This window comes from Sinohyriopsis cumingii, chromosome 11 (genome assembly GCF_028554795.1).
Source record: "Sinohyriopsis cumingii isolate HCF-2022 chromosome 11, ASM2855479v2, whole genome shotgun sequence".
Classification (NCBI taxonomy): Eukaryota; Metazoa; Mollusca; class Bivalvia; order Unionida; family Unionidae; genus Sinohyriopsis; species Sinohyriopsis cumingii.
In genome coordinates, this window is record NC_142971.1 from 50,425,017 (window position 1) to 50,497,105 (window position 72,089).

The 72,089-nt window shown below is 37.9% G+C and overlaps 1 protein-coding gene across 1 annotated transcript; it reads left to right on the forward strand.

The window, feature by feature from the left end:
* The first annotated feature begins 9,833 nt into the window (after positions 1-9,833).
* Positions 9,834-36,522, forward strand: LOC149788429 (uncharacterized). Its single transcript, XM_089974415.1, has 3 exons — positions 9,834-9,927; positions 29,254-29,375; positions 31,948-36,522. Exons 2-3 carry the CDS (start codon positions 29,345-29,347, stop codon positions 32,238-32,240), a joined length of 324 nt encoding a protein of 107 aa, XP_089830541.1. The 5' UTR covers positions 9,834-9,927; positions 29,254-29,344; the 3' UTR covers positions 32,241-36,522.
* Positions 36,523-72,089: the final 35,567 nt, after the last annotated feature.

A 72,089-nucleotide genomic window follows, 5' to 3' on the forward strand; every position in this document is an offset into this window, starting at 1 on the left:
GGATTCAGAGATGATAGTTACCTACTAACAATGACATGTGTCCCATGTTGATTCAAAGATGATAGTTACAAATTAACAATGGCATGTATTCAATGTTGATTCAAAGATGATAGTTACAAATTAACAATGGCATATGTCCCATGTGGATTCAGAGATGATAGTTACCTACTAACAATGACATGTGTCCAATGTTGATTCAAAGATGATAGTTACAAATTAATAATGGCATGTGTCCCATGTTGATTCAAAGGTGATAGTTACAAATTAACAATGGCATGTGTCCAATGTTGATTCAAAGATGATAGTTACAAATTAATAATGGCATGTGTCCCATGTTGATTCAAAGATGATAGTTACCTACTAACAATGACATGTGTCCCATGTTGATTCAAAGATGATAGTTACAAATTAACAATGGCATGTGTCCCATGTTGATTCAAAGGTGATAGTTACAAATTAACAATGGCATGTATTCAATGTTGATTCAAAGGTGATAGTTACAAATTAACAATGGCATGTATTCAATGTTGATTCAAAGATGATAGTTACAAATTAATAATGGCATGTGTCCCATGTGGATTCAGAGATGATAGTTACCTACTAACAATGACATGTGTCCCATGTTGATTCAAAGATGATAGTTACAAATTAATAATGGCATGTGTCCCATGTTGATTCAAAGATGATAGTTACAAATTAACAATGGCATATGTCCCATGTTGATTCAAAGATGATCATTATAAATTAATAATGGCATGTGTCCCATATTGATTTAAAGATGATAGTTACAAATTAACAATGGCATGTGTCCCATGTTGATTCAAAGATGATAGTTACAAATTAATAATGACATGTGTCCCATGTGGATTCAAAGATGATCATTATAAATTAATAATGGCATGTGTCCCATGTTGATTCAAAGATGATAGTTACAAATTAACAATGGCATGTGTCCATGTTAATTATAAATAGTTATAAATTAACAAGTGACATGTCATTTACTCTGGAACTAAAACCATTAGCTTGAATTTTAAACACTTTCTCCATAGAACTACATTAGAGCCCTGGACCATGTTAAAAAAATAGAAATGTTCTTTAAATATTCCAGATTGTTTTGGAAACAAGTCATATACCAATTCTGTCATTTGTAGAAATCAAGCAGCAGCTAGACATGTATTGACTGACGTGAAGCTGGCAGATATTCAGAACAACTCTTGAGATAAAGGTTCAGAAAACAAGAACGTAGGGCAAGTACATATCCATTATACCAGGGATCTGCATTAATTTAAATGCTTTTGTAATTCACATAATTGTGAAATAAGCTAACAGATGAATGGCAAATCCTCAGAATAGACCAGCTGGTCAGTACCACACACCATAAAAAAACTCACTTTGTGAACTTGGCTATGAGGCATGATGTGGAATTGGCAGTTAATGCTGTTACGATTTATATTTGCAGTTGAAATATGTCTTTCATAAAACAAAATTGTACTAAAATCTTCTGAAATTGTATCTCACATAAATTGGGACCTTACTTGATGATGATGTAGCCCTGCAGTAAATACATTGACAAGTCCAGCTGACTGTGCATTTGTATCTTGCTTGGACTGTACTCATCAAATCCATCCAATGTCTCGATGATCTAAACCCATTTTGCAAGTTTAGATGGATGCGAAATATGACTTAGGTCTGGAGGTGGTAACAAGCTCAGATGGACAACGAAAGGAAAACTTAATGAAATATGTAAAAACTTGCAAAGTTACCCTCATTTTGCTGCATTCATTTCAGCCAATGCCCATTTAAAATTGTACAATACCTTGGAACTTTAAGGAAATTTTGTCCTTTATTTTGACACCGGCAGTTGTATGTTCGTCCCTCATAGCTATCACCAAGACATTGAAGGGGACCAAGTAGGTGCAAGGACTGGTGAACATCCAGAAGAAATTAGTGTAAGTTTGCCAACGGTGGCTCCAAAAATTGCATATATCAACACAGAGACTGAAATGAAGTAATTCATATCAAATGCAAAGTCATGGGCTGAAATTAAACTATCGATTGAGTCAAGTATCCTACTTTTAAGTCATGAAAAAAACATTGCAGTTCAGGCCATATCAAGACTTTCATTTGAAAGCATTAAATCTTTTAGTTTGTAAGGAGACAGTAAATTCTTTCTTTAAGTAATCAAAAGGAACCATTTCCATTTCTTAAAAGGTAAAAAAGGATTGCATTTAAGCCATAAAATATCATTAAAGTTAAATATTACACATCTTTACATTAATATATACTGCTGTTTACCTTTATGGTAGTCAATAGTTATCTTACACTTAAATATTGCGGAAAGTGTTATCTTTTATTAGTCTTCACTGGCAACAAAACAAGCATTTTCTTCTGTAAATTTGATAGCAAGCAACCCTGATTTCCATGCATCAGAGTATATCTTGTGAGTAAAATCCTGTAATAAGGCTTAACATGACACACTCAACAGTTTTGACCTCTATGAGTCTGGGTTCAATCCTCAATTTTTGCTATATTCACCATTCAGTGTTTGATGGTTTCCTCCAGGATTTGAAGAGCACCATATCCCAACCAGTCATTGAATACACACAAAATGTTTGGTAATTTGATACATGTAGATTTTATGTGTCATAAAACTTGCATGCATGAAGAGATGTCTGTTCACTACTGTATACTGTTGTGGGTGTATGGGACAGGTAAGTGTAAAGTGTAAAGATAATATGTAAAGAACAAACTATTATCATCCTTTATTACAGCATCAATTAATAGTTACAAAATAATGAGACATACAATGGACAATAAGATATAAAATCGAATTGTCATTACCTAACTTTCATTTATTATCAGATAATTGCCTTTGTAATAAGCTTCAGACTTAGATGACACATGGTGCATACACTTATCTATTTATACAACAATTGCCTTCACAAAATGTTTTAATTTCAGTGGCTTGTCTCAGATAAACAAGAAGAGACTACATGTTTATGGAAATGTATGTTACTATCTAAATTGTTAAATTTATGTTACTACTATAAAAGCCATATACAATTTTCAAATGTAAAATATTGTAGCAGTCCATTTCCAAAATATTAAAATCTGACAGGTTTCTTTCAAAAAAGAATTGCAGAAAATACGCATGATCATCTAATTCTTTCCTATTTAAAGAATCCCAATATTTCTTGTGACAGAAAAACCTTGGATGTGGTGTCTGGATTTTGTTGTTGTTGTTAAAACTTTTATCAAAATGTAAATACCTTAAAGATTCCAATCATCAGCTATTAAAAATAGAACAAAAGCAGAACTATAACAAACGAATCACATAATAATATGAATGGGTCACTTGATCAGCTAGACCAATTATTTAATTTTCTGATCCAAGTACAAAATAATATTACTTCTTAAAGTCTTTCATTTACATTCTGTTCACCCATGATGAACTACTTTTTAATCAACTCTAGTTCTGAAATAAACCACAGAAATGGTGACTACATTGCTCACATAAATATACTCTCAAATCTCTTTAACCCCACTCCTACCCCATGATGGAAATGTTTATAGCCAAAAACGGAGCACAATTCTTGTAAAAATTGTGTGACTACAATGATTAGTCAGTATGCATATCTTCTGATGATCACCATTGCACTGCAATCCAATAAAAACTGCAACATAAAATTATGACATACTATACTTCAAGCTGTAAGTTGAGAAGGGCAATAATTCTTTCATAAATTGGGGCCCCGAGTGGCCGAGTGGTCTAAAGCGCTCTTCGTTACGGATCACTGCCATCTCACCTCTGTCTGCGGCGGTTCGAGTCTAAGATTCAGCCAATGTGGGCATGTGAGAAAGCCTGCCAGTAGCTTCTCGTGGGTTGGTGGTTCTTTCCGGGGTTTTCCGGGTTCTTCCTCCACCATTAATACTGGCCGCCATGTATAGCCTATCGTGCTGAAAAATGGCGTTAAACCCCACAACAACAACAACAACTTTCATAAATTAAAGAAGCACAAAGATTTGTCAAATATGTACATATATCAATGATGAAGATATTATGTACCAAGTTTAATCACAATCCATAAAATAATTCTTAAATAAATTCAAGACAACTTGCATTGATAATGAAAGGTTCTGTCTTGCATTACATTCGACAGTGGAGCTAAAATAATAGTAAGTCCTAAAACAATGGAGTAGCAAAGTGGTTTGTTGATACGTTTATCTTCAGATCATGGCAACATTAATTAACTTTCATGCAATCCATCAAAAACTCTGGGACTAGTTGTGTTAATGAGATTGTGTTGGATGGATGGACAAGTATACTATACAGTGATAAAAATAAAACAATACGAAACATTCTTGATTGTGAGAAATTAAAATATCTTTGTGTTTAAAGAACAGGTGTGCACCCATCCCCCAACTTAAGCAAAATGCCATTGCCAAAAATTTGGAAGTTTGACACAATACCATAATGTGATGAAAACGTGATCATATTGTGTACATATGCACACAGAAATGCCTAATTGTGTACATGTGCACACAGAAAAGCCTAACTGTGTACATATGCACACAGAAATAGCATTAAATGCTTTAATGTATAATCATTCTAACACGAATTATAAAAAAGATCAATTTGGTTGAAAATATAAAAGAAATGTTACCAATTTATCAAAGTCAAATGGATTTTGTGTTCATCATGCTAACAAGCTTCACATGATAACAATAATAATAATAATAATAATAATAACAATAATAAAGACTTTAGAGAAGGTAACTCAGTTACAGAACTAATCTACCTTGAGGCCTTCTATCTGTTATGTACAATATATACAGTATATACATCATGATGTGAAGACTCTAGCTTGACACTAAATAAGTGATTTTAAAAATCAAAGTACCAAGCCTGGAGTATATACACAGGAATCTCTGAACACATAAACATATATAAAGTAACATCCAATGCACTGAAAAATTCTACTGTGAAAATGATGCAAAATTATAGAAAAGCAGGCGGTATTTATTGTTCTAGAATTGTTCAATTTTCTAAGGATTTCATCCATTTGAGACATTGATTATGAAAAGAAGAAATGCCCTGGAGCCTGCCTTATGTATAGCAAGAAGAGAGAGAAATTATGATGCAACACCTAATGTGAGCAATAGATGCATAAAACTGATGCACCTTGAGTAAGCCCAGGAGACGTTTTCATATCCAAAAACTCACCCATAAATTTAACAAATCTTCATATTATGCTTATTACAAGGGGTCAGAGGTATATTCAATATCCCATAGACAGCTCAAACAAGGTGTAGCAATCATAAAAGTAAATTTTTCACACAAATCCAACACTATGCAAGCAAATATTTTGGAGTTAAAAGTTACTTACAGAGATAAAATTAAACTATTAATTATCATGGATAGATAAAGTTCAAATTCTTTAATGTTTTCTTCATGCAATGGTCAATGTACAGCATAAGGAGGAAATATCTTCCACCCAAGCCACCATCAACCAACTGTTCAGCAGATATCTTGTAATTCAGTGCTGTCTTCAGCATACCCTTGACTGTTTTTGGCTATCTCCACTTTGACTTCTCTGGGACATCAGGGGCATCATTGGCATTTTTGATGCCCCTTGATCTTTTCAGCAGAAGCCACTTCTTCAGGAATATATCTCGATGTATATGTCACGAACTGCCCTACATTTTGTCCAATACTTAAGATAGGGGAGGGTGAATGTTTGGGACAGGCGATAGTCACTTAAAGAATGAAGCCAAACAATGAAACATACACAAATAATATTACATTTACTGACATAACACTAGTAATACTTACACTCATACATTCTGAATAACACTATCTCTCGTGATACTAATAAAATATTAAATCACATGAGATTATTAGAAACTGATTAATTTCCTGCTATTCAGCTCTGTATTAATTGTACAGTTCTATCACTGCACCACATCAGGAACTCAGCAAAAAGTAAATTTTTCCACTTGTATCCTGGTCTGAATATCACTCCACAGTCTGGCTCCATTAATTTACAAAAATTTCCATCCATAAGTCACCAGTACATATAACAACTAAACGTGGCCACAAATGAACGCTATTCACTGTTCCAATTGTTTGCTTCCATGCTCATATTTTAAATTTTCCTCCACAAGCCAGGATGCTTGGTAAGGCCCTTTGGAGATGTGCACTCCCACACTTCTGTCTCTATCCTTCACTATCCAAAATGCTTGGCATGGTCCATGGGGTCATTCACCCCCTCCCAGCACTATGAATCCACCCTTCACCAGTCAAAATGCTCAGTGTGGGCTACAGAGTCACACACAAACTTCCTGCCTGTCTGCCTGCCTTTTATCTTATCATGACTGCTTTATATTCACAAAACACGTCAATGTATGTATGACAGCTTACTTTCCGTGCAGCAGTGGTGTTTAGCTTAAAATCACAACATCAGTATAGCTCAGTGAGTATAATCTATGTTTACTGTTGGCGACATGTTCTGCCCAAACTGTTAACTATGGGTTTGTGTGACAGTATATTTGTCCAATATTTCCTATACTGTTTGAAAGGTACTAGATTCCCATGAAGGAAAGTGGGAAATCAGCATACCATCTGCCCTATCATTATCAGAGCTCATGTAGCTCTTCTCCAGCACCTTTCTTAGTTTTGCCTTTTTCTAGAACTCCAAGATTCTTTCTTTAAATGCAGTGAGCCTTCTTTTGGATTTCTGTTGCATGATAAATAGAAAATAGCTACAAATTACACTACTTAATTGACACACACACACACACATATAAATATGTGTTTGTGTGTGTGTGTGTGTGTGTGTTTGGGTTATATATATATATATATATATATATATATATATATAACCCAAACACACACCTAATCATATACAGTACTACTACCCTCTCACTATAACACTAGTCATGGGAGCCATAAAACATAAAAGTGTACTAATGTGTGAGTTCGCTTATATTGATTATACACAGTAATATCAGTTATGGAATGCAGTCTGTCATACCCATGGGCATATTACAAAGGGAATATGTTTTACACTGAGGTGTCTAATGAATTTTGTTTGATCACTGAAGCTGAATATGATGAATTCCAGAATAAAAAAATGTAAGATCACACTAAAGTGTTTTTGCTCTTGAAACCAAAAATGTCACTAAGAAGTGCACACTACCCTCTGTGCCATCCCAAGACACAACCTTCTTTGAATATAGAGAAAATGAAGGGGCTCCTTCCTTAATTAGGTAGACATTGGGATGTTTTGTCAGTGCTGATCAAATCCAGTCGACTGATGCAAAACAAATAATTCAAAAAGTACCTAAGTAAATCATCTATACCATGTGAATATTGTCATAAAATTTTGAAATGGAAAGACACCTCTGTCCAAGATACAGAAACAATGATTGGAATATTCTTCATCAAAATGGTGAACAAGAAAATACCCATTAGTTAAAAGAAGAAAATGCTTATCCAGTGGTGAGGATTTCTACCTATGCTGATAGGACTGTTGTTAAAAGTGGATGTTCCTTTGTCTAAGGATCGATTGCTAGATAATTAGGGATGAGAAGTAAAAGAAGACAAAAGACACCATTTTCTGGAAAGACATCACACTTGTACCTTTGGATATTATGGAAAGATGAAAAATTACTCTGGTTCAAAACAAATGATGGATTGAACTCCATTGTAGGCACAAACTATGGACACCTCATTTACATCCTAATATCATCAGGATGTCACAGTTACAACAAGAAATGCAAAATCATTGATGGATTGAACCAGTTTCTCAGAAACAGAAAAATCGCAACAGTAAAGTAAAAACTGCAATGTCTTCTGCTGTTTCACTTGAATGCTTTAGATGAAACAGCTTAACCTATTATGAAAGATTTCAAGACTGACAGCAGAAACGACAACAGTAAAACCCCATCATGGAGACTCTTTAAACAGAATTTACTATATTCCTGCTCATGCTGCCAGTTACAGGAATTAAAAAATTGTATCGTGCTGCTTAAACCAAAAAGGACCATGGTCTTGTGGCCTGAACTGATGACTATGATGTGGCAAGAAAACAATGTGTTGCTTTCACAGTCGCAGTCTTAGAAGATTAGGCAAACTGCTGGGCACCACCAATCAGTGGTGCTGACATGATTAAGAAAACTATGTTGGCATCGCGGTTGCAACCTTCAAATAATATGTAAACTGCCAAGACACAGGAATGGTCTCTGAGGATGGTGACTGCATTTCAGGGTCCCTGGATATGGTCTTCAATTAGGACGGCATCCATAGCAGAGCTTGTAAGTGCCCATGATGCGACAACTCAAAGCTATGTGGACAAGCTGATAGCTGGGCACAATAAATCTTAATATGCTGACACTCGAGGCACATAAAGATTTCCAATACTGACAGCATGACCTGCCATTTGGACATGACCTCAAACAGGATCATGAATTTAATGTTGCCAGTGGTCCCATAACATGGGGCCACAAAAACTTATCTCAATATGACTGCCAAACCATACAACTTTGCACTCTTTTTGATGATAACAGGACTGGGTGTCATCGACGTGTTGCCAAAAGAAAATATTTGTATTGAAATAGTAAGCAAATATGTAGTCTGTCCCATGTCCCCAAGTAAATCCAAGTGTTAGCTAAATTATGTTGAGGTCACTGGATGTTAGGGACCACTTGGTAACAAATCCAGTGGCATCACTCGGGTTGGTGTCACCCAGTGCGGTAGCTCATGGTGTCACCCCCATGGTCCTCCTTCCGTAACAGACCATACAGAATCCTTAGTAATGTCATTTTGGTGTCACCCCCTCTGATGGTGTCACCCGGTGCAGTCCGCACCGCCCGCATCCCCCTAGCGACGCCACTGCTGTGCCTGCTAGTCATGTATTTAACTATGATCAGTTATCCGCTTATGAAATCCGACTAGACCGAGCAGTGTGTGCTCTGTAAAATTTGCAATTTTTCATTTTGGTGTCACCCCTCTGAGATGGTGTCACCTGGTGCGGTCCGCACCCCCCTAGCGATGCCACTGAACAAATCTCTGTGTGTTTGTGTGGGGGGGGGTTTACAAGCTGCTGGGGGATGAAGGTAGACGAATAAATAGTTCTCTGCCTTTTTTGTTGTCATCTGCCACCAGTAATGTCAGAAAAAAAAGGGCAGAGAACTACACGTTGGTCAAGTGGTGTAGGCTGAAACTAGAGCTATAAAAATTGAGTTTTGGACTACAGCTCGTGTTATTTATACATATAAAATCAAGGTTGCAAAATAATTTTTATACATGCAGTGACCACTTGAAATCATATTTAGCTACATGACGTTGACATTTCTAACTCGCGTAGCTACTCACTTTTGACTTGGTAATACAAGTCCAACCTTTTCTAAAGGCATCGCTTGTCATATTATTATTATAATTTATATACTGCAGAATAAGCACTTATCTTTAAAACCTTATATCATTATATCTAATGTAAACTCAAATTATACAGCATTAAAATGATGCTCGCCTTGTGTGACAAGAAAACGTTTGACTTCGACAAAGTCAAATAATCGCTGTGGACTTCCATTCCCCACCCCACCCCAAAATAAAATCCCTCCCTCCCACTAATGTTAAAATTTATATCACATGAGGCTTAATTTATTCCGGTATACCGATAAAATCTTTGAAATTGCTTTCTTATCAAGTTAAACTTTCAAACGCATCAAAAACCTCAACATGCAATTTCTTGAGAAAGAGCGTTACAAGTTGGAATTCCAAGCTGTCGTGTAATTTCTCGAGAGGAGGTTTATTCCAAATTCGCGTCCAAAACGAAAGTGATGCACATGGCGAAGTGTCAAAGTGTGTTGGATAATTAGTCTTTTGATCGAAATTATCAGTAGGCGCCAGAAATCAATTAACAGGTAGTGTAATCTCCATGGCTGCTGAGATTTAAGTTTAACGAATGCGGGCTGATTCGGACCAAGTTCATTGGCATGATTATTCGTCAAATAATTCGAACCACGCAACATATGACAATGAAACACTTACCTCAGGGGCGTATTAACCATTAAGCAGACTAAGTACCTGCTTAGGGCACCAGGGCCAACGGGGGCGCCACAAAGTTCAGAAAAGGGTGAAAAAAAAAAAACGAATGAAGATTTGTAAAAAAATTGATAAAACTAGTGCAAATTGATCATAATGTTCTGTTTCGTGATCATGGTGCACCGTAGGGTTATCTTCCCAGGTGTACGTGGAAAGGAGGGGGGCACCAAGATTTGTCAGTACTTAGGGCACCAGTGAGCCTTAATCCGCCCCTGACTTACCTGATTTATTTTGGTATTTATAAATGAAAACAATTGGCATAGAGACCTAGTCCGAGTTTCCTCAGACCCCTCACGCCCCATTTGATAGTTGGACATTTATGTTGGGGTGTGGGGTCAGAGTCCATTGCTAGTCATACAACGTAAGACACATCACCCGATATTTTTGTTCTCGGGGTGATGGGTCTTGCTGCCTAAATAACGGCGCTGTGTAGCGTGTTTTGATGTCAACTAACAGTATAAATAAAGTCAAATTTTCAGAAGTATCACACACAACTGGCAACCAATAACGACGCTTTCCTACAAAGTAAAGTTATAATGTTTTTGTCAGACTTTACTTACCCTGATGTCTTTTCTCTAATAAATTTAAATTCTCACAAAAGAAATGGACCTGTTTTCAAGTTTTATTGGCCTACATTTCAGCTGGCTGGAAAGCAATGAAAGCCGGGAATGCCGAAATCGAGTTAAGTTGAAATATTATTCTTTAAAGAAACGAATAAAAATATATTATGCCTATTGGAACTGTTACAAGCAATATTTCGTTTCGCTCAAAAAAACATATCAGTTACATGAACCTACTTAAACATACTTTGGCATACTTCGACTATCATCACATTGCAGCAGATTCAAATGTATGTCAACGGAACATGAAAATGCGTCCATTTGCTAGTGTCATATTTTCATTCCGGCAGATAAAGACAGCACAGTAAGCATATTAATTACACATAAATTAGTGGAAGCATGTCTATATATGCTGCCAGATGTGTGAGATATTCCTGAAACTTTGACTACTCGTTCCAATGTCAACGACATCGGAACATGCTATACAAGCCCATTATTTGGATAGTAAGACATAGCACAAAAACGTGCTATGTCTTACATCTGTATTAATTCACACATTTGCCAGCTGTTTCAAAGGTATATGCCTACTTAGAATAATGCCACTGGCTTCAGTCAGTGAAGTCCACATTTGACAGAATTGAAAAACAAAACAATAAATTTAGTTACAGAAGCTTTTAAAATTATAAGAACTACTGGATATTTCGTTAGTTTGTTAACCACTCTGCAGCTGGCCTAAAATGCTCAAATTTATTACAGAATGACTTGCAAATTACTGAATAAAGTCACTTTAAAAATCACTTAAAACTTTCCACGCTTAATGACATCATCATGATATGACTGGGAAATGCTCAGCTTTGAAAAGTTTTTATATAATACTATGAGATTAAAATAATCTCAAGAATCTTCCTGGACAATAAAGGTATATTGTATTTCTTTACAAATAAACCTATTACTATATTTTGTGATATGACAATAACAGCTGTATTTTTATAGAGGGCACCATCAGAATTTCACACAATTTCACATGTAGTTAGAAGCAAGTTAGATGGAGTTTATTGTTCATGCTAAGATTTGCCATTCTGGCTTTCTTCCAGCATTAAAATTATTTTTAAGAAACAGACAAAGTGTTAAAAATTGACATCCACTACTTCGTAATAAATAATCTGATATGAATAAATACAATGATATTATATAGTTAATATCATACATGATACTGTGTGAATTTTCATTCACATCAATGAGATGTGATCCAGCAATATACATTGAAAAATAACTTGTACAAGTGCAGAATTCCACAATTGTTGCCTGAAACAAGAATGCTTTGTAGCAAGTACTGGTGTTAAAAGTGCTTTCTTTGTTGGACTTGGGTATGCAAGAGTAGAAAAGGGTATTATCAATCAAACTTTGACTTATCACAAAAAAAAACTCACGAATCTTTTGATTACTGAGGCAGAGAGCTAAAAGAAAAAAATGTGGAATAAGCAAAACTGTATAAAGTCTACTGTTGTATTAATTTGTGATCAGTTGGTAAAAATTCACTTCCATTAATAATATTAATAATAATAATAATAATAATGACCTTATTTAAAGAAAGTAACACAATTAGCTAAAAACTAATCTACCCTGAGGCCCTCATACAAAGGAATTCATTTATTTAAGCTGCATCTCTGAAGCCACTGGACATATTGGGTTTGGAAGAAGGAAATAGAGTGGGCATTTCTAATCTCAACTGGAATACCATTCCAGAGCAGAGTTCCAGAGTATTGGAAACTTTTTTTAAATAACTCCTTATTGGGTTTGGGAATTTTATACTGTTTGGTAGACATGGATCGCAGGTGGGGAGTATTACCAGGTAGCCTATACTGGAATAGTGATTGTAAATATTCAGGAGCACTATTGTGAGATATCCTGTACATTAATTTGGCCATTCTCAAACAGATTCGGCCTTTAATAGATAATATTTTTAACCTACCAGCTAAACTTTCCTTGCTTTCTTTCTGGATTGATATTAGCCCAAATGCTCTTTATTGAAGATGTGCCAGCTTTGCTATGTTTTTATCATTTGAATTACCCCATACTGTACTACAGTAGTCCAAATAGGGTTGTATGTAACTGTTATAAAATAGTTTTCTGTGCCTTTCAGGGAGAAAATGTCTTATCCTACTGAGAAGCCATAAACTTGAATTGACTTTATTTCTGATATGTTTGATATGTTCAGTCCATGATAGGTTATTATCTACCAGAACACCAAGTAGTCTATCATGACAGACCATTTGCAGATTTGTATCCTTCCATGTCAGACATAGTTCATCACTATCAAGATTTGTCCTTCTTTGCCGTGTTGAGATAAGTAATATTTTAGTTTTACCAGTATTTACCACCATGCCATTACATGTGCACCAGTTTTCCAGTTTGTTTAGTGCATTCTGTAAAGAAATTTCGAGCTCATGCTTTGTGTTTTGGATGTCTGACAATGTTGTGTCATCTTCATAGAGATCTGTAGATGATATTGAGTCTCTTAGTAAAAGTGGTAGGTCATTAATAAATAAAATGAATAGTAATGGACCTAGAATTGAGCCTTGTGGTACTCCATATCTAATTGTTTCAGGTTCAGACAGAACATTATTTATGTAAAGATGTTGTGTTCTCTCATTTAAGTACGAAGTAAACCACCTAATTGTTCTTTCATCACACTGGTAGATTCTCAGTTTCTTCCAAAGAATTTCATGATCCACCATGTCAAAAGCTTTCCTGAAATCTACAAATACAGTTCCTATTATTCTACCTTGGTCAAGTGCTTGAAGCCATTTATCAGTTAGGGAGATCAAGGCAGTCTCACAGGAAGGTTCTGTCTAAAGCCTGATTGATTAGGGTGTAACAGCAAGTGTTTGGTTAAATATGACATGAATGAGTCATGGACATGTTTTTCAATCAATTTTGACAAGTTTGGTAGTATTGAGATTGGTTAGTAGTTATCAGCATCATCCTTAGAACCAGATTTGTGAATAGGAGTTACTTTTGCAGTTTTCCATATTTTGGGGACAGATGAGGTTGCAACATGCAACATGCCTTCTAAAGGAGAAAAATAAGAACCACTAGCAAAGCTGCATTTTGACCATGCAGTTCATGTTGTGGAAACTGCACATATGCCTGCATTGTTTGTGACTTTTGCAACCAGTAGTATCATTCAAATTGTGAATCGTTGTCTGATGAAGATTTTCAGGAATACAAAAACCTGAATGCTTTGTATCTTTGCAAACACCATCTTGCACTAAGAATTGGTGACTCAAATTATGACTACATGCAAGGGCTGCAATGACTGGAGCAGGTAATTTATTACTTAATTATTGCACGAATATGATTATGAAGCACCTACTATTCTATTCTAAATGTAGAAGATTACTGGCCAAATTCATTTAATTTTTTTCTTCCTTGTTTACCGCTGTTTTATACCTTGTCTTTTCCTGGGTTTTTTCTTTCATTTTTGTTGGTGTATGTTTTATTGGTTCTTTTTTTCCCCGTTTCATTTTTCTTTTTGTTCCTTTGTTTTTCTTACATTTGATATTTCTTATACACTGACCAGTAAACTGAGTCCATGACAGAGTTGTCTTTCCTGATGCTGAAAATACGTTTGTGTCTGTTATGGTCCGTTTTAACAATATTTATCGATTTATTTTAGTAACACTTTGTTTTCTTGGTAATTTAATGCTTTACAATGTTCTTAGTGCCCAACTTAGAACTTCTTAGTAGTTCTTGGTGCTTGTTAGTAATTCTAAGCAGTGTTTACCAGGACCGGTGATCCTACAATGTAAGATATCAACCCTGATATTTATGTTTTGGGCCTTAAGGTCTTACTGCCTAAATAACGGTGCAGTGTAGTGTGTTTGATGTCAACTAGCATCACAACAAAAGTCAAATTTTCAGGAATATCTCACACACTTGGCAGCCCATAATGACACTTTTCTACAGATTAAAGTTATAATGTTTTAGTCAGACTTTGCTTACTCTGATGTCTTTTTTCTAATAAATTCAAATTCTCACAGAAGCAGATGGACCTGTTTTCAAGTTTTGTTGTCCTGCATTTCCTTTGGTTTGAACGTGATGGAAGCTGGGATTGCTGAAATTGTGTTAAGTTTAAGCATACTTCTTTAGCAAAACGAATGAAAATATAATAATAATGAAAAAAGTGTTTTGATACCTTTGTTTCGTTCAAGATTCTCATCATCCTTTTATCCAATCCTGGCTTCCATCACATTCCAGCCAACTGAAATGTAAGCCAACGGAACTTAAAAACACGTCCGTAAGGGAGGTAGAGCACCGCAATAGCAGGTTGCATCCTCCCATTAGGGAAGTAGAGCACAGTGACAGCAGGTTGCGCCTTCCTGTTATGGAAGTGGAGAACCATGATAGGTTGCACCCTCCCTTGAAGGAGGTGGAGCATCACATCAGCGGATTGCTCTGCAATACATATCATGCTTCTGGCAACATGTTGGCCCCGTCTGTCTGGGAGACAAAACACCGCTTCCGTGATGCACACAGAGATAACTCAGTTGAAGACGATGTCTTCTCTATCTATCATTCATTGGCCTCATGGACAGGGCAAGAACCAAGCTTCCCTCTTCTACCATCCCACTCTGTGCAGGATTTGCAATCCATACACAGGACTCAGGCTAGGGACAAGGACAGTATTAGTGTTCTCCAATTCCCTTTTATACCAATGAACTCTTATGGGATATGGGGCCTTCCAGTTTGGGGCCATTGGTCCATTATGCCCCCATGGACCACTGCACCTTACCCTCGCAGTTAGAGTGATGCTGCAGCTCATGTCCCACCATCACCTCATCACGAAGTGGCTTCCTCTAGGAAGGCTAAAGGTGTTACATCATCTAGAGTAGACAGACATTCTCATCTTCTCTCTATAATTCATGATGAACCAGGGACCATGGTACAGAGTGTTCCTATACCCCACCATCAAGGGACATAGTGATGCCCAGCCACTCTCCAACTTGGAGCGTCCTTAACTATGCTGATAATGATGTACTCTCTATCCTCGTTCAAGACAGAAGCTGTAGCAATGACACCTTCTCTCAGGCCAACCCTTTCATCTCATATGGATGAGGAAGAAGAGGTCTGGTCCTTTGAAAAGGTGATAAACAAGGTGTACTGTCAATTACCCCTGGACTTGTACCCCACACCGACGGACACACAGTCCAAAAAGATCTATTCCATTTTGGAAAAGATCTCCAGGGTACCAAATCAACCAGACCCCTTTTACTTCTCCCATATCCAACCACGACTGAGGAAATATCACAGAGGTTTTCGCAAGGACAAAATATTGCTTGACAACTTAGAGGGTGATCTGTTCCCTCACCATTGAGGCCCCTTACTACTTCTTCCATCTACTGGGTACATTTCCTGAAGTGGCCTATCAAACCTCCTCCTCTGGACTCTTATTTCGCCTTTATTATTTCCTACTCAGAACCTTGAATGCCACTGCCAATTTGGTTCCTTTAGGACATATCCATATGTGTCCGTGCAAAGTGGAAACAACACAGTGATTCTCTATCAACCCCGATCCCTCTAGGACCAGATTTTAACTACTATTTGCTTTGGTGGATGAATGGAGACAGATTCCTGGTGCCGGTTCCCATGCACACACATGATCCACACTCCTATCTGTTCGCTGATGTGTCAGATTCTGGTTGGGGTGCTCATTTGGACCCAGAGTTCCACAGTTCTTGGACTCGGGTGGAATTGTCCCACCACTTCAGCAACTTTGAAATGGAAGCAATATTTCTAGCATTGCATGGGTGCATTGACAGAATAATTGGTCGATGTGTCATGCCCTCCTCAGACAACACACCCATCATATCATATCTATGACATCAAGGAGGCATACTCAGAGAATGTCACAATCTGAGTCAGTAGGAGACATGCTGATTCTATCTGCACCCCCCCATAACTTCCATTGCTGTCTGATCCTATCTGCCCCCATATAACTTCCACTGCTGATTTCCTTTTGTTCCATTTTTAGACCAAAAGATGTTCAGTATCCACTATCAATAGCTATCGAGCTGCCATCTCCAACACCCTTAAATTCTCGCAGGGCACTGAATAGGCTCAGATTCGCACCTTGCCAATCTTATTAAGCGTTTTGAGCTCCAGAAACCTGTCTCTTGTGTGTTTTAACCAAGCCCTATATGAACCATTGAGTGAAGCTTCCGTTCAAAACCTCAAACTCATCTGTGTTCCTACTTGTTCTAGCTTCTGCAAGACGAAGAAGTGAGATTCATTTCTTGTCTATTGACACTGGCTGTCTCCAGTTTACAGCGGGTTGCACCTCCCATTAGGGAGGTTGAGCACTGCAACAGTGGGTTGCACCCTCCTGTTAGGGAGGTAGAGCACTGTGACAGCTGTCTGTGCCCTTCCATTAAGGAGGCGGAGTATTGCAACAGTGGGTTGCACCCTCAAATTATGGAGGTTCATAACTAGAACAATGGGTTGCTCCTTCCCATTTTAGGGAGGTAGAGCACTGAAACACAGCTTATGTTTTTGTTTCTCTCTGGGGCACATTGGTATGGCACAACATGTGGCTCAGAGGGACATCGCTCTATAGATCAGCCTATTTCTCTGTGGTGGGTACAAAACAATTTCTGATTTTGATCGGTTTGATGAGAGCACCAGCCAACCCTCCTGACAAATTCAGCTACGCAATAGCGGCAGGATAAGTAATTGCTGCTGTTAAAATGTATTTTTTTTGGTGGGGGTAAACTAATTTTAATTATGCAATACTTACCTGCCACTATTGCCGAATGCCCTTCTCCCACCCCACTCTGATATCTTGTGTAATCGTTGTCTGTGAAAAAGATGAAGGTAATATTTACCTTCTGCAATACAGAGTGGTGTGCAAAAGGTCATTCTGACTTTTCCTCACTCTGGGGGAGGATGTACTCACATCAAACAGACGGTGAGTTTTCAGCATGAAAATGGATTAGCTATTCTATTCAGTAGTGGAATTTAAAATATTCCCCCCAACCCCTACATACTAGATCTCCCAACGTACCTGGGAAATAATGAGAAATATTATATTTTAACCATGTGATAAATGTTACATTTAAATCCTGGATGAAACTTAATGATATATTAATGGTCAGAATTGGCCTGTAATCTGGGCCAAATGAAGCTGTAATCTGGGCCAAATCAGCCTGTAATTTGAGCCAAATAAGCCTGGTCTGAATCAGCTATGGTATGAATCAGCCTGTTTCCAGATCTAACCATTGCAGCTTTATCTAATCCTTTTATGATCACTTGAAATTTGTAACATATTAAAGGAAAAAATCGTTTGTCTACAAAATGAACTTGAATACAGAGAACATGGCTGTTGATAGTCCTTGAGTGTAAGATGTCTGCTCAGATATTTATGTTGTTTGGGTTGGCACAGACATCATAAATATCAGAGTAGATGTCTTATATTGTAGGACTAGGTTGTTTGAAAATTCATGCATCCAAAATTAAAAGCACACAATCTTTTACATGGATTTCGGTATCTTGGTGAACCATGGTCACTCAGGGTGCCCAATTTGTAAGAGGAAATTATGGAATTAATGATACATGATAATTCATATCCACAGGTATAATTTAACGCTAGTTGGGTTGTTTCTTCAGACAAAATTTACAGTGACCAAATGCAGAATTTTTATCAAACAGTATTTTCTTTTTTCTTTTCTTGTTTGTTGGAATGATGACTGGACATAATGGCCCAGAACATAATTGGCACATTGCAGAATTGATCTGTAGCAAAGTCGGCTAATTACATACATGGTCGATGCAAATTTAATTTAGAAATTATTACTGCCATGGTCAACTTGTACCTTTAAACAGTGTCTCAGTTTTGGCCCAGAAGCTGTTAATGTTTTTTTATAAGAGTTGTTATTTTAAGATAACATTTTTGTTGTTGTTCTGATTCTTACCTTTGATCGCTTCGTAACACTTGTTAACTCTAAAGCGCTTATCCTTACTGTTCACTGCCATCAGTTTGAGTCTTGGGCTCGGCGATTGTGGGTATGCAAGAAAGCTTGCCAGTAGCTTCCAGTGGGTCAGTGGTTCTTACCATGGTTTTCCCAGGTTTTTCTTCCAGTCTTATACTGGCCATCGTGTATAACCTATCTTGCACTGAGAAATGGTGTTAAACCCAAAACAACTACAGCAAAACTTGTTATTTAACAATAAATATTTATTATAAATATGTTATTTACTGACTAATTAATCATTAATGATTCTGCCAACTTTACAGGTAGCATTAGCTGTAATCAGTGGCAGATTTACCATTTGGCAAACAAGGCAGCTGCCAAAGGCAGCAAAATTCATTAGGCAGGATAAAGCATGAAAACCCTTTCCTGCTGAGTTACTGACTGAGTCTAAAATCTGAAGGCATCAGGTTTTAAAGTCTTTAATATGTTGTTTTGTGCCTGTGGTTGTGGTGGGGTGACAACTCTGATAGTGCCTAGTGGCAGCAAAGTTATAAATCCTTCATTGATTGTAACAAGTATACAAACAATACTGTAAAACTATTGTGGACTACACATTGTTTGTTGAAGAATTAAGCAAAAGGTTGTTATAAAATCAAAAAGTGATTCTAGTGTGGACTGTCTAAACTTATGTGGTTAAGATATATAAATATACTGTCTTCCAGTGCAGTTTTCATAATGTGTTCATAGCCTTTATATAGTCATGTGGTATATTCTTATTCATGAATGACATTGCTTATTAATATAATTATTTCTGATGAATCCTCAAATAAAAGCATAAATCTTGTATGTTGGATTGTTCTTGTCACCTGTTTACACAAGAAGTTAATTACTGTAACTGAATACTAAAAAATCATACACAGATGCACTGACCATAAAGCTAACCAAAAAAGATTTTTTAAACAAATATCTGAAATGACCGTTGCCAAAGGATAAGATATCCACATTACTGTTATATAAATTGTGGAATGACCTAGCAATAGGCCAAGTACGTAGTGGTCCTTTTACAGGTTGAATGATCAAGTTATGGGCTGAGAACATTAATGGAATGATTCTGCCCCAGAATTGTTGGAATTAGTCTCTGCACAAAATTCTTGATACAGTGCATGTGATAGTAGTGGATCATCAGTAGTAACAGATCGTTTTCACATTTGTCATCGATTTTCTTGCAAATTGCTCAATTATCAAGGATGAATATGCTGCAGTTATTTACCATGGAATTTTAGCCTGGATCAGAAATATACTTTCAAGAATTGCTGAAAAATCTAAAACAATTGTCAGGGTTGTTTTTATTGTTGTTATAGGGTTTCAGCACAAGATAGGCTATACATGGCAGCCAGTATAATTGGAGGAGGCTATAACTGGTGGAGGAAGAACCACCAACACATGGGAAGCTACTGGCAATCTTTCTCACATACCCACACTGGCCAAGCCCAAGAATTGAATCCATGCAGACAGAGGTGAGATGGCAGTGATCCATAACAGTGAGTGCTTTAGACCACTCATCCACTCACGGCCCCAGTTACCAAAGTAAAACAAAAATCAGGTATTATTTGTTTCTAGCCATATTTGTTTGGGAACAACATACATCATAGTTTATTTAATAACCAGTAATAATAGTCCAGAAATTAAAATGAAAGCACCCATGTGAATTTGACAATAATGGATTGGTCTTGTTACAGCAGCTGGTGAATGAGGGGAAATGTAAAAATTAATTTTCTGTTAAGAACCTGTACAAAATATGAACTGTGGTGAAAAGGGATGATGAACTAGAGTAAAAAGGGATGATGAACCGGACTAAAAAGGGATGATGAACTGTACTAAAAAGGGATGAGAATGTGCCAATATTTGAACAGTTGTGAAAATGATTTTTCAGATTGTATTTTATTTAATGTGTTTTTTTGCCATTGTTTTGCTGTTTTCAATCTTGGTTCAAAATGAGATGTGACTGAAGCCAACAATTTCAATCCTGTGTGATGCCATGCTGCCAACATCATGCTGGTATGCCTTAAAACTCAAACCAGTCTAAATTCACTTAAGCTAAACTGAGCTATTTGAGATGACCAAAAGTATGAGTTCATTTTCATTCCAATCATGTATAGTTAGCCCAAAAAATTTCATAAATTCGCACTGTAGCACCATTTGTGCAAAATGTGATATGTTACTACATCAGAAAATATTTTGTAATAATCAGCTTTAGTCAACACTAGAGGAAGTTACCCCCACTATTACATAACTTGATAAGTGTTACACCAATTGTTGTGTCAACATCAGAGCCTTTGTGCAGATCAATTATACATTTTTTAACAACCATACATAATTACATTACAGTTTTCCTCTTATGAATAATTGGTTTCCTGTATGTTTCTGCTTCATTTTATTACATTAGCATTAGTTCATATACAGCCACCTTACCTGTTAAAATTATTTTATTATCTAAACATTTCATTTCCAGCAGCTGATAAAACTTGTACTTTAACTTGCTTACTATCAGTAATTTGTTCTCTTGTCAAAATGACCATCATTCCAGAGACTGTAGTTACCTTCCCCTATCACTTTGACATTCAAGAACACACACACATCAGCACACATAGATGGATGTACATATACACATGCACACAGTCCCTAAAAATGAAATAGTGTTAATTATATATTCAGAGGTATGTTTGGTGCATGATTACAGTAATGTACCCCATATACAAATTTCACTGCTTTGAAAGGACAGTAAAATGGCCTCACAAAACCATGCATCACATATTACTATAGCAACACCAAACAGTCACCGAGGTAGAAGTGATTGCGATCACAAGGTGGTGGATTACCAGATTCTGGGAGCATTTGAGTGGGTAGGTCTGGGTGGCAGGGGTAGTCACAATAGCCAAGCATTGAGTGGGTGACTATCAACAACACACCGATTGAGACGGGTGGTGTCTGGGGGATAGACAAAGAACTATGATGTTCACTTGGATGCCTTGGGGGCAGACAATACCCAGTGGGAAAAAACACTTTAGTACCTACTGTTTGGTTCATGCTCAGTGGCATAGAGATGGACATTTCATTTGTTGGAAGTGTGGAGCTGGCATCATTGTCATACATAACATATGTAACAAGTGTGGATCCAGTCATCAGACTGATGAGCTGAGTCACATAGTAAGAAAGACCATACAACAGTTTAAAAGTGTCATTAGTTAGCAGCATAGTAAGGACTCTCTTCAGCAGAGACGTTTAACTCTATTAGAGGTGTGATGGAGCAAGAGTATAACTGTATTAACTCCACCTTTTCACAAATTTCAAAGATCAAACACTATGGTATACACAGAAATTGTATATACCCCTCAGGGAATTTGCAGTTGGCAACAATTTTCTGCTTAGAAGTTGGCAATGCATACTAGAATATCCTAGCCAACACAAACTATGCCTAGCATGGATCATATGAATGCTGTGTTAAGAGAGAGAATGATCACTGAGCAATAATACAAAGATATGCTGGAAACAGTGTTGGCAGCATGAGAATGGCAGCCAGCCCCAGTCATAGTGTGGCCAACGCTAGCCCATAGGTGGCTAAAGCTATCCCCATTGCAGCCACTTGTACTGGCTCTCAGGCAGCCACTTGTACCAGTGCTGAGCCCATCCAAAGCAGCTAAATGAAGAGACATGGATGTCAGCTAAGGCCCCCTCCAGTGAGGCAGTACTTTCAACAGCCTCTAGTACTAAAAGAGGGTAATTGCAGAAAGAATAAAATTGTCATTGACTATCAAGCCTCCATATCACCCTGTTATCCTCTAAGACTTGAGCTTTCCAAGTTACTGAGAGCCATAACCCCAAGCCTGGTCAGCAATCTCATGCAGGAGATTGGAAAGAAGGGCATTAAGTCTAAACAAAGCATCATGGCTCATTTAGAAAAGATTAAAGCAGAAGTAGAAGCCATCGCTGTGCCTGCATATCTAGTGACTGAGCTAGCTGAAGTAGCGCTGTTGGCTGATAACCTCAAGGAGACAATAGCTAAGGCTATGACCAAGATTGAGAAGCAATTAGAAGAATTTACAGACAGTGGCTGAGATTGGTGGTTAGGTATGTGTGATGAGGTAAACTTTTACATCTCACATTACCATTTGAGGTAAAGAATATATACCCATGCCCAAGTGGATCCCTAAAAGGGCTATCATTATCATAGAAAATAATGATGCCTGATGTTTTGAATGGGCCATCCTTTTTGCCCTGTATCCTCCTGATGACCATCACCCCAAGCACACTAGCAAGTGTAGTAAGTATGAGCTTAAGTTTCCAACGAACGTCTCAGATATTAACAAGTTTGAGAACCTCAACCCTACCATTGCCATTACAATTTTGGTTGGGAACAGTCTCTTTATTCTCTATGCATCACGGACAAAAAGCTGTATTAGACCGTTAACCTGTTACTACTAACATGAAAGGCAGAAGTACGAATCAAAGACTTTTCCTGGATGGTATATAGTAGTACCAAAAATGAACATAAGAAACAAATCTGCTGCAGATACCTTCTCCGGACCTGACCTTGAGAGCCATGTTAAAGACTGCTGCAGTATAGACTCAAAGCCACAGAGGACCTTTCTCCCAGAGCCTGGAGAGAATACATTTGTCTTTAAACATCTCTTTTGTCTATGCTTACCTGAACGTCCTTAATGTGCTTGTGATAAGGGACAAATTGACCCCACTTATGGTGATGGCTATACAATTTTTAACCGACCCCCATGTGGTTTTTGCTACAGCAATATCGTGATGGTAAAACTACCTCCTGCCCCCATGATATAAAGAGGAGGCAGTGAGGTAGTCCAACTGATCAAGAGCCTGGAGAAAGAGATTTTAGGCCTTCATAAAGAATTAGCCTGTCCCTGCCCTCAAGTGATCACACTTTCCAACACCATGGAATTTAATGAGATATTGAGATGCCTCATCTGCTGAAGCAGTTTGGTGAGGACCTGGTGAAAGATCATCACCACATTAACAGCTGATTTCAAGGAGGCACCCATAACAGCTGCAACCTCCAGCTGTGAGTAAAACGGGGAAAAAATCCACATAATCTTGCACATCCTAAGTAACTATGACAAACCTGCTGGTGGCAGCACAGGGACAGCCTCAACTGCAGACATCAGTGCTATTCCTCACAACATGCAAAATACATGACATTCTCCCTTGGCCAGCTTCAGTTGATAGGTGGCTGTCAGCTGCTACACTGTACCCTGTTCAACCTGGTTATAGATATCCCTCAAAAAGACTGACATCACTAGTTGATATATTGCACATGATGCACCCCTTATGACTATCAAGAATGTTTACCCATACAAGTGTATGGATGGGTGGGATATATTTGATTTGACCCTGCTACACCACCATTAACTTTATGGGTATATATTCCAAGGACTAGAAAAGTATGGGATACTTTTGGCTGTAAGACCATAGGAGACTATCGGAAGCAGGACATTACCCCCTCCCCATCATTTACCCCCATGGTTTATTACCCCCCTGCCATTACCATCATTTACAAATACAGATACAAAATCGAACTAAAGCAAATGCAGCGATGACGACGAGCGATGAAGAATTTAATTGTTAATTGATACTGTGTTGGCTTTACCACAATATGATTCTATCCCATCAATTAAAGTGTACACAAACACAATATGATAAGAGTATTGGTTTGACATCAATAAAAATGATTTTACCAGTCTGTGTTCAATCTATACTATTGTGTTGGCTTCACCTTATTGAATATACTTCAGGCAGAAATGGTTTCTAATTAAGTGTAGACAAACACGATCTGATAAGAGTATTGGTTTCACATCAATAAAAATGATTTTAGTAGTTTAATCTGTGCTCAATCTATACTATTGTGTTGGCTTCACCTTGTGAGTATAATTTGAGGAGAAATGATTTCTAATTAAGTGTACACAAACACAATCTGATAAGAGTATTGGCTTCACATTAATAAAAATGAGTTTAGCAGTTTAATGTGTTCAATCTATACTATTGCATCGGCTTCACCTCATTGAATATACTTCAGGCAGAAATGGTTTCTATGCGCATGCGCCAGAAAAACTTTAAATAAAAACCATATATATATATATATATATATATATATATATATATATATATATATATATATATATATATATATGTGTGTGTGTGTGTGTGTGTGTGTGTGTGTGTGTGTGTGTGTGTGTTCTCTTAAATATAATATCACCAGAATTAATTTTACTGGGGGGGGTCACAGGGTGGGTGGGTAATAAACAGTGGGGTAATAGCAGGGGGGTAATTTCCTAGACTTGGAGACTATCACAATTTCTCCCTTAAGACAGATACGATCCTTTGGGCAGATGTCTTTGATGCCTTCTGGGTCACCTCCATTAAGACATATGGCATCGACCCTTCTCACTACTTTATCAAGCGGCCGAGTGGTCTAAAGTGCTCTCCGTTACGGATCACTGCCATCTCACCTCTGCGTGGGTTCGAGTCTCGGATTCAGCCAATGTGGGTATGTGAGAAAGCTTGCCAGTAGCTCCTCGTGGGTCGGTGGTTCTTTCCAGGGTTTTCCCGTTTTCTTCCTCCACCATTAATAATGGCCACCATGTATAGCCTATCATGTGCTGAAAAATGGCATTAAACCATACAGCAACAACAACAACTACTTTATCACCCCCAGTTTCAACTGAGAATCACTGCTCAAAACCAGAAAGTGGAGCAAGAGCTGCTGACTGATGTCAACATACATCTCTTTGTTGTGCGAGGTTTTCGAATCTCTGGTATGTAATGATTTAGACATGGTATGTGTGTAAAATTCATAATTTCTTTTTTTCTTGCAACAGATTGATACTATTAGCATAAAATCAAAAACAGGATGCTGCTAATTATTTATCAACATTCCCATTTGTCCCCCCCCCCCCATTAAGATGTGACGTTTGGGTCTGTCAAAACCAGTGTCAAGAGAATTTAAAATAAGAAGGCCATTTGCTGGGACTACCATGTTAAGGTGTTTGCTCTCCTTTGATTAATATTCTGTTGAGTTATTATGCATGGTGGTTGGGGCACTCTGTTATCTTTGCATCCATGAATTGTTTTTCCGCAGCCTCAGCTACATCAGTGTGATTTTTGATGAAAGAAACCGACAGGATTATAAGTGCCTCAGATTGCCCCATTTTCAGTGATCTAAGCCAGGTTCTTTGCATCAACACCTCTGAACCTGACAACAATACCTTGAATGTCCATGCTAGATATTCCTGTTGCTGTTCCACCAGCTCCTAACGCCGCTGCATTTGCAACCACTAGAATTGCTGCAAGGATTGGAAATATTCTACCAGTTGTTTTGCAATTGCTTCATTGTAACTCCACCATTGTTTTTATTGCATTTTTTTATTAGGGCATTATTATTTAAAGACACAACAGGTTCAGTTACTCTACCAATTTTCCGCAGGCCTCATTCAACCACCCGCATCATCCAACGTCTTATCTGATAGATTCATCCGGTTCTACATTTGGTGAAAAACCAAACATCGATAACTGCTGCCAGTATTACCTACACATGCATGAAAATACATGTCAGCAACGGATTGTCTGAACAACTCCAGGTGTTCCAGGAAAAGTAATATATCCGGTACAGTGTAATGATGTGCAAACTAGTGTCAACGTTTTGATGTCAGTCAGTATACCTTGACCATGTCAGTCAGTATACAATGACCATGTTGGTCAGTATACAGTGATCATGTCGGTCAGTATACAACCACAATTTGTAATATGCATGTGCAATATGATTGGCTTCTGTACAGTTAAGCAAAATTACTTCAGAGGGTTCCAGATGACAGTTAACCAGAGAAACTTAAGTCACTTCTAAGTTGTCAAAGATCGTCTTACTACAGTTTTGGTCATTATCTGAATTTGTAAGTTACAACATCACAGATAAAAAATTTAATGCAGTAAGACCATATTGAATACTTATTTGCCATGTAAACTGTCCCATAAAATTACAATAACAGATAATCTGAGTTCACTCACTTTGTGGGAATAGCACAAACAGATCAAAGCCTTTATCACAAGTGAACACATTAACAGAACTATACCTGGATAAAGCGTTCAAAATTTTTTCAGTGTGGCCTTAGTATTAAACTGCACCAGGAATTCTGTTTCACCAAAATTGTGTTCCTTCAACTGTTGCTGATATCTACTCTGCTTGTTTTGATTATCACCAGCAGGATGTAACATGGTTAAGACGGCCCATTCAAAACATCCGTTATCATCAATTTTTGCATTTATCCCTGACTGTGGTGGTGTTGGAATATAACTGGATCCTCAGAGTGATTGGTATGGGGAAATATGTACTTCAATTTACGCACATGTGTCAAGAGTCCATACTGATACTGCATTGGTGTATTTTTCAAATGCCTCCAGAATCTTTTCAGTGCCTTTGATTTCATCATTGATAGCCTTTGTGTCCTTGTGGTTTAGGATTGTACAAGCAACACAGTGAATCCACGGTGTTGTGATTTTAAATCTTTCCTTGCCATGATTAAGCAGCATAAATAAATGTGAATTAGAAACACTTTGACTCCTGAGTTACTAGAATGCTGTAACACTGATATAATTCCAGGAATTATATTTGATAACAGTTGTCTATGCTTATGAAACGTAATTGCTGATGACTACAGTTTTGTTCATCAGTGACCATTACAACTAGTTTCACAACTATAGGTCTTAATAACAAACCTGTGTTGGCTTTAACAATATGGCTTTGTATTTGTATTCCATGCCGTTACACCATTTGTTTTAGTTGCATCACAGTTGACTTGCTTATATAATGTATAAGGAAAATTATTCTCTAATTAAAAAGTCTGTCAATAACCAGCTTTAATTGTTGTACTCTACCAGTAACAAAAACTGCAATTGCTTCAATCCTAGCTATTAATTCATTTACTTCTGTGTCAGTTTCAATAACAGCATGTATTCCATCAACAGCGTCAGGTGTGTAATCACAAGTTTAACATATCTTTTTTGATGCGTGCAATTATACTCGCAAACAGATCCGCATGGCCAGCAAAGCTGATATTCTATTTGACTATGATGCCGCATTTAAGACATGGTCGAGCACCTGTACCAACATGATAGGCCAGCAGTTGTGATTTGTAGTGTTCATAATGGCATGTTCTGCCACATAATTCATATTTTACAAGGCATACACTGCATTATCTAATTGGTTTATTGATATCATTCATTTTCCAGTCACCACTGTTTTGTCACATTTCCTCGTAGATTGGTTGCACTTTAAATTTTTACAGAATTTATTAGTAATTTGAAATTGCAAATCTGACATTTTGCAAATAAACAGGTTTATAGTCTTCATCATCATAAAATTCCATTGAAAGGTTAGATAAAAATACTGCCAGCATTGTATCGGCCCAAATTACCCATCATGGCAAGTATTACATTAACTCGAGTATGACCAGACTTTGTATGTTTGTATCGAATAACATCAAATGTCTTGGAGCGTTGGTAAATTTCCTCAATAGTTAAAGCTTCACTGCCTTTAGTAATAGCTTCTTAAAATTGTTTACAGTGCTTGCATTGCTTTTCTTCTGTTTGGTTGTATTTCATTTCATAGAAATACTGAAGAGTGGTGAGTGTGGATGCCATCATTTTATTACTGCAATACTAAAATCATCTGAGTTACCCTAGTTGATCTTCATTAGCCAAGCTACCACATTCACTTACTGTTTCAACATTCTTATATCATAGTTGTCCTCATCATCAGCATCACTGCAACATTCATCTTTACTCAGTGTTAACAACTTTATTTGTTTGTGTTGTTAATACCTTTATTTGTTTGTGTTGTTAACACCTTTATTTGTTTGTGTTGTTATCACCTTTATTTGTTTATGTTATTAACACCATTATTTGTTTGTGTTGTTAACACCTTTATTTTTTTTATCAAATAATGAAGTTATTGGTTTTGTTCTCAAAGTATCAGGCAAGCTCAGCTCACTGCTTTTCTAAGATAATTCCCAATTTAATTAATGTATCAACATGTTCTGAATATGTGATGTATGTATAAAAATTAAATTTTAAATAAAACCAGTTTGAACCAAAAGAGGCAAAATTCTGTTATGATACTACTTGCTGTGCTATCATACTCCACACACACACACCTAGACCCACCCTAAAAATGCTCTCAGGGTCTTGTAAACCCCCCCCCCCCCCGCACCCATGCCACCTTTCCTATACCCCCTCTTATTTGAGGACTGTTTAATAGGAGAAAAAATGCTGCTCCATTACTTACCTGCTTGTGAGGTCAACTACTAAGGACACAACTGTGGCCAAAGTAGGTAATATTCAATCAGTGATTGAAATTGCTTGACTTAAATCTCTCCATCCTATACTTTCAATCTCACATGTACTGTGTATTTTATATATAATATAGTGTAGTACATACAAAAAATGATGAATAGAATGGAACATACAGCATGCTTTGCAAAGTAGGCTTTTCACTGATATGAAGCCACTGTGCTGGCAATGTTAATCAGTCATTGCTTTTCAGATTTGAAGACCTATGTGTAAAAGCTGACAACCGGTGCCGTTGAATAGCCAGTGCCTGTGTTCTTTTTAACTACTGCCAATACAGAACAAAGATGGCAGATATGGGACTTACCCAGAGGGAGAGTATGTAGAAAGAACCTATATTTCTTTAAACCTTATATTAACAACCTTGACCCTTATGTCATGTGTTTAGCCAGAAGATTTTTTCCTTTCAGTCAGAAAGGTATTCGTTCTTTTTTTTATATTTATTTCATCAAGGAAATGGTATTATCAGTTTTTTAAAATACTTTTGTGTCATGCCATATTGAATAATGTGTTCATGTTTGTTCACCTTTCTGTACATCCTTTCTTCTCTAGTCTCAAGTTAGTCTGTCCACCAATCAATATATCTTTCCACTTCTAGTCTCAAGCTAGCTTGTGAACCATATGCCTATCAAAATATCCTTCCATCTCTAGCTTGTCAAGATATATCACAAATTTTTGTTTTCCCCAAAAACTAGGATGTATTGAAACTATTTTGTTTATAATAAACCTCGGTCAAGCCCGTTTTTCATCTTTCTTGTTTGGAATTTGATGTGTTGTGGTCCTCTTTTAGTCAAGTTTGCAGTTATTTCATACCATATTGACAGAAGCATCTATGTCATCTGGACATAATTCTGTTGTTCAAGGTCAGTCATATACTTAAACCAGTATTTTGCCCAGGTGTGCAGGCCAGGTCAGTCATATATCCAGTGCATAATTAAGGTCTTCCAGGGCCCTAAACACTGAAAATAGTATGTTTCCCCCCTCCTACAAAATGTTAAACTCAAAGAAAATAATATTAAAGTTTAACCAAAAAAGGTTAATTTGAAAATTTTAATTTTTTCTGGTGCCTCTGTTGGGCTGGTGCCTTAAGCAAATGCTTAGTGTGCATAATGGGTAATCTGGCCCTGCATATACTGTAAACCATTATTTTGCCCAGGTGCGCAGGCCGGGTCAGTCATGTACTGTAAACCAGTATTTTGCCCAGGTGTGCAGGCCAGGTCAGTCATGTACTGTAAACCAGTATTTTGCCCAGGTGTGCAGGCCAGGTCAGTCATGTACTGTAAACCAGTATTTTGCCCAGGTGTGCAGGCCGGGTCAGTCATGTACTGTAAACCAGTATTTTGCCCAGGTGTGCAGACCAGGTCAGTCATGTACTGTAAACCAGTATTTTGCCCAGGTGTGCGGGCCAGGTCAGTCATGTACTTTAAACCAGTATTTTGCCCAGGTGTGCGGGCCAGGTCAGTCATGTACTGTAAACCAGTATTTTGCCCAGGTGTGCAGGCCAGGTCAGTCATGTACTGTAAACCAGTATTTTGCCCAGGTGTGCAGGCCAGGTCAGTCATGTACTGTAAACCAGTATTTTGCCCAGGTGTGCAGGCCAGGTCAGTCATGTACTGTAAACCAGTATTTTGCCCAGATGGCACAGACTTTTTCATATTGAGCTTTAAACTCATTATCATTTCTAAAGCATTTATACAGCAGCTGAACATATTCTTTTTAAATATTTTAAAAAATTTTAATGCTAATTTAGCTTCTTGGGCTTAGACTGAAATGCTAAATGACTATTGAACACAAAGACACCCCCAAAATGCTAATTGACTATTGAACACAAAGACACCCCCAAAATGCTAATTGACTGTTGAACACAAAGACACCCCAAAAATGCTGAATGACTATTGAACACAAAGACACCCCAAAAATGCTAAAAAAACTATTGAACACAGTTCACCCCAGAAATGCTAAATGACTATTGAACACAAAGACACCCCAAAAATCAGCATCATGTTAAGTCATTGCTTAAAATACCTAAGGAGTGTAATTGAATTTAAACTTCATTTCTGTGTCACACAGAAAAATACAAGTTTATAGTATATGATTAACCCTCACTATTAAAAATATAATTATAGCTTTTACACATAGCAAAAGGGGTAATTGCAATTTCAGGAGAATTATATTACAATTAATGTTTATCCCACATTGTGGTGAACGATGTCTGTAGGACATATTGTGCAGGAAGCTATTCTAAACCCATGATGATTAAGATCAATCAACTCTCTTGTAAAGCAAAACTTTACTAAAGATACATTTTTTCATTTGGGAAAAAGTAGACAGTATAAAAACTGCATTTGTCATTGAACAAAGAATCCAATGGATGTAATGTGATGTGATTTGGATTTTTAACGTAGCTTTAACAATTTTTCAGTCATATCGCTACGATGTCTGCAGTGTGGCAGTTTATAGTGATGTCTAGCACTGGGGCATCATGCCGCAGACATGTTGCGTGATGTCCCACCCAGTCACATTATCCTGACACCGGGCCGACCAGTCCTAACACTAACCTCTTAATGCTGAGCGCCAAGCGAGGCAGCTGTTAGTACCATTTTTGTAAGTTTTTGGTATGACTCTGGCGGAATCCAATGGAAGATTTGTCAATATCTTATTTGTAGTATTATTGTTGAAATTTATTATTTTTTCTTAACTTAAAGATAATCTCATTGTTGTCTTTTACAGTTTTCAAAGTCTCACTTAATACTTAATTAAAACCTATATGTGTACATAAGCAAATAATCTGTTATTTATAAAGGGTTCAGATGAAAATATTACTAATGTCACTTGCATGAGCTTTAATCATATTTATTGATCATACAAACTGGACACCATCTTCTTTCAGTGGATTTATTTAACAGACCTCCTACGGACCAAGAACTATTGAGACTGTCAAAGTGTGTTGCACGTTGGTGGGAACTAGCCAAGGAGCTGGGTCTCAGTGATGCAAAGATTGCCCAGATTAAGGCAGATCATAATCTAAGTGTTGTGGAGCAGTGTTACCAGGCACTCAAGGCTTGGAAGAATGACCAGCACGGAAAAAATGAGGGAAAATTAGGGTATCTCGTGGTGGCCTGTAAGGAGGCATCTGTTGACCAGGCAGAGGTGGAGAAAATATTTAACAGTTCTCAGGACTGATGTATGGGATTTAGTGTAGCATTTGGACTAAATATATTCCTGTTATTCTCTTAGTGTTTAAACTTCAATCTTCTCTCAGTGTTTAAACTTCTACCTTTATTCATGGATTATTTTAATATTTTTTAATACATGTGCATAATTTTCATTTGAAAGGTGCTTATCATATAAGTATATAAAGATTCTATGTGGTTCTTACATATGCTCAAGGTAGAATATTGAAAAAATTATTTGTAAGAAATACATGTATTGTTTGTTTTTCAATTACAATCTTTGTTGGGCAAATTTCAGAGGTCCATAACTAAATTTTACCTGATCTGTTCAGGAGAGGTCAAATTTGACCTGATCTGTTCAGGAGAGTTCAAATTTGACCTGATCTGTTCAGGAGAGTTCAAATTTGACCTGATCTGTTCAGGAGAATTCAAATTTTACCTGATCTGTTCCAGAGAGTTATGCCATAACACTGCATCAGATCCACCATGGTCCTCACTGACACTGTTGATGTTGTATTAATAGTCAAGATTTATCCTTTTTAGCTCACATGACCAAAAGGTCCAGTCAGCTTATGGTATGGCCCGCTATCCAGTGTGTACCTTCCATCATGCCATAAGGTCAAGTGAGCTTATGGTATGGCCCACTGCCCAATGTGTACCTTCCAACATAGCCATAAGGTCTAGTGAGCTTATGGTATGGCCCACTGTCCAATGTGTACCTTCCAACATGCCATAAGGTCTAGTGAGCTTATGGTATGGCCCACTGTCCAATGTGTACCTTCCAACATGCCATAAGGTCTAGTGAGCTTATGGTATGGCCCACTGTCCAATGTGTACCTTCCAACATGCCATAAGGTCTAGTGAGCTTATGGTATGGCCCACTGCCCAATGTGTACCTTCCAACATAGCCATAAGGTCTAGTGAGCTTATGGTATGGCCCACTGTCCAATGTGTACCTTCCAACATAGCCATAAGGTCTAGTGAGCTTATGGTATGGCCCACTGTCCAATGTGTACCTTCCAACATAGCCATAAGGTCTAGTGAGCTTATGGTATGGCCTACTGTCCAATGTGTACCTTCCAACATGCCATAAGGTCTAGTGAGCTTGTGGTATGACCCACTGTCCAATGTGTACCTTCCATCATGCCATAAGGTCTAGTGAGCTAATGGTATGTCCCACTGTCCAGTGTGTACCTTCCATCATGCCATAAGGTTCAGTGAGCTTATGGTATGGCCCACTGTCCAATGTGTACCTTTCATCATGCATCATCTGTTGTCTGTCAACATTCTGCTGTTTTAAACCTCTCAAAAACCACTTTGACAATTTCAATCACACTTTGTAGAAACTGTTTCTCAGGACAGCCTTTACCAACCTACTCAGGTCTTTTAAAATTGAATATCTGATTGGCCAAGCCTTTAATTTAGCTCTGGTACCCTTAACCCTGTATCCGTCACCACTAATTAGTTAAATAGTCACATATACAAAAATTCTCAGCATCAGCTAACATTGTCACAGATTTATAGTGTCATCCTCCTGGTTTATTTCTTCACTTGCTGTACTTTGGTTTTGAATGTCTGGAATCAGGTAGCCTTATTGCTTATTGCATTCTCTGCATAAAAATTCAGAGCTAACGTTGCTGGTTAGTCCTATTATAATTCTTACTGCTTCCTTTTTGTATATTTTTAAGTCTCTAAGAATTGGTTTCAGTACACCCATCCCATTACATGCTCTAAAATTGGTCTCATGAAAGTTATATATATTTTGTTTAGTAAAGTGAATCTGTATTAATTTTGAATTGAAACCCTCTCATTATTCAGTCATCTTTTATGCTTTCCAAATACATGAAAGTTCTTCAATGTGCTTTTGCTAACTTCCATCAACCATTGTAGTTACTGCAAGGTGTTTGTGGTTATCAAAAAAGGCAATAGATTTAACATACAAATAATTTTGGATGAGAAATTTGTGAGGCATTTATGAATAATATGGCTTCTGTTTTTTTTATGCACTTAAGACAAAAGCCATTATTTGGTCCATCTGTGTATCTCTCTAGGCCTTGGTTCATTTTGGTGTTCAATAATGTTACTTGCTATTGAAACATAAGACACATGACTAACGTCAGCAAGTGGTCTTGTTATACTAGACAAACATTATGCAATATAATTAACATAAATAAGAAAAAGTAGTTGACCATGTAGGGATCCTTGTGGGATGCCTGCTGTTATGAATTTCATGCACTATGAGTCTGCATTTAAAAGAACCTTTTGATTTTTTAATGATAAATAATCATAAAACCAGTTTTGCATGGCTCCCCTTACTCCTTTATTATTAACTTTGTGTAACAATTCTTTGTGTCAAACCTGAGCGGATGCTTTAGATATGTGATTCTAGCACTTGTGTGATTTGATAATGAATGTCAATTAGTTGTCATACCATTGAATTGTTTGGATGAAACCTGACTGTAATTTATAGATAAGTTTATTTTCATTAAAAAAATCTTTCCCACACAACCTAGAAGGGATATTAGGCAATAATTCCCCCCTTCTTAAAAATATGTATTTTATTGGCAGTTTTCCATATGTTAGAAACATTTCTCTCATTTAAAGATCTGTTAAAGAGAAATTCAGAGGTTTGATTATAGGATTTCAGACTCCCCTGAGCAGTTTGTGACTGAAAAGATCTAGCCCTACTGCCTTTTCAAGTGATAAAGATATGGTGATGTCATTGACCTCTTCTCTAATTTGCACGTGGTCAAAATTTGATCAGTGTGATACAATTTTGGAAGTATGAAAATGTCCCTATCATCAATGTGAAATAGAGGCATCCAAAATAGACTATCATCAATGTCAGATAGAGACTTGCAAAATAGACATTAAGATAGTTTGCTATTTTCATGTTCTTAATAATCATTTTGTTTGAACTGTTTACTTCAACAAGTTGAGGAACCACAATGAAAGGTATTCCTTCAATATAAAATAAAACAATCTTCAGTATTTTTTCCAATTTTAAGAAGTAATGTTTAAAGTTTCAGTCTTCTTAGCGAATTTTCCTATTGCATATTTTTAATTATTCACTTTTTCTTAGCTTTTTGTAAATTTGCCATTTATAGTGGCTGTTCATCCCACAACTTTCTTAGCTGTTTTTCTTCTATATGTTTAGACAATGCTGTCATACCAAGGTTGATCACATGGACACACAGTAATGTTTTTATGTGGTATGCAAGTTACAATAATTTAGATGTAAAAGATTCGGTAGCATCATCAATGGTTTCTTTACTATTAAGAAATTCCTCCCATGGAAAATGCTCAAATTTCAGATGTAAAAGTGAATAAATTAAAAAAGATGATCAACAAAAATAAATATTCAACAAATCAACCAGATTTACTGAAACAAAGATCATATTTATTAGAACTGATATTAATTTTAAATTCAATAAATATTAGGAAAAGCTGTGTTATTCCTTTTGAGCTAGATGTTTCAGGCATTTTGGCACTTTCGCTTTTGTTGAAGTGGATTTTCACATTAAACAAGCTTATAGTTGTAAGATTTATGACACACTTGTGCATAAGGTTGAAAATCAAGCACTTTCCTTTAAGGAATTTCTTTTAATAGTAATGAAACATGGTATGAACAGATTCTTGAAAAAAAATTTTTTTTAACTGTCTTACCTTAGATCCTATTTTCTCTGGAAGGACAGTTTGCAGTTGATACTTTGAATTAGTTTGACCACCTTGTGAATACATTTTTTTTTGTGTATTACTACATTTGATAATTTGAATTAGTTTGACCACCTTGTGAATACATTTTTGTGTGTATTACTACATTTGTATGTTCTTCACAATTCTTAATAATTTAGGGCTACATTCATGCCTAAAATTTCAAAATTTGATTCATCCCATACAAAATGATTTTATAAAATATCTCCATGCAGTTAGTGTTCGCCATGAATTGAATAATAAATCATTTTGAAAGTGTGCTTGTATTCATGTATATTTGAAAGGTGAAGCATATCATTTTTTATTTTTGGTGGTGTAGAAATTTTCACATAATTTGTATATTTGTGTACTGAATGAATACTTTTCTATGGAAATCATAGAATGCATGTTGCCAAAACACAAAATTAAGTATCAGTCATGAAAATGGACATTCATGTGAGTAAATGAATTGTTAGACTTGTTTTTTTTTTATCTGTTACATATTATGCAATACTGGCATCAAGCAGTTTTCAGCTGGATGCCACAAAATTTTGTTATACCATTGTAACAGTAATCAATAAACAAATATTTACAAATCACTTTGCTTTCAAAGATTTGTTGTTTTATTTCATATTTTTACTCATAGTTTTTTTGCAGTATAAAATAATCTTTTGAATGCAACAAGGTTTGCAGTTTGAAATAGACTGACATGGTCATAAATATGAGTGCTCTTTTCTAATTATTTTTAATGAAAAAAGTTTAACAATTTTCATCTCTTATGAGCCTTGTTGAAATTAGTACAAATGTAAGATTGTAATTATCACATGATAAAAACTATGGATTTATTTGACCAGATCACAGAATAGTGTATTGAAATGTCTCGGAAACACATCTGGATACATTGGTCATTATGTCCATCCTATGCATAATGTAATGATGTGTTGCTTATAGAAATTATGGTATGGGTAAATAATGCAGTAGTCAATTCATCCACAGAATTTATCGCTTTAACATAGCTGATTTTTTTTAATTAACCTCTGTTATTGCTATTGTGTCAGTTCTGTTTGTGATTCCACAGAATGAAACACAAGCTGCCATGAAAATTGTGTTGATTCATGTAGGTAAGGAGGACTTCAACTTCTTTGACTCAGAATGATTTTGTTCCACAATTCTAGGCATTCATGCTTTGGAATTTGGGATACAGTTTAGATTTACATCCCATGTGAAATGCATAAATCAGGCCTTAACCTTTTTAAATATCAAAAACACAAAATGTTCACATAAAACAACTTTTTTCTCTAAGGCATTCTTGATGTATGATCAGTAAAGCATTTGACTTACGAATGTCACAGATAAAACAAAGACTACACAAGCTGAGAAAAGTAATTAGATATGTGTCCATTGGACAAGTATGCTTTCCACTCACATTTGAAGAAGGGTTGTGTTTGGTTTTGTGTGATTTTTTAATGCCATTATTCAGCACATGGTAGGCTATACATGACGGCCAGCAGCATCTTTTGTGGAGGAAGAACTCTGGAAGAACCACTCACCACTCATATGTTCAACACTAAATGGGGACATAACTGTAGAAAAATAAAATCATCAAGGTTTGAGAAAAAACATGCTTGCCCATTTTCACTTAAAGCCCCCCAAAATATGTATGTGTTCCTATTACACTGATTTTAAAATTATGGTAGGTAAGAATTGTTCGTTGTTGTTGTGTTCTAAACATAACATATATATTATAATGATTAGTAAATATAACGTACTAGGTGCTTCAAGTACTGGGCAAAACCTGCTCAAATAGATGCACAAATCAGGTTTGAAGTTTTTAAAAAAAATATTTAATTTTTTATTGCCCAGAGGAAAAAAGTGCTAGGGTCAGCACCAAAAAACAGGGATGGTCGGCCAGCATTTATTTTTGCCTATTGTTCTTAATGTATGCAAAATTTCATCTTAAGAACTAAAACTAGTATCTACACAAGAATTAAAACTAGTACCTACACAAGACCTAAAACTAGTACCTACACAAGAACTAAAACTAGTACCTACACAAGAACTAAAACTAGTACCTACACAAGAATTAAAACTAGTACCTACACAAGAACTAAAACTAGTACCTACACAAGAATTAAAACTAGTACCTACACAAGAACTAAAACTAGTACCTACACAAGAATTAAAACTAGTACCTACACAAGAACTAAAACTGGTACCTACACAAGAATTAAAACTAGTACCTACACAAGAACTAAAACTAGTACCTACACAAGAATTAAAACTAGTACCTACACAAGAATTAAAACTAGTACCTACACAAGAACTAAAACTAGTACCTACACAAGAACTAAAACTAGTACCTACACAAGAATTAAAACTAGTACCTACACAAGAATTAAAACTAGTACCTACACAAGAACTAAAACTAGTACCTACACAAGAACTAAAACTAGTACCTACACAAGAATTAAAACTAGTACCTACACAAGAATTAAAACTAGTACCTACACAAGAACTAAAACTAGTACCTACACAAGAATTAAAACTAGTACCTACACAAGAACTAAAACTAGTACCTACACAAGAATTAAAACTAGTACCTACACAAGAACTAAAACTAGTACCTACACAAGAACTAAAACTAGTACCTACACAAGAACTAAAACTAGTACCTACACAAGAATTAAAACTAGTACCTACACAAGAATTAAAACTAGTACCTACACAAGAACTAAAACTAGTACCTACAAAAGAACTAAAACTAGTACCTACACAAGAATTAAAACTAGTACCTACACAAGAATTAAAACTAGTACCTACAAAAGAACTAAAACTAGTACCTACACAATAATTAAAACTAGTACCTACAAAAGAACTAAAACTAGTACCTACACAAGAATTAAAACTAGTACCTACACAAGAACTAAAACTAGTACCTACACAAGAATTAAAACTAGTACCTACAAAAGAACTAAAACTAGTACCTACACAAGAATTAAAACTAGTACCTACAAAAGAACTAAAACTAGTACCTACACAAGAATTAAAACTAGTACCTACAAAAGAACTAAAACTAGTACCTACAAAAGAACTAAAACCATTACCTACACAAGAATTAAAACTAATACCTACACAAGAATTAAAACTATTACCTACACAAGAATTAAAACTAGTACCTACACAAGAATTAAAACTAGTACCTACACAAGAACTAAAACTAGTACCTACACAAGAACTAAAACTAGTACCTACACAAGAATTAAAACTAGTACCTACACAAGAATTAAAACTAGTACCTACAAAAGAATTAAAACTAGTACCTACACAAGAACTAAAACTAGTACATGTACCTACACAAGAACTAAAACTAGTACCAACTAAAACCATTACCTACACAAGAACTAAAACTAGTACCTACAAAAGAGCTAAAACTAGTACCTACACAAGAACTAAAACCAGTACCTACACAAGATTCATCATATATATTGCAGTATATACCTTTGACACCAAAAATGGACATAAGTATGCCAACAAACTGAATGTAATTGTTAACCCAATTTTATTTAAGGCCCCCCCCCCAATGTGTATTTCCTATTGCACTGGTTTTAAAATTAGGGTAGGTAGGTAGGTTTCTTCTGGGTTTTTTTAAACATTAAATTTATTATAATGATTAGCATAAATAATGTACTAAGCACTTCAAGTCTCGTTTCCTTTTAATGAAAATTTATACATCTCGTGGTATAACATTGATACAGAGTACATACTATACATATATTTTATTTATACAAATACATATATTTACCATTTGAACGGAGGTAGATTGACGAGAGGCAATTGTGTATTGACTGGGTGAATGAACTTACATCCCTGCTGAGTGTGTCCGCTACAAAATGTAGTTCTGTCTATTTGTGCCTATTCACATTCACCTTTTCATATTGATAAGTTGATTGTTTTCATTTTTGAGTTTCTGTTTTTATTCAGATTGATTACACTTATGATTTATACATGAAAAATGGTTGTATGAAGAAAGTAGATCACTAGGCCTACAGACACATAGATTCTTGAATACGGAACGCTCATCAATGCATTGATGTGCAGGCTCAAGGAAATTAGCGTGGAATAGAATCTAAGCAAAACTATGAACCAACAAGAGATAATTAAAACATTTTAATATATTCAAAGTTGATCTAAGTCATAATTCTGCTTAAATTAACATTAGTAGTGATAGGGGCCACTATAGTGACAATGGGAATGTCCATACAACCCAACCCAACCCAGCCCCTACCCCAGGCCATTATAGCGTAAAATGTATAGCAACAATGGGAATTAGCATTACAAGACCCACCTGGCCACTATAGCGACAAGACAAAAGGTTGGGTTTTCTATAGGGAGAATAGGAATGGAACAGGTGGGTGACGTCACGGTACTGGACATTGGCAACAATGTTACAAGGGGCCGACCTCAATTGGGCAAAATAGCAAACAGTGACAGCGGGGTAAAAAAAGCGGGTAGTGGGTAAGTTCACCTAGTTCAGTGGGTGACGGGTAGTGGTTGGCGGGTAAGTTCAGCTAGTTCATAAACTATACGAATAATAATGCTGGGTGGGGCAGAACTGGTAGGACATTGACATAGGACACAAACATAGATTTATGAAAATAAATCTATCACATGAAATATAAAATTGACTAAAAAAAATTCTGCGCAAGAGTAAATGGTTTGGAGGAAAACAAAAAATATAAAATCGACTAAAAATGTTTTAGGCAAGAGAGGATAGATATCTTTTTGAGGCAATGGAGTGGCCCTGAAAAGAGCATTTGGTTTTCTTCTTTGTCTTCTAATTCCTTATTTTCCTCAACCAGCTTCTTATTTTCTGTCCTACACTTTTTGTCTTCTCATTCTTTTCCTCCTCCTGTTTCTCCTTTTCCTCCTCCTCTTTCTTTCTCTTTTCATTTTCTTCTTCCTTTTCTATCTTTTCATTCCATTCCCTCATTCTTATTATATCCTCTTCATCCTCCTTTTCCTCCTTTTCTTCTTTTACCATCTCCCCAACATTTCCTTTAACTTTCTCAAGTTTTGATCTCCATTTTCACTCGATGGGGACTAATAATCATCATCATCCAGTTTCACCAGCATCTCTTCTATCATGTTTAAGTTGTCAAGGATGCAACTTCTTCATCTTGTCAATATTTTTTGTTGCCATAGCTGATTATTCAATGTTGAATGGCACAAATGAATGAATGACTTATTGGATTAACGAGGTGTGCGCACATTAAGTGCATGTACCTCGGATTTATGACCGCACTGAGGCCTGTTAATTGTTCCTGGGGGAAGGAATCAATGCCTCATCCCCCAGGCATTTATGTGCCCAAGGGGCACTGTTAATTTAGCTTCATGTGGTGGGTCCATATAGGTCCTTAATGGCCTGAATGGAGGGCTGACATGAGTGGGAATAGACCCAACACACTCATGTTTTGAAAATTATAATCTGTTTCACTTGATGAAATGAATGGGAATTGTTCTCACTCACTCATGTGATTATTATGAAAAATTTATGCGTGCATTGCGCACTGATAATTGATGTCTGTGGCAAGGGAGGAAAAATGCAGGAAGGCAGGTGGCTGTCCGTTGTTTCCAGGTTGTTGGTCTATGGTTCAGCTATGCAGAAATTTTGAAATTTAGATCTTAATTTTGGATTTTGGACAAATATTCTGTGCTGTTTAATGGTTAGTAGAGCATGCAAGTAGAGGAATTGAAGTTGTAAAATGTGTTTTTTTTAATATATAAATAGATTAAAGGTTATTGCAGTTTATTGTTCCTGTATGTGTAGGTTTAGGGTTGTTTGATTTATTCTTCATAGTTTTATTAATGCAGCTATTAGTATGTTGTTATTTTATTTTCAGGCTAAGTCTATTTGATTAAGACATATCTTTGCTGAATACTCGGGTCGCTATGACGTGTCAAAGACATCTGATCTTATTTATTCCCTAGTTTTTTTAAGTTTATTAGCCTGTTTACTAGTTATGATAGTTGTTTTTATTTTGTTTTATTTATGTGTTGTTATTTTATTTCAGGCTAACTCTATTTTAATAAGACATATATACTTGCCGAAGACTCGGGTCGTTAAGACATGTCAAAGACATCTGTACTTATTTTTTTCCCCCTAATTTTTAGGTTTATTAGCCTAACTACTAGTTATGGTAGTTTTTTAGGTTTTTAATTAAAGTAATCGGTTTTGGTATGGAAAGTAAGTTTAGTGGAAGAGGGGGTCATTTAGTATTTGTTAATGGAAGACGGGTTTCTTTGCTGAATACTCAGGTCTCATTATACATATCAAAGTTGCCTGTCATTTGTTAACTGCCTGACAAAGTTGTTTGGGGCTGGTTATTTCCTATTTTTAAGGTTAATTTTTTCTAAGAATTTTATTATATTATACGATGTTAATTGTATGTTAGGGTGTTTTTAAGTCTAGGATTTCTGAAAAGGTATAAGGGGATCCAGTTGCCTTTTGGAAGTTGGTTCTTTCTAGTTGGAATTTAGTGCAGTTATTGAATACATGTTGCAGGTCTTTTATGGTGTGACAATGGTAGCAGTTTATGTTTACAGGGTTGGGGCCTATGTGTTTGCCAAAACTGCCAGTTAATTTGGTTTTACATGTCATTATTCAATTAATTATTTTTTGGTCAACACTGTTACATCTGGGTGATTTAATGGATCTGTTAACTGTTGTTAGGATGGAGTGTAGTTTCCTGCCTTTAGGGGTTGAATTCCAGTGTTCCTTTTTGATTGATGTAGGTTTTTACGAAGCATTGAGCTTCTGTGATGCTATATCTAAGTGTGGCTGGGTTGGGATCTCCTTACTTTTTGTGACTTTATCAGCCTGTTCATCACCAGGGATTCCTATGTGTGATGGCACCCACATGAATTCGACTATTTGATCTCTTGTGGATATTCTTTAAGCACATGGAAGATCCCGCAAGGAACAGCTGTCTTGATTTAGTGTTTCGGGTTTTAATTGAGTTTATTACACTAAGGGAGTTGCTAATAATGACTTCTTTTTGGATGTTATTGTTTTTGATCCAAAGAAGTGATTCAATAATTGCCCAGAATTCTGTAGTTTATATAGAGAAATGTTCCGGTAGCCTGGTTCCCATTTGGTTGTTATATTCAGGGATTACTTTTGCAGCTGCCGTTCTGGGTAGCTCAGCTGTTTTGGACCTGTCTGTGTATATTTTAATAAAACCAGGGTAGGTATCCTTTATGTCATTTGCGATTATGGATTTTAGTTTATTTTCTTGTTCCAGTTTGTTTCTATAGTCTGTGGCCATGGTGTTTATCCTTGGTTTGGTTTGTTATCCATGGGGTTTGGTCGGGTTGTTTGGTATATTCTTCCTGTTCAGGTATTGGGAGTTGTTCCGAAAGTTCTAAGATTAGTTTGCCACCTGGTATGTTTGGAACTAGTTTCTGGCTAAAGGTAATGTTACATCTGCAAATGGCAATTTTAGTGGGATGTGTGTTGGGATGGTTAGCTAATCGAATGGAGTATCTGAGTAACATTTCCTGTCATCACAGTTTTAGCAGTAGTTCCCCAGTGAGGACTTGGAGCTTGTCCGATGAGGTAGAGGGAAGTGTGCTTTTGCAAACGATTAAAGCTTTTCTTTGGATGGCATCTAGTTTGTTTAGGAGTGGTTGTTTTGCTGAGTTATACACTTGACAACCGTAGTCTAATTTGGATCTTACAAGGGCTTTATAGATGGTAAGCAAGGTTTCTTGGTCGGCTCCACATGTGGTACCTTTGAGGTTTCTTAACAGGTTCAAGTCTTTATTACAGCTTTGTATAAAGATATCTATATCATGTTCCCAGGTTAGGTGGCTGTCAAAATACATTTCTAGGAATCTTACTACCTTAACATATTTGATCAATTGATTTTGTAGATAGAGGTTAGGGTAGGCTAATTTGTTGTTTCGTTTTGGGGTAAATATTATTGCTACAGTTTTCTCATGTGAGATTTTAAAACCCCATTTATCCACCCATCTCCCTATATTATCTAAACTTTTTTGTATTTCAGTAATGACTAGTTTGCTGGCAGGTTTCCTGCTGTCCAGATGCTGCTGTTGTCGGCGAATTGGAATTAGGCCACAATTAATAGTTCCGGTTCAGTACCCACAAATGTAGTTCTAGTCTATTTTTAGAACATTTTTTCCTCTCTCGTTTTGGTGGTGATAGAAGAATTAGATTTGTGAATTGTTGGTAGGGATTTAAAGGTAATTGTTTATTCTTGAGAATATGAGCTCAGGGTGTGGTTGTCCATGTGTATTTTGGCGACAGTGCACAGTGAGTAATAAAGCCTAGGTGGTGATCTGGAAGTGAAATCTGTATTCTGTTTACATGCTGCTCTGTTGACAGTCCAGCCTCTCAAAATAATGCAGGTCAACTTTTGACAAGAACATCACCGTGAAGTCATCTTTGAAGGTATTTTAGATTAACAAATACTTTGTATTGATTGTCACACAGTGGAAAGGTCAGTATTGAGAAACAAATGTAGAGACATATAGTAAAATTAATTGTGTACTATGTCCAGTTGTGAGATATTAACTTTAGTGGCGGCTAGTTTAAGGTCAAGGTTGTTAATCATAAGGTTGAAGAGTATTGGACTGAGTATGCTCCCTTGTGGTGTTCCATTTTCAAGGGAGAATTCTTTGGAGTGGGTGTTTCCTACTCTGGTTATAAGTATGACCTGTTAGAAAGTTTGCAAATGATGAACTCTCGGCTTTATATTTCTTAAGCGCGGACGTGAAGGAAAACATCCCTTACAATAACTTTACATATTAACTACTATCCACTAACCCCAATATGTACTATCCACACAGAAGGGAAAGAAAAAAAACCATCATATACTATCCACACCAATATCCACACAAACGTACGTGAATGCATACAAACACATTCTCTCTACTTTTAACACAGAAGGTGGAAAAAAACATTATATACAATCCATACCAACATCTACTATCCAAACAGAAGGGAAGGACCCATTATATACTATCCACATACGTACGCGAATGCATACAAACCCAATATCTACTGATTCTACTATCAACACACAAATGTACGCTAATGCATACAAATGCACACACAAACACACACATCAGTAAAGAAGCCAGTGTTTATAGTCACACTACTCTAAATTCACACAAATTGGCAACTTGAGTAGTCTCTTTTCTAGAGATCTGGTTAGCCCTGAGAAGAGCTGTTTTTTTTCTAACTCCAAATACACCTGGCTAATGGTGACATCTCCCAGGCCTGGCAACACAGACACATTACTGGCTCCTGTCCTGCCCCCATTTTGAGGTTGTGGCTGGTAGCACAGAGGGGGGTGACTGACTTCACTTTTCTAGTCTTTACTTTTAAGAATAGTGAAGTAGTGAAGACTTCCCTCTGTCTTCTTCTATTCCACACTCATGTATGCTGTGGCCTCCTTATTTCCTGCGCACACAACTGTACTGGCACTGGCTGTGGTGTCCTCACATCAGGCTTGACCTCACACAGAGGCATTAGCCAGAGGTGAAGCAGGATTATTTCTTCCATCTCTTCTTTTTCCTCTTCTCCTGCTCCTCTTTTATCCTGGCTTCCTCCTGTATTGCCCCCCATGGCCAGTTTGTCAAGTAGGCGCCTGGCATACTCCAGGTGCATTTGGAGTTCCAACAATTTGGCAATTCTGTTATTCATTTTTTCGCAGTTGAGAGACTGATGAATGCTCTGCTTTATATGTCTGAAGCACAGACGTGAAGGAAAATGCCCCTACACCAAAACTTACAATACCCATATCATCACCAAAAAACATGGAATGTGTGGACCTAAAAGAAACACTCACGTTGACTTTTTTAGTTACACATACATATATACTATCTGAAAAGACAGAAAAACGAAGTGTTGATAGGCACACTTCTATTTTTTAAACTACAAATACAAATTTTGGCAATTTGACTAGTATCTCTTTTTTTGAGGGCTGGGTAGCCCTGAGTAGGGCTGTTGTGTTGATGGGGTTACGGCAATCTTTTATGGTCTAACATTGTGTCCTCGTATGGCGGCAGGCTTTCCCACAGGATAGGGTCTGCTTCTTCGAAAAGAGAAGGAGAACTCTTTCATGTCAACCGTCAACAAATCCTCTGTCTGGTTCCAGCTGTTACTGCTGCTGATGCTGGTCTCTCTGCTGCTTCTGAAGTCTGTACTTCTCTGTTCACTCTTCTTGTTCTTTCTTGATTTCCTCTCTGAATACCTCTTCTATCAGGTCTTCAGTCACTTTCAACATCCTGACATTCTCTATCTCATCAGGCTTCAGTATCAGTCTATGCCTGACACAATGTAAATTCATGTAAGCTTCATTCAGCTTGGCTAGTCTTGAAGGCATCTTCATAGGAGGATGAGTCAACAATGGATGGTCAGACTTACTTACTTAGTTGAATTAAAGTCACACTCACCTGCTAGGGCATGTGCGACTGTTTAATGCCTGCACGACGGGCTTATAATTTGATCATGAGGGAAGGAATCAGGGCCACAACCCCCACGCATTTCTGCCCTCAAGGAGAGCTGATGATTTAGGTGGTAGGTCTTGGGACTAGTAGTCCCATACAACCTATAATTTATGCTTTTATGAGTGGGAATAGACACAACATGCACTCATGTATAAGACTATGGTCAGTCTGTTTAAGGCGTGTCAGACGTTGATTATTTATGCATTCACTGCACGCTGATAATTTGGTGTCTGTCCGAGGCAAGGGTGGAAGGAGGTCAGTTCAGCGCAAGGTCAAGGATGGTGCCGAGAGATTCCAGTGTTCATGGCATTAAGCTTGTCATGTTTGACAGAATTTTGAATAAAATAAACTCTGTGCTATTTTTTGAGTGGGTTGGAGAAGATGAGGTGTTTTCCTAGATGACAGCTATGTTATGTTCTTAATCTAAGTTTGCCACCTTGTATGGCGGGCCCTGATGGTTCTGGGCTTAAACCACCTTATACTCGACTAAATTTGGGTTCTTATTCTAATTTAAACCTTGAAGTTGGATATTTTAGTTGCCGCATTGTGCTGCTCGGCCTGATGGTCTCTGGTGTTTAGACCACCTTATACAAGTTAATTTTGGGGCTTATTTTTCTAAGAATGTTTTTTGTGCCACCTTGTGCAGCAGGGCATGATGGTCATGGGTGTTTGAACCATCTTATGTGTTCTTATTTTGGGTCCTTATTTATGCTGGTATTTTAACCCTTGCCTAATTTATAGCTGTCATCTCGAGTTATAGATGTTGCTAGTATGGAGCACTGTGTTAGGATAGATGATGTAGCATGATGGAGCAGAAGAAAAGAGTTTTTTTTCCCATTTAAATAATTTATCTAATGTGAGCCCCCCTTTTGAATGTGTTTAGGTGGATTTTGTATAGGACAGGTATCTTTGCTGAGTGTTCAGGTGCTGTTAGGATATGAAACCCATTCTGTATTGATTCCCATTTAGTTATTTGTTTTAGTATGGGATTGTCTAATTTGAGGTAATAAGGAAGTACAGTAAGGTAAGGGGGCGTTTTATCAGATGCATATAATTTTTATTGTAATAAGAATTATTAATTTACCTGGGGTGAAAGATGAAGTTAAGGCTCCAACCCTTGCACTGGCTGGTACAGAACCCTACTTGGGTTGTAAACCGAAGCCCTCCCCTCATCTCCCTCTCCACTGGTATCTTGGAGTTGTTGTTATTATGATTTTGTCATCCATCTAGGGTTGGTCTTATATTAAGCCTATTTATTTGTTTAAGAGCCTATTATTTGGAAGAGTCTTAGATTTTATTTATTAGTCCTGTTTCCCTCGTAAAATTTATTATATTCTGGTATGTACTATTAAGATTAGGTTTTTTTTCTCATGAAATTCAGGGCATGAGATTTTTTGGGTGCAGTCGGGAGTTTTTTTTCTTTCTGACTCATATTTGGGGCAGGTGTTAAACATGTGTTGCAGATCTTCCAGGATTTTGCAGTGGAAGCAATTTATGTTGGTTGGTTTGGGTCCTAAGTGCTTTCCGAAATTGCTGGCAAGCTTGGTTTTTTCCGGTTGCGATTCTGTTAATTATTTTTTGCTCTGGGCTACTTACTTTGGGTGGTTTAATGGCTCTGTCTGTTTTGTTTAGGACGGTAAAGAGTTTCCATCCTTTGGTGCTTTGATTCCATTTTTCCTGCCATTCGATGTATGTTCTGATAATGCTGTGTATTTCAGTTACATTGTATTTAATGGATGCGGGGTTTAGGTCTTTTAATTTTTGTTTAGCAGCCTGATCAGCTAGTTCATTTCCTAAAATTCCTATGTGGGATGGTATCCACATAAATTCTACTTTTTGTTTGTTGTTGTTAAGTTCCTTTTGCAGTAGGTATGTTTTTTTTAGGAAATTTTCTCTTGAGTCAGTGTTGTTTGATTTTATTGATAATATGATGCTGAGCAAGTCATTTATGATTACAGATATGTTATATTAATGCTTTTAATCCATTTAAGTACTTCAAAGATTGCCCAGAATTCTGTTATAAAGGTGGAGCAGTGGTCATGAAGTCTGTTCTGAGTGTTGAATTCTGGGATTACTACAGCTGCTACTGTCCAGGATGGTGTAGTAATATTTGAGCCGTCAGTGTAGATTTTGACAAAGCTGGAGTAAGTGTTCAATATTTCCATTGTAATACATGATTTCATCTTTAGTTCTTGTTCTACTTTGTTGCCAAGTTCCGTTGCTTTGGTGTTTATTATTGGTATAGACGTTATCGTTCTGCCTGATAGTCATTGATTGGCAATTGTTTTACAAGTTCATGTATTAGTTTCCTTCCTGGTATATTTGGAACTAGTTTGCAGCTGAATGGTTTATCACACTTTTGTATGTCTATTTCTTGTGGGGTGCATATTTGGATGGATTGATAATCGTGCTGCATATCGTAAGATGAGCTCACAATGCTTTAGTTGCAGTGGTGGTTCTTCAGTGAGTATTTGCATTTTGTCTAGTGATGTTGATGGGAGTGTGCCTGTACAGATAGCCTGTGCTTTTCTTTGAATTGTGTCAAGTTTTTTAAGGTATTTTTGTTTAGCTGAGTTATATATCTGGCATCCATAGTCTAGTTTTGATCTGATGAGAGCACTGTATATGGTTATTAGGGTTTCTTGATTGGATCCCCATGTGGTTCCTTTAAGGTTTTTCAGCAGGTTTAGGTCTTTCTTGCTGCTATTTATCAGGTTTTGGATATGGTGGCCCCAGTTTAGGTGTTCAACATTGTACATACCTAGGAATCTTACTACCTTTACAATATATGTGATAGGATTGTTTTGAATGAATAGTTTTGGGTATATTAGATTGTTGTTACATTTAAGGGAGAAGATAATCGCTACTTTTTTTTCATGTGATATTTTGAAGCCCCATTTGTCAGCCTATCTCCCTATTTTATCAAAGCTGACCTGGATTTCACTAATTATTAGGTGGTTTGCCGGGTTGCCTGCTCGCCAGATGCCACTATCATCTGCGAATTGTGAGATATCTATTTTATTTGTGGTTAGGTTTTGATCCAGGTCATTAATCATGATGTTGAAGAGTGTGGCACTGAGTATGCTCCCTTGTGGTGTTCCATTTTCTAGAGAGAATGACTCTGAGTAAGTTTCCCCCACTCTAGTAATAATTTTTCAGTCTGTTAAGAAATTTTCTATCCAATTAAACGTGCGTCCTCTTATTCCATATTTGTTAAGTTTAGCTATTAAGCCTTTAGTCCAAACTAAGTTGAAAACCTTTTCAAGGTCCAGGAAGACAGCAATTAGGTTCCTGTCAGGTTTTCTTTTATTGTTGAAGGCTATTTGCATGTCTGTTTCGAGTCAAATTAATTGATCGGTGGTTGATCTTTTGTTTCTAAATCCGCATTGGTTATCAGAGAGTAGGTGATTACTTTCAAGGTTTGAGTCTATTTGCGATTATAGTTTCCATAATTTTACAGATATTGTTTATAAGGGAGATGGGTCTGTATGAGTGAATGTTATTTGGGTCTTTACCAGGTTTGGGAATCGGGATTACAATAGCTATTTCCATTGGTCAGGTAGTTTTCCAACTGTCCAGGTTAGATTTAATAGCCTAAGTATTGATTTTGTGATGTTTTCAGGGAGATCTTTGTAAATTACATACCCAATTTGGTCTTCTCCAGGTGATGTTTCTCTTTTGGACTCTAATGTTATTTCCCATTCATGCATAGTGATTTTGCTATTTAGGTTTGATGTTTTTGGTCCTAAATACTTAAGCAAATGTTTGAATTTTTCTTCTACCATTTCCCTTTGTTGTTGGAATTTGATGGTGTGATTTTTTATTGCTGCTCATGTCAGAGAAGTGACTGGCTAGCTTGTTTGCTCTTACTTGGTTAGTGTTCACCCCAGGGATAGTTACTGTTTTCCCCTTAATTGTTTTAATTTTATCCCAGACTTGTTCCCAGACTTGTTTTGAGTTGGATGTAATGTTTAGGGTTGAACAGAATTTTTGCCATGAGTTTTCTTTTTCCTGCCTAATTGTTTGTTTTAGGGTTTTTTCCCAGTCTTTAGTGTTAGAAGTTAAGGGAGCTACCAATGTGCTGGAATCTATTTAGTGCTTGTTTTTTTTTCCTTATGGGCTATTTTACATTTTTCATTCCACCATGGGACTGTTTGTTTAGTGTGGGTCCCACTTGATTTTGGTATATTACTAGTGACTGCCTCTTGTATGGTGGTGAATATGTTATCACAGTACTTATTGATATTGCTACTTACTAAGTTTGTTATGTTGGGTTTTTTAAATGTGTGTCTGAAATATTCCCAGTCAGTTTCTCATACTTCCATTTAGGGTGTTTGTTAAGTGGGGTTAAATTGGACTGCTATCTGTAGGATGGTGATGATTGGGAAGTGATCACTGCCTAGCGTATCTGTTTTATCCACTTTCCAATCAATCATCTGGGCTAGTTTTGGTGAGCTTATGGTGAGGTAAATGGAAGAGAGTGATCCATCCACTGGGTTCAGTCTTGTTTGAGACCCATCATTGAGGATGGTCGGGTTGGCTTCAGCAGTCCATGCTTCAATCAACCTGCCTCTTTTGTCTCTCCCACTACCCCCCCCATATCTCACTGTGTGCATTAATGTCACCACAGATGGTGATATGCTCTGAATGATGTTGTGTGACTTGTTGGTAAGTGAGTAAATTTATGGGGTTTTCGCTTCCTCCTGGGTCATATAAGTTGGTTATTTGAATATTTAGTAATGGTATGTTAACTATTATTGATTGGAGCTCGAAGGTCTCACTACTACCTTGTATGGTTGGTATTGTTGACTCTGTGATGTTAGGTAGTGATTCTATTACAAAGATTGCGAGCCCCCTTCCCCTTTTCCCTTTATTGCAGTTTTTAAAAATCCCAGGGGACTAACCTGGTAGCCTGGGTAGGTGATTTGGTTTTTCAGGGAGATGGGTTTCTTGGATACATATGATGTCTGGGTTAAGGTTTTGTTCATTGAGTTTGTGTATTAGTTCAAGGAGGCTGGTTCCAATTCCCCTGTATTTCCATTGCCATATGATTAAGTTATGTTTTATTGTTATTGATGTTGGTATGGGTTTGTTTATAATTTCTGATTGTGTCATTCATGTTTTATGTGTTTGTTTACAAGATAATGGAATTGATTGGTCTTTTTGATAAGCACTAATTTATCAATGGTGTCTTTTAATAATTTTTCCAATAGGGTCCCAATGGTTTGAGGTGTCATGGTAGTGAGGTTTCTGTCACTAGCTCTTGTATTAATGGTAATGTTGTTGTTACTACAGTGTCATTGTTAGCTGGGTTTGTTTTTTCTTTGTTGGTCTGGGTGGGGTATTTGGTTTTTCCTGTTTTTTTTGTGGTGTTTAAATTTATTTGAGGTTTTTCCTTATGGGGGTTGCTGTTTGTTTTATTTTGGTGGTTTTGGAGTGGTTACAGTTTTATCACTGAGGGTGAGGTCAGAGTTTAGGTTTTATTTGCAATTGACTTTAGTGTGTTATTGCTTTTTTCAGATGGGTTAACCAATTTTTTGGCTACATAGTAGGGCAGCTGTTTGGCATTCATTGTGTCGATTATTCGGTTTTTTTTAATCATGTGTGGGCATTCTGTTGACTGTGGAGAATGGGGTCCTTGACGGTTTGCACATTTGGCAGATATTTTGTTGCATTTTCCCTTATGCTTGCCCCAACATTGTCTGCATTTAGAGTTGTAGCGGCATTTAGATGAGCAATGCCCCAAGTGTTGGCAATTACTGCAGAATCTGGATTTGTTTAGGAAGGGTTCTAGGCTGTGGTGTATTCCATATGGTCCTAGTCTTACCAGAGGTTTCGGGAAGGGGGGGTGGGTCCAAATTATAGCTATATTAGTTTCCATTCCCTTATGATTTCTGATCTTATATACTTTATCTATGTTTGCCCCATTTTCTTCAAGTTTCATGGTCAGGGTTTTAATATCCATTCCTTTATTGGGTCCTTTTAGTTTGAGACTGATTTGAATTCGTGATCTGTGTTTTTTTTTTTCTTTTGTGTTTTGTTATTGGTTGGGTTTCCTGGTTAAGTAGTGTTTTTGTTTTTTCACAGGTAATGATAAGTCATCAATTCAATCCTGACATTTTGCTTGAAAATCTCTGACAAGTAACCATTTATTTGCTTCGTTTCTGCACTCTGAGCCAAGAGAGCGTTGATGTGATGGATTTCTAGAGCAGTCAATAGAGGAGAGAAATGATCACACAAGTCTTTATACCACAGATGCAACACTGCTTTTTCTGAGATGAGACCCCAAGCATCCTCCAGATACTCGTCCAATTTTTCTTTTTGTTTTGTATATTTGATTTAATTTATATTTGATTTTATTTAATTGTTAGTAAGTTTTAAAAAAAATTTTTTTAATTTCATTACATGTCAGAGTAATGTAATTTTATTTACTAGGAATCAATATTTTCCAGAAATTAGTTTGACCTGATTTTTTATGTCGTAAACACCGAACTTTGTATCTTTTGCTGACCTAGTCCCTGGCCTTGATTGAGAATCAAATAAACAACTTTTTTAAATTCATTCTTAATGTGTGAATGATAATAGTGAAATCGAGGTTGTATTGGAATACCTGACCTTAGACATGTAAATAGATTCCAAACTGTTCTGGAATGTGATCACATGACCCTCATACGGATATCTATTTTGTGCATTCTTTGACTGTATAACCTTTGTCTAAAGAGAAATAATCTCAGTTTGGGCTTTTACCTTTACACTGGAAAGTGTTTGTTTGTGACCAGTTTGGAGTTACATTTTTTAATTTTTATTCAAATATTGTTTTATTCAAATATTTCTAAATTCTAAAAGATTAATTCTTTTTCCTGGAAATATTTGAGTGCTCATACAGAATTCTTAGACAAAGACATTTCTTTAAATTTTATTAAGAAATTCAATCACCAGAATATTGTTTGTGGATCAACAAAAAACTGTAGACACATCTGTACTATAAAGGCTACAGTATACGTCATTGCCTTCCATTTTGGATTTCTCATTGGGACTTAAACTTGAATTCATTACAAAATTTCATTACTAAGACTTCTAAAATTTAAATCATGGATTATTCTTGGATTATTTCTGGATTTGATTTCCTAAAACCTGTAAGTTCTTATTTTTCATTTTTACAGTGTTCTTTTCCATGGAAATAAATTATGTTAATTTTTATTTCAAAGCTTGTTGTTTTCACTCCTTCTTAGTTACTGTTTATTAGAGCCTGTACACATAACATAAGATTCTTGACTCATCATCAGACATTTATCACGTTGAATTTGACTGGGATGATCATTTTTACATCCATAGCAATCTTTCTTGATCAGTTCTGCAATTTATTTTGCCCGGTGTTTGGCAAAACAGGAGACTAAATTTTGTTCTTGTTCTGGCCATCTGGACTTCATCACTATATCCTCTTTGTCTTTGTCTTTGGGTTCAACTTCCACGGTATCCTTCCATTCCATTTCCATTTCCAAAGAGTCTCAACCATTCAAAGAGGGATAAGAGTCTTCCCTAGCTTCTAATAGTCTAGAATGATTTCTCTCAAACTGTTGATTTCTATTGTATTATCGAATTCGGCGTACAAGATGACGTTCACTGCATCCTTTAACTGTCCTTTAAACTGAAGTTCAATACGAATCTGGCTGGATTTCATAGGGTGGAAATATCCCTCGTCGCTGCCTTGGTCTGGAGTGAAATCAAAAGCACACAATGCATAGCCTCCTGCATAATCCTCATACGAAATGCCATGACTTGTGTCGGTCCCTAACTGTCAGGTGGCTTCGTACAGGGACAAGTAATTCTTCTTAAAGTCAGGCTCAAAAGGTCTGGTACACAAGGTCTTATAAACAAACACATAAAACATGAATAACACAGTCAAAAATTATAAATGAACCCATACCAACATCAATAACTGTATAATAAAACGTAACTTAATCATATGGTAATGGAAATGCAGGGGAATCAGAACCAACCGCAATAAAGGGAAAAGGGGAGGGGGGGCTCGCAATCCTTGTAATAGAATCACTACCTAACACCACAGAGACGACAATACCAACCATACAAGGTAGTAGTGAGACCTTCAAGCTCCAATCAATAATAGTTAACATAGGATCACTATATATTCAAATAATCAACATAAATGCCATTTTTTCAGCACAAGATAGGCTATACATGACGGCCAGTATTAATGGTGGAGGAAGAACCTGGGAAAACCCCGGAAAGAACCACCGACCCACGAGAAGCTACTGGCAAGCTTTCTCACATACCCACATAGGACGAACCTGCGACTTGAACCCACACAGACAGAGGTAAGATGGCAGTGATCCGTAACAGTGAGCACTTTAGACCGCTCAGCCACTTGGGGCCCCCTGGGATTGTATTGTACTTGTTCATTTAACTTTTAACAGTGTAAGCATCAGATTTTTTTTTGTTTAGCTCAATTTTGTTTCTGTTATTGCACATATTACTCCAAATCTTTTGCATGAACAGTCATATGACAGGTGTTTTGATCGTGAGGGGTATTCCTTTCCACAGTCAAAGGTAGGATGCTGATACCTGTTCTTTACACTCCATTGTGAAAAGTAAGTCTCTTGCATTTTCCTCAGTTTCTCATGCACCACTGTATGTATAGTCATGCAACATGATGACTGTATTGCTCTTGATATGGGGGCCCCATGATTTAAGGTACTCGCCTTCACGGATCACTAAAAATTTACATTGTCAGCATTGGTTTGAGTCTAGACTTGAGTCAACATAGATATGTGAGAAAACTTGCCAATAGCTATTGGTGGGTTTGTGGTTCAGGTTCTAACTCCCAAATGTAATGTTGCTATGTATAGCCTATCGTGTGCTGAAAATTGGCATTAAACCCACAAAATAAAAAAAATGCACAAATCTTGAAGTTTACTACTTATGATGGATATGTGTAGGTCACAGTGACTTTGCCAGATACTTGGAATATGCCTACAAAGCTCTCCCAGCAATCACATACCTGCAAAATCTGCTCAGACCAGTAGCAACTGATAATTGGCAGGATTTGGCACCAGTACCTTTATCATTGTAAGATAAATAAAGTCTGAATAACACTGGCTTGTCAAGCAGACAACCTTTTAGCACCTTTGTGCATAAACCAAGATAACAAAGAGCAGCGGGGGGGGGGGGGGGGGGGGCGAATCGGACATTTTGTTCAATCGTCATTTGGCTTAATTAATACTTTCTGCACTCAGCGGATCCGGTGTCGTCAGCGCCTGGTAAAAAAAAAAACGACGTAGTAGTCGGGGGATCGTCCAATCGTCATTTGGTTTAATTAATACCTTCTGCGCGCCGATCCCAGCGTCGTCAGCGTCCGGTAAACACATCGACGACCGCGTCGATGTCATCGCCCCCCCTGCTGCTATGATTTTACAAACAGAGTGATCACTAACTCCTCCTCTTGTAGATCAATTAGGTTATTTGACTGATCGGTAAGTCTAAAATTAATTCTCGTTAAAAACCGATTATGGCATCTCATATAGACCGGATTAATTGGACTCTCAACGATTAAGAATCCCGGAGGGGCTGTTGGTGAAAATGAATAAAGGATATACCCCTGTTGAGCCTGATTTGATTGCTTGGTATCCACCTGGTAACTCCCTTCGATAACATCGCACACTAGATTGATTGCTATCACCGATGCGATATTTACGTTGTACGGGGCAATATGCCTACCATCATCTCCGTTATCGTGTCTGAGGATATAAGTTGATGGACTGAGAAAATCATTAAGAGACTTTCTTAGTTCTGGCGCGTTGTATCCTGGAAACCTGAAATCGGGTAAATCGGCTTCTGTGATATTATACTCGGTTAGGAATTTTTGTTTATTATCATCGCTGCTATCGGATATTGTTTTAACGATTCGTTCATTGATATATTCCATGTCTGATATAAGTTGATTTAACACCTCAACGTGTTTTCGTGCTTTTGTTTTCCGTAGCTGTTCTAGTTGTGATCGGTAAATATAATTAATCTCGATAAAAAAATTATTGATATCATTTAAACTAACTGTGGCCGCGGCGGACAATTTAGGAGTTTCCTTATACGGAAAATACCATTGCATGGTATTCCTGTCTTGAAATATAAACCCGCTGGGTAATAACGCGCTTTTTATAATAGACAAATCAGTTCGATAATTGGGATTAATCTCATGATACGATTGCGCATTCGTGTGCAAGTCCGCGGCGATTTCATGAGGTGGATTCTCAGGCCATCCTAGTATGGTTCTTATTGAACTGTTATAGATATCAACCATATACCCCGGTGTGCTTATTTCAATCGTTGACGATAACGTCGGTTCATGAACCGTAAAGGCGATTTTTGATTCTTTTCCTGTGATCGATTTTATCCTGCGTTGAAATTCTTTATTGATTTGTTCTATTTGGTATGACCCAGTTGGTATTGTAACCTCCTTCCAGTCTGGGGTCCCATCGGGCTTATTTGTCCATGCAAAAACCAGCGAGTTATTAGGTTGTTGTCCGTTAAATGCATCCGCTCGGATATTAGGCCAACTGTGATATACTCGCAATTTTGCCAGCGCTATTTCCTTCACTGGAACCGGCGATGGGAAGTTCACACTGAATTCGGGTTTCGTTGATGTCACTGATATCATACTTGTTTGTACCGGAGTGGTGTTCTCTGCGATCCGCTAAAGTAATTGAAACCCTTCGGGGTTCAGCGACATTATTATTATTCGTTGTTTTTAGTGTCTAATTTCAACAACCAGAGCCCATTGAAGTGGTTCCGGCTACCAGTTGAAAATCCTCGATTTTTGACATCGCGGAGCTATACAACTGGACCATCGTGGAGAATTCAACATCGGATATGAACAAATTATCAATCGACAACGAGATCAACCCGGATAATTTCGAGTACGCGTCGGATACTATTTGATGTTTTACTGTATACTCGTTGAGTTTTTTCTGAAAACACGATGATATCTTCCTAGTGATTGCGTTGGCGACTCCAGCAATTGTTGTCATCGCGGAGATAGCGATTGGAACAGCGATCGGGGCTATCGTGGTCACCGTGGATAAAATAACACCGGTACCGGCTACTATACCTGACACCGAGTACACGACCGCGTCGATGGCGGTTATTTTACGACGGTATTTTTTTATTTTTGCGCGGTATTGTTCGGAAAGCGTTTTCAGGTTCGCGGAGAATTCTTTTGCGGTATCGAATCGATATTGATGTGACGTCGGTGATACCTCCGATTCAATTACCCTGGTGGTCATTTTTATTTTAAAAGAGCTAGTGTTTTTAATTACTTAGATTCGCTACAAATTCCACATACCATGTAATGTTTGCCTTGGTTAAATTTCTATCAACGGCATAAATTGTAAACGGTTCAGTTGCGTCCTTGTCTATAATTGTTGATATTGTATTGTTAAACCCGGATGAACTCGACGATAATATATTAAACTGCATCATTGAAACCAGTGTCAATCGATAAATGCCCTTAACAGTTGCGGTAATATTTACTGTATTCTGTGTAGGAGTCCAAGTGAATGATCCATGCCGAATCGTGTATGCTGTGTTGATGGTGTTCTCATGAGGGATTTTTATTTTTTCGAGTTGCTCTGTCATTCTCGGTAGTCTGTCTTTAATCGCTTCAACATCAGTTTTGATCGTTTCTACTTCCTGCCAACTCGCGTCTATATTATTCTTGTTCGCTGCAACATTAGTTTTGATTGTTTCTATTTCCCGTGTATTCTCGGTCATACTTTTTTTGTTCGCTGCAACATCAAGTTTTATTGTTCCTATTTCATATATATGCACGTCTATACTTTTTTGTTCGCTGCAACATCAGTTTTGATTATTCCTATTCCCCGCCAATACGCGTCCACATTTTTTTTGTTCGCTTCAATATCAGTTTTGATTGTTCCTATTTCCTGTGTATGCGCGTCTATACTTTTTCTGCTCGCTGCAGCATTAGTTTCGATTATTCCTATCTTCCATTCATGCGCGTCTATACTTTTTCCGTTCGCTTCAACATCAGTTTCGATTGTTCTTATTTTCCATTCATGCACTTCTGCACCTTTTCTGCTCGCTGCAACATCAGTTTTGATTGTTTTTATTTCCTGTCCATGTGCGTCTATATTATTTATGATCGTTGCAATATTATTGCCGATTGTTTCTATTTCCCGCTCATGTACTTCTACACCATTCCTGTTCTCTGCAACAGTAGTTTTGATTGTTTCTATTTCCTGTCCATACGCAGTGATATCATTTATAGTTATTGTAATCTCATCCGGTTTGACATTTTTTTTACCAAAGAATTTATCAACGGCGTTATCAACCCTGTTAAAATTTTTTCGTAACGAGGTAAATTGGCCCGACAGCGCTGTAAACTCCGAAATAGTATTCTTTATTGTTGCAATATTCGGTTCGGTTACCGTCCGGGTCCCAAAAAAACTAGCGGTAGTGAGTTGTATATCGGTGACAGATTTTTTCACCTGCGCGTCAAGTTCGGTCACCGATCTATCTAACCTTGTAAAACCGTCTTGGATTGATGTTATCGTCAAGATGGATTCACCCGGTTTGAGTCGTCCGTCGCTGGTATACAGCGCGATAGCGTTCTCGGCGGCGTCACGCTGTCGTGTTAAAACGTCATCCAGCGACACATTACTGGATTTCAATTTACCCTGGCGGTCTTGAAATACAACTATTTCGCCCGGGTCAACACTTGTTAGATTCAACGTATCAGCGATTTCATCCTCGATTAGTTTTTTTATGTCATCGGTGGCGGGCGTTTCCGTGGATTCTCTCAGCGCCGAAACCGGTCGTCCCCAGATATCAATCATTATTATTGTAAATGTTATTCTCTAAAATCCGTTGAGCTTCTACGACCCCACTAGTGTATTCGTTTACAACCACATGAGGTGGTTTTCGCGATGATGAAATCGCAGCGAGTACGTTCAATACCTCACGGCCACATATCGGTGGGTCACTTAATCGTTGTGTTGGCAGAGTGGAATAAAAAACCCGGGCTGAACACGCCCGGATATACCGCATGAACTCGTTCGGCGGGGCTAACCCGTATGAATCAAAATAGACGATCGCACGCGGATCAATCGCGTATGCAACCCAATGAGTTCCCGCTCCGGAGGACCCATCGAGGTTAATAATGCCGGTTTCAATATTCCTTGGTGCCGCCGGTAATTGATCCCTCATAAAAACACCCCTGAAGTTTTTTATCGCTAGCGCGTTTGCGGCGTCTATTAAATCAAAATTAGACATAGGAGTTAATAAACGGTTCCCGGTAGTCTTAGACCCTTTCCCGAGTACCATGAATACGGGGTTCCCGGTAGTCTTAGACCCTTTCCGGCCACGGGTCGTTTTTTTTTGTAGCCTTTCCCGGTTGCCTTCTTTAATGCCATCCCCGCTGCGGTACCAACGGCTCCTAACGCCGCCGCCTTCGCCACTGCTGGGGCCGCCGCGGCAATTAATGCCGGAATCGCAGCTAACAGCGGAAATATCCCACCGGTCTTTTCCATGTTTTTAATCGCTGCGGCCGAAAAATCTATTTGAACACCCTTTTTATTCTTCATCGCATTATTGAAATGTTTTATTTGACGCGCCGTCAACGATATCTTATGATTACCACCTGCCATCTGTGGCGGCTTCAGCGTTATTGTGGTTCCGCATTGTTTAGCCGACTTTGATCGTAATTTCTTGACTTGACCATCAGTCAACTCTACACTGACAACACTATACGACATTTTATTGTAAACGCGTTTGTGCTTTCAATTACATGTTTTCCACTGGCGCATCAACGATTCTCATTCGTCCGCCAACACCTTCTAGCAGCATTGATTTATCGCTGAGAATGACAGCAACCGCTCTATAATTGGCACCACCCGGGGTTATACGAGCTCGGAAGTGTATATCAACGACGGATTGTCTCTTTAAATCAAGATGTTCCAACGAAAAATAATAAATCGGATACAGTTTTTTAAAATCAAGTTGTGATATTTGCAAACCAGTGTCGACGTTTTGATCACGACTCATGTATGACAGCAATCGATGATACACACGTGCGATATGGTTGTCGCCGTAATTAAGCTGTATATCCTCGGATGGTTCCTGTTGTCCGTTTATTCTCAGCGAAACATCCCTGACTCCTAATTGATCAAATATCATATGGCTGCGTTCTTGATTACCCAATCGTTCCCTATTCTGTAGCGCTATGAATATATGACGCGGGGCTGAAACACCCTGTTTTGATGCCAAGTGCCATGTAAACGTATCGGCGACGTTATCCTCCTTAGCATCATTTGTTACCGCTAGCCAACTCAACAACGATTTTCCTCCCTGTTCCATAAATGATAACAATCGTGCTTCCGTGGTAACTGATGGAGTCAGCACCGGCATCCACAATGCTATTTTAGTTAAAACGACTTTACCGGCAGCGACGCCAGCAGCACGCCATATTGCATTGTTATCATCGCCCCTTCGCGTTAGCGCAATTGTATGCTTAGCCCCATAGATAACTTTTCTGACATTTCTGCAAAATCCAAATATGTGATGGAGTGGAATCGCGCATGAAAACTGTCGGCGTTGTCCTTGCAACATTCCTACTCGTGTTGCGAATCCTAGATTGTAATCATTGTTGATACTTTTTATAATAGTGAAATCAGCGCCTGGTCTTGCCCTGCGGTCTGGATTGGCTGCTTCAGCCTGTGGGTCAACTGCGTTATCTCTTGCCGTCAGCACGTTAACGTACTGAAGATGATCAGCGTTATTAGTGGTGTCTTTTGCGAACATCATAGATGGACCCGCCGATCTTGTATAATCATCCGAGTATCTCGCTAACCCAATTATCGTCGTTGCAACATCAACCTCGCGTTCTATTGATTCAATTTCTCGCCCGTCAATAAGATATCTGGCGCTCTCAAATAACGCCATGATACCGTTGTTGACAAAACCAACTCGAACACGATCGTCATTTGCGTACGGTGCATTATCGGCAGCATTTGTCACGAGTTCCCCTTCGATTTCGATAAACGCTTCACACGGCAAAAAATATTTACTGGTATCTTGGACTTGAAGTTCAATTCGCGATCGCAGGTCGGGTTGTGTTGCATAATAAGAATAAAATTGATAATCACGGACAGAATCATCCCTGCGCACTGGGGCATCCATATCAAACGCGGGATCAGCGGTTCGCGCAAACATTTTATTATTTATCATGTTGATGTTTTCAATTGCGATTTTTTCGTCGTAGACCACTTCCCGCTATCGCGTTCATGAGCGCGTTGGTGGATGACTCAGCCGCCAACGACTCTAGTTTTTCTTCCACGGCGTTATTTATTACTTTACTGACATTCGCAGGCATCACTGTTGTTGATGGCATCTGTTTTCTTTTTGAAAATCTCTTGGATTTCACCAACGACATTAGTTTGTCCCGCGCGTCTGAAAGCGCCCTTCCGGCAACATCAATACCCCTATCACGAATAACATCAATAGCCTTCATTCCTAATTGTTTGGCTAACGGCGCTACTTTTGGAGCCATTCTTGTAAATAACCCCGCAATGGTGCTACCGAGACCATCTCCATAGTACGCGCGGTAAACAGGCAATCGCGAGTTTACCACGTAGACGAGTACTGGTTTATCGTGGTTGTAGTGTATGATCATCTTTATTATAAAAACACCAGTTTTCCAATTAGTGATTGATCCCCCCTTCCCACCACCGAATCATAAATTTTGTCAAAAACATCGATTTTCTCTAAATGATTTCCTGGGGTTTTCATCGTCGGCAAAAATCCGCGTTTTTTGTCAATTTTTGTCGATTTTTGGTCGTTTTTGGTCGTTTTTTTTGTCGTTTTTGCCGGTTTTTGGTGAAAAACATCGATTTTCTCTAAATGATTTCCTGGGGTTTTCACCCGTAAAAACTAACCAAAAACGACAAAAAACGACCAAAAACGACAAAAAAAACGACCAAAAACGACCAAAAACGAACAAAAATTAACAAAAATTAACAAAAACGACAATTTTAATCATCCACTAACTCGTCTATGAGCGTTCGATATGCATTAATGTCCATGATACCGATTGCAAATAAACGCCTGCAAATATCAGCGGCCTCATTGATTATTTCCGGAGAGTTATTTCCGGCTCGTTTTCCTCCGATTAGTATTTCTAGCCGTGATATATCACTGAGAACACTACCAGGACAGGTAACGCCGTAGGATTCTTTACCAACAGAGTATCCTTTTCCTTTTTTTGGTTTTTTACTTTCAACTTCCTTGTGGAATGCGTCGTAATGGGGATCACCACGTGGTACCGCATCTTTATGTTTACTCGCTAAATACACTATTCTTGCCCAATCCTTTAACGTCTTTATATTTTTCTCGTAACCGCTATTAATATGCTCATCTCGTATGCCCTTAGCAAAATTTTTGACAGTAAAATCAACTAATTCTTCATTGCTGTTGAAGGCTCTAATTTGATCTATTGTGCTTTTTTTAAGTACATTACGGGGTATATTCTCCCCTTTCTCTTTTTCTTCCGGTATTTTTTCCGGTATTTTATCCGGTATTTCTTCTTCTGGTTTTCTTGCGGTGGCGCCTAGTTCTTCTTCATCGGCCATTGTAACATAAGGTTCTTGTGGGTCCATTATAGCGAGTGGTGGTGGCCTCCGTGTTGTAGCAGCCGCTATTTTTGCAGGAAGTGTTTCTAAAGACCTTTTTGTTTGTTCTGTCTCTGCCGCTATCTTTTCAAGCGCACCGAGAACGGGTACAGTTGCCGCCGTAACATCTTTGGTCGCTTTGGTTACCGGGGCAAAGAGTTGTTCGCTTCCAACAGCAAAATCAGTTTGTAGTTGCTGCCGCGTTTGAAGTTGTTCTCGGACCCTGTCTCGTAACGGTATGAACTTTTTAAGCGCCGCTAGCCGCTCTCTGGCTAGCCGAGTAGTAAGTGATTCGCCTACCATTATTGCAATTGCTCCGCAATTTCTAATTTCCCGCCCAGTGTGCCATCGGGGGCTCCGTCTATAATCCTTCTAATGTTTTTGATCTTGCTAGAAATCTTCCGGCGTCGTTCATAAACACGCCCAAGTTTTTTTCGTATTATTTCAACGGCAGTAAATAGTCCAATGAATGCATTTGCGTCATTGTGGTACAGGTTTTCATTAATCGTATGTTGTAATCGTTTTATAAAAAAGTACTCGCGGGCCAGGGTAAAACGCCCTCGTTTTGATTGTTCGTTAATAATCTCATAATCGGATAATATTTTTTCACTGTCGAGACCATCAGATAATTCAATTCCTTGATTTTTTAATTTTGAAATCTCGGTTAATATATTATTGATGTCTTCGATATTCATATTCTTATAAAACATCTTATTTTTAAATTAAAAAAAATGAAACCCCGCGTATCAATCCCGAGGTGTTTAACAACACTGAATAATTCGTTTTCTTCCGGAACAGACGTGACCTTGTCACGGTGACTTCGTCACTCGCTGGTATCTATATACGAAAATCGAATTTTGTGTCCGGTCTTTTTTGAAATCGCTGAATTCTGTATTCCTTCTGCAACAAATCGTATCGAGGCTCTACAAATGTCAAAGTATCTACTGGCTTCATTCATCGACTGAAAAGTTTTTTCTTCGTGAGTTGTTGTATCAAATGACTTTACGGGTTTTGCTTTTTTTGAGTATTTACCAGTTCCGCCTTTTTTGACATTCTGACTTTGCGAGATAGCTTGTAGGTTTATAAGAGAATTATCAGTCTTATTATTATTAATATGATCAATCACAAACCCATTCTCGATTAATCCGTTAAATACTTCAAATACCATCCTATGAACATAATACTTCTTCTTTCCGGCACCAAACACCAAATACCCCCGATTATTTACGGTACCAACCGGCTTCTTCAGTTTGCGGTTTCTAACAATGCCGTCGCGGGATGCCTCGTAATTAATGAGCACAGGGTGAGGTCTGAACTCTTGGTCCATTTGTATAATAATACTACTTGTCTAATTTATTATTTGGTTTAATTATAAACCTTTCAACGTAGTCTTGAGGAGTTTTGATGACGAAGTCGGCGGTGGGGTCGATGACGGCGTTTTTAATTCGTTTGTCATAATAACGTTTTAACTCTCTGTATCGCTTTTCGCCACAATTGATACACAACTGCGATTTTCCTCTTACACCAACGTGGCAAACCAAGCACGGGAGGGGGCCAAGAGAACCATTACGAACGCTTTGTAAATGATACCCGCAGAATTCACCTCTACATGATTTATTGCACGGGGTTATCGACCCAATCATCAACCATTTGCATTTATTCATTATACTATATTCTTTTATTTAAATACTTGTTTTAATTATATGGAGGAGTTCGAGAGATTAGCAGCAATTAAGCCCTGGGAAAATATTAAATTCAATCTCGATAGAGTCCTCAAGGACACACCAAAAGCGTTAATAAACGATAGAACCCTGTTGAATAAAATCCGTGATTGTATCGATGAATTCAAGCGTGATGGTGCATCTCATAGTTGGTCAACATTTCGAATTGATGGCGTTGTTGATGCTACCATGAACGACAACCGCGCAGCAACGATAATATCACAACTTGGCTCCAGCAAGTATTTCTTCAGAGTAAAATTCATTGTCCGGGTGGAATCAGGTAATTGGATCATACGTGATAAATTTGAACCAATTCTCAGCGACAAGAAAACAGTCATTGTTAGCCGCGACTCCAAGCCGGGGCTGTTAACCGGAATTGACAGACCATACTATGAACGAGCGTATCCTGAAACCGCAGTTGTTTATGGAATATACCCGTTAAATAAGAAACCTGATATCCGAAAACTGAAACCAATGAGACAGTCAACGGGGATAAATTGTGTAGCAGAACGAATAATAGAGCATTTTACAAATGCATGTCGAGGAAATAAACTAACCGATTTACGACGCAGCAAAATTAACCAGTGGGAGGAGACAGTGCGCGAGCGAGGAGCAACCATCAGCGACATAGCGAGATTAGAAACATCGCTGAGATTTCCAATAACCGTTACAACGATAACCGGTGAAGTAGTACACGAATCAAAGTATAAATCAAAGGGAGCCCCAATCAAAATTATTGATCATAACGAACACGCGTGGACGCCCGCGATCACAGTGTTTCCACGGGATAGAACAGTAAAGTATATCCCGGGGGAATTTTTGGGAGAAGAATTCTCCCGGGATGGTTTTCTCGCGGAGAGGAAACTATTTGATGCTATTGCTTGTTTGTGTAAAAACGACCCTGTGTCAGTGTGGTTACTTCGCAGCGCTGAAAACGATGCGGATACCTTTGATCAGTTTGTAAGACCAAACGGTGAATTATACCGCACTGAAGCGTTTCACAACAAGATGAAAAAAACCGCCATGGAATTTGAAGAGCATGATGAACAACTGCTAACAAATTGTTTTACGATTCCATCGGTTGCGGCTCATGTTGCAGCAAGGAAAAATGCGTGGAGCCCAACACGCAAGGAATTTCTACCGGATGTACAATCCAGTTGTTTGGAATACTATCACGGTGGACTATGGAACACTGAATACAACCGCGACGCTATGATTTCCGTTGATATGATTGCCTGTTATCCAGCGAGTTTTCTCGGGTATGGATCCGCCGCTGAGTACTTTAGACGATTTGGACACCCCAGACATGAAATGACTCATGTTGCTATTAATGGACCACTGCCTGGTTTTGATTTAACCGGATTCGCTCGCATAGTATCATTTGAATTCGCAGCAGGACTTCATCGCTGTTGCTATATTTGGATCGGTAGACACATGTCTGAAAAAAAGTGGTTGCCAATAGCGCTGCTACGGTATATGATTGATTGTAGCATGCTTGTATCGTTGATTGTCAGCGACGCAATAATATCATATCGGGCGCAGACTGAAGTCTGGTTACCAGAACCAGAGCGTCTAGATAGCATAATTGACGAGTCCAGAAAACACATTGATGCCGACGAGGAATATATCATCGAATGGTCCAGGAGAATATCCAACCAACGAAACCGCGAGGCAAAAGATCTCGGTAGAAAAATAATTGGTAAGTTCACACAAGGTGGAAAAAACTGCGATTACAAACGATATTGCTCACGGCTGATTATAGATGACGCAGAATATGATTTCGTAATCAAGGACACAGTGGCGAAAAATAAATACGTAAACTGTAAAACGGCTTTCTTGTCCAATGGAACAAAGTTGGGTACAGTTGTTGCTTACAGCGATGGAGACAGCCCAGCATACCCGCATTTGAGGGCGTCTATGCTGGGTTACGCCGCTATCAATTTATTCTCGATGATAAATAGATTTCCCGACACCGCGGTTAGAGTAGCCGTTGATTCATTTTATATTGACGTAAAGTATAAGGAAAACGTAGCCGAGTTTACTAGTCCGGACGAGAGTTGGGGTACATGGAGAATTAAAAAAGAAATACGACGCGATTATTCCCCGTCAGCAGATGCCACCGTTGAAAACAACTACTTACGCGGTGATAATCTATCAGAATGGTCTAATGCACCACCGTGTTCTGATCCAATTTGTAGGCACAAAACAGTTTATTTAAGCGGCTGTGGCGGGTCGGGAAAAACGACTCGGGCAATTGAATTATTTCGAACGCGGGCAAGTATAATCGTGCTTACACCGACCCATCGACAAGCGCGAGAGATAAAACAACGAAATGTTGACGCCGTTACTTATCACAGCTTTTTTCGATACAGCGGCGGTGAGTGGACTCCTGATCGAATGGGGGAAAAATTTATTCCTGAGGTTATCATTTGGGATGAGATATGTACTGTTTCGTTAGATGTTTTACAAATGTTTCTTGATTGGTTGTTGCTCGCGAATACAGCGGTGATCATGTGTGGCGACCATGGCCAACCACCACCATTTGTCGGCGAGGGTCCACATGATTGGTTAAAGGGTTTTGTGGACTATTATGAAGAAACCGATACTGATTACTGAGCACTTGATGAACAACTGCGCGAGGTTAAAAAATTAATCAGATTACAGCCGGATAGAATTCAATGTGAAATAATTCGCGAGGTGATTCCGGAAACGCCGTTAAATGAATTCTGGGAAACATGGAGACCAAATGATTTGATTGTAGCGAGTAGAAAGATAGTCAGAGACACACTTCAGCGGAAGTTGTTTACGTTGCATAAGGAAAAGTTTCCAACGCGCCCAGTGCCGTTATGTTATAGACCCGCGGATACACGGCGGCAGAACACTGAAGTTGAAATTCTTGGCCCGACAGCGTCAGGGACAAAAAAACAAGTTCTCGTGCTGAATGATATCGTGCTCGTTGATATCAGCGTCGTCGAGGACGCGCTACGTGCTGATAAATCCCCGTGGACGCTAGGATACGCAACAACAATACATTCCTCGCAGGGACTAACCATCACGGACACAATTGTTTGGATGGTTGATAATCGCATCGAATGGTCAAATCTAGTATATCTTGCAGTGTCCAGAGTACGGAGGATAAATCAACTTCGAAGAATTGTTATTGACGGAGTCAGTGACGGAGTCACCAATGACAACGACATCATCGATGCAAGCGTCATTGATAGAAAACTCTCGGGTTACCGCCAACAGGATAAAAAAAAACAGCGGCGTTTTGATATTGATGCCGAATTAATAATTGCGTTACGACAGCAACAGAATAATCACTGCGCGAGTTGTAATTGTGTAATGCGCTGGCGTTATTCGGATAAAGACGCTCGCCAATTTACCGTGGAGAGGATCGATAACAGTCTCGGTCATGTCAAAACCAATGTAAGGTTAACCTGTCTTGAGTGCAATAGACGCAACGGCGCTAGTTAAGACCACGCGGGGGTAATTGAGTATCGTCAGGTATCACTTGTAGTTGCTCGCGTGTAAATCCGCGCTGTGGGGCAGTTGAATCCAGTCTATAGATCGGTGGTCTACCAGTTGATCGTGTTATCGTTGATATGTTATGTGTGGTAACACTCCAGATAGGATCAGTAGCTCTTTTTTTACCGCCTTCAAGCTCTCCTGGTTCATATAGATATCTCACGGTGACATCGCCGAGAATCGGCTTGGAAACGCTTTTTATTTTTGATCTTCCGGGTATATACTCGTGTTTAATCGCGTCGCTGGGCTTCATGTTGATTGCTCGGGTAATCTCGTTATTTAACGCTGCAATTACGCCTGGCAACCTTTTGACCCATTCACGAGATCGTTTTTCTTGGATGAATTCCTTCGCGTACTGATATCCAAATAACCGTTCAGCAAGAGTCCGATTGAATCGTTCAACAATTGCCTGATCACGATGTAGCGCAGTATGACCTCGTCGTATCGCGACGCTATGATGTTTCAGCGTTGATAAAACAGCGCCGCGAAATTCACTACCGGGATCAACTTGTAATAGATTTGGCCAGCGCAGAGGGCCTCTTCGATAAATCCGCTCAAACGCATCGGCTACTTCAGTTGCTGACTTTGTTTTTAACGGCTCCGCTTGTTTGTATCGACTCGCAACATCAACTACGGTTAGCGCGTATTTGTAACCGTTGTCATGCGGCAGAAATAGTATATCAGCCTGATGAACTTCATTAGGTACGATGACATCAAAGCGCGAAAAGTTGATTTGTTTAGGCGGTGGTAGATAAATTTGCCATATAGCCTGTTTGGATAACCAATTAGCCGCAGTGGCCCTCGTTGCTTTTGCAGCGCTTGCGAGTTTACCAATTGCGGCCTTCCCCTTCCAGTATCCTCTCGGAGAATAATAGATGGATTCCATGTTGTTATTATAAACGCTAGCGTTTTCAATTACCAGCGCGAGAAGCTCCGCTTCCAATCATTAATTTACCTTTCATAGCCGATTTTACCAACCATGAGGCCAATTTTTCTTTGAAGGATTTATCAGGAATAGCATTTAACGCGTGAATTAATTTTACATCCGCGATATGACGCTGTTGCAGATCGCTACTTTTGTAGTAAGCAACATCATGAGCATGACACGCCTTATCGATAGCGTTTATTGGATACTCACCGGGTTTGGGCTGATTTTGATCATCGAGTCTGATATCTAATCGCGTTCCGGGGCCACAGTAGCTATATCCTGGGAGGTGTTTTTCTCCTGGATACTTTGCCCACGGGGTTCCGGGGAGTTTTGATAACTTGGCTGCAATATCACCTCCTCGCTTTTTTTTAAAACATCCCCGGGTTTAATAGAAATAAATCTAAATTTATTTGTACCGCATTGTACACACTTACCAGTAAGCGCCGATCTATTATTTCTTGTTGTAACGGTTGTCATATCATTTGTGCCAGTACGCACTCTACACTTCACACAATATAGATCCATAAGTTATGTATAGAGATATGAATATAATTGATTTTTCGGCGACTAAAACAAGAGAACCACTTAAGCATGTTGCAGCGTTACCAAACTCGATCCGGATGATTATCATCGGACCATCTGGATCCGGCAAGACGCAATTGTTACTTAATTTAATAATGAGATGGATGAAGTGGGATAAGTTGTATTTAATCGCCCCTAGCGTAGATGATCAACGATGCTACGAGGTGTTGAAAGATTTCAACGAGAATGCATCAGCGATCGCTGAAAAAAATGTTATTGAGTTTATTACAGATATCAATGATGCACCGGGTATTGATGATATTGATGGCGACGTTAACAATTTAGTCGTGTACGATGATGTTATGTTAGACAATCAAAAAACCCAGCTAGGATATTTTCCAGAGGCAGGCATAAAAACACTGACGTGATATATGTCACTCAACGATACACTCAGATTCCAAAAGTAATCAGAGACAACTGTAATATTCTTGCTGTATTCAACGGCGTTGATACACACACGCTACGAAATATTTGGCAGACATGGTGCGGCGGTGACATGGACTTTAATGTTTTTCGAAACTTTTTTAGTCATGCTCAGTCGACCCCACATGGATTTGTAACGATAAATTTACATGACCCTCGGACACGATATCGTATCGGACTTGACCAAATATTCGGTAAGTTGTAAATAATTTTCATTGTAAATAACCTGTTAGCAGCAGGGGGGGGCGATGACATCGACGCGGTCGTCGCGCTTTTTACCCGACGCTGACAACGCTGGGATCGCTGAGTGCAGAAGGTATTAATTAAACCAAATGACGATTGGACGATCCCCCGACGACAACGTCGTTTTTTTTTTTACCAGGCGCTGACGACACCGGATCCGCTGAGTGCAGAAAGTATTAATTAAGCCAAATGACGATTGGACAAAATGTCCGATTCGCCCCCCCCCCCCCCCCGCTGCTCAAAGGTAGTGGACATTTTATTATGATTTATAATCATGTAAGTATTATCAAAGAAACATTTTACTCCAAATGTTGTCTTCATATTCTAAATAGAGTTTGGAGCCACAGTGGCTTAGAGATTAGCAAGCAAGATGTATAGTACCAATATATCATTTACTTTGAGTCATGAAGTAAGATTTATAGTACCAATATATCATTTACTTTGAGTCATGAAGCAAGATGCATAGTACTAGTATATCATTTACTTTGAGTCATGAAGCAAGATGTATAGTACCAATACATCATTTACTTTGAGTCATTAAGGTTAATTTTGAGATGCTTGGTATTAAGCACTTTCATACAGAAATAATTTTTTAGGACTTATATTTTATGACTTCATGACTTTGGATTTATTTGTCTCTGCTATCAATATGACAGAGGCATAACTCATTAGTCCCATTAAATGGTATGATGTAGGTCTGTCCATTACCATTTTCATCTTTAATACAATGACTTTAGTCATACATCTAAAACACAGACTAAAGTTTGTGGATGGCTTTCACTAGGAGCAAGGAAAAAGGTTAATCATCTTGCGGTCAAAGTATGACAGGCTAGGTCCACAGTGTTTTAAAAAAGGCTAACAGTGGCTGCACATGTTGACCTTAAACTTTTCCCAAAATTTGTGGATGACTTATACTTTTAGTAAGAAGAAAGCTTATTCATTTTGGAATCAAATGTTCAATGGTTAAGGTCACCTGAGAAACCTATATATTTAGGGGTTTAAAGATCAAAGGTCAAACCCATGGCAAATCTAATAAATAATGGTTTCTACACTGTGACTTTTGGAGTGCTCTACAGATATTTGGAACTTCTGATGGCAAGTGTAAGGTGAAGATGTTTACATTTGCAACATGCACATTGTAGAGAATGTTTGTATACATCTATGTTTCTTTCATTTACTTTGGCTGAAATTTCTTTGGATATTGTATTTTGTGGAAACTGTACATGATCTAAAGACACAACTAACAAAAATGACTTCTCCCTTTTGCTCGAAAAATCAGCCTGAATTAGTCTAAAGTACACAATCTTTAGCAGCTATTAAAACAGGGAAACAAAATTTGCCAGATGAGACAATACCAGCTTATGAAAGTGCAATGAATGAATTACCAAATATGTTTACAATTTACCTCTGAAGTCCAGGGAGTGAAAATGACCAAGGGGAGCTAGCAGTCTTTAAGGTGCACATCTGAAGTAAGGCCAAGCTGTATACTCTATAACCCATATTATACCCATCAA

Coding starts and splice junctions, on each gene's coding strand:
- LOC149788429 (XM_089974415.1), top strand. CDS start 29,345: ATGGCAGATATGGGACTTACCCAGAGGGAGA. Junction 29,376..31,947: donor GGGACTTACCCAGAGGGAGA/GTATGTAGAAAG, acceptor ATCTTCTTTCAG/TGGATTTATTTAACAGACCT.